General features: G+C 45.8%; 1 pseudogene; it reads right to left on the reverse strand.

Annotated features, from left to right (window-relative positions):
* Positions 1–1958: 1958 nt before the first annotated feature.
* LOC115185031 (CCR4-NOT transcription complex subunit 10-like) lies at positions 1959–26336 on the reverse strand (annotated as a pseudogene).
* Between the last annotated feature and the right edge of the window lie 45753 nt (positions 26337–72089).

The following is a 72089-nucleotide window of genomic DNA, read 5'->3' on the forward strand; positions in this document are numbered from 1 at the left end:
TAAAATTACATAAGATCCAACTTTAAAATGCTTAATCGGATCATTTTTGGTGGAAAAAAATATTATGAGGGAGTGGAGTCAAACCGATTTATTTTACTTTTCCAATGTATAATTTTTGTTGGGGTGTGTCTCATAGTATGTGGGGAAAAATGGCTCAAGGAAAAAATATTCTGTATCGTGACAATTCTATGGTGTTGTGAAATATACATTATACTGTCAGATGTCTCTGATCCTGATCCCAGTCAGGCCATTTCAGCATGGTAAATGGGCTTTATTAATCATTTGATACTTTAGGCCATTTACTCTGGAATTGTGTTGAACCTAAAATTCACTGTATGAAAAACGTTGAGGTCGTTTGAACCCTTTTGTGGGGTTTATATAACCTGGAGTCAAGCCTAAATATTGTGCTGTTTCATTTGAAGTGAAATGGAAGGATGCTCCATATGGATTCCACTTATGAGTGTTTGAAAGGGATAGCAGTGAGATTAGGGGACTCTAAACGAGTTCTTCCATACTCCCTCCTTCCCTATACCCTCTAGTGACTGGTTGGAAGTGTTGGTGTGAACCCTAAATGCCACCCTGTTTCCCTAGAGCACAGGTGTTAAACTCATTCCACGGAGGGCTGTTTGTTTTCACTTCTTCCTTGTACTTGATTGAGGAATTTAGGTCACCTGGTTGTCTTATGTTTTAGCAGACGCTCTTATCCAGAGCGACCTACAATAGTGAGTGCAGTACTGTGTACTGGTCCCCCGTGGGAATGGATCCCACAACCCCGGTGTTGCTAGTGCCATGCTCTACCAACTAGACGCACGGAACCTGGGTTGTCTAGGTCTTATTGAAAGGAAAAACCAAAAACCTGCAGACACTAGACTCGGCCATCCATGGAATGAGTGACACCCCTGCCCTATAGAGGGCACTACTTTTGACTAGAGTCCTATCAAAAGTTGTGCATTATATAGGGACTAGGGTGCGTTTTGGGACTCAGGAAGAAGCATTCTGAAGGATGTTAGCGACTGTTAACCTGCCATCTGCTTCTCGTCTATATTTACATTTTAGTCATTTAGCAGACGCTTTTATCCAGAGCGACTTACAGTAGTGAATGCAATACATTTTTATTCCTGTGCTGGCCCCCTTAGGGAAACGAACCCACAACCCTGGCGTTGCAAACACCATGCTCTACCAACTGAGCTACAGGGAAGGCTGTAGCTATATGGACTTAACATTTCCTATGCAGTTTGGGATTTCAATAAAATGGGATTCTTGTATCCAACATCCATTTCCTGATCTGTCTTTTTTTGAATCCACTATTATTCAGGCACAGTAGAAAAGCGGTGTGTCCGCATACCAAGAGGGGAGGGCAGTGATCAGGCAAGGCCATTTGTTTTTTATTAGTGAGAGTATTCTCATGGCTTAGTCTGTCAGCAGTGAAGGGTCGGCTTTAGAAAGTAACACCCCAGTCTCCTTTATCTCATCACCTGATTTACTTTAGGTACATTACAATGGGTGGTCCAGGTATGACATGGCCCATGTGGGGGGAGGGGGCCTTCCTCTCTTGTTCTCCATTGTTCAAGTAAGAAGGTGCAAATGACAGAGAGCACCATCAGACCAACTCCTTGAAATTTGCATTTGTCTAAAACTTTACTGTTACGTTTGTGTACATTACCTATATTTATACATAGTTTTAACAGGAAAAGATCAATAGCACCCTATTCCAAAAACAATGGGCCCTGGTCAATCAAGTGTTGTACTATGTACCAATACCAGGTTTTAGTTGTGTGTGTGTGTGGTCCTTGTGCCCTCCTCTAAAAGGACAGACAGCCAGCTCTTAACCCCTCCCCCCACACAAAGCATTAAACGCATTCCTCCTCTGACATGACAGCAGCACAACTCCACCTTCTCCCTCAACGGTCTGAGAACTATTACAGACCCACCAGCCATATAAAATGCAAGTCAGCTTATTTTCTGTAAATAAAATTTATTTTATACAGGTATTTCATTTGCCCCAAGCAAAAGTCGGCCAGTATATATAACGGATGTTGCTGTCACAAATGGAAAGTTAAAACTCTCAGAGAACAGAGAAATCATGTCAGATCTGCCCCAAAGACACTGCAGGTGATAGCCACTGAATAAAGGCTCCCGTCCCAAATGGAACCCAGTTCCTTATATAGGGCACTACTTTTATTAGGGCCCCATAGGGCTCTGGTCAAAAGAGTGCACTTACATAGAGGATAAGGTGTAATTTGGGCCGCATCCGAGGCGGGTCCATACTGTAAACGCACCCTTCATCCACCCAACAGGAGACCTCTGCATTTCATACCAAGACCTGACCTGGAGGGGCTCTGAGGGGTTCAGTTTCCCCTAGGTACAGATCTAGGATCAGCTTCCTCTCCACCAATGTTAAGCTTAACCATTAGTGGGAGGAAATGCAAAGCTGAGCCAAGATCAGCATCTAGGGACAAACTTCACCCTACAACCGGCACTGAGTTGGGGTCAGCTTGCCTTAAATAAATAATACACTGAGGTGAAGTGATGAGAGGTGGACAGGTGCGTGTTGATGTGCAATGGGGCAAGGAGGGTTAGGGGAACCAAGGGTTGAGGGCTCATTTGCGTTGGACTGTTGTGAACGGTGAGGGCATCTGGATGGGTGGTTGGACAGGCTGGAAGGAGGAGGGAACGGGCTTCTTTCGTGTGTCTGGAGAGGGCGTCTGGAGCACTGAGGGGAGGAGCTGGTTACGTTTGATGATCTGCAGGGCGAGCTGCGTGTTCCCTGAGAGGGGGGGGTGGGGTGGAGAAACAAAAAGAGAGGCCGAGGGAAACAGTGAGATCATACACAGCCTTAGTAAGGTCCTGACCCCTGACCTTTCTACACAGGACAGAGGTTGACTGACAGCAGTAATCTGTCATCACTGCCTTTGTGCCAGACTGTGGCCTTCGGCATTCTAACCTGGAGAATTCTAGAACTGGAATGTCAAGAGTTGATTGACATCAACCCCAAAACTTCCTTGGAACCCCCTCCAACCTCATACTATGCTAGAAAACAATAGTCAAGAAGAATCTATCAAAGACAACTATCATAAGGGCCAGATTGGGAAACCTGAGGGCCCCACGTCACAAACCTTGCAGGTGGGAATGAGAACCCAGAGAGATGTAGCTGACTCACCGTTCTGCAGCTCCAGGTAGACAGCCAGTAAGATGGCTTCAGGAGGAATCTCCTTGGTGTTCACCATGGAGGCGGCCTGGGAGAGAGGAACAGGTTCACAAACATCTAAACAGTCATGTTTGGGACAATAACACATCTGAATGGTTTCAAGAGATAAGTATGTACTGTAGCTGTGTGTGTGTGCGTATGAACCGTACCTGAATGCAGGCACTTGCGGGCCTTCTCGTACTCACTCCTCAGACAGTAGGCCACTGCCCAGGTTGAACAGCATTATGGCCCGGGCTGAGCTCACTGTGCTGGGGTAACACAGAGGAGTCTGCTTCCCTGCTGTACCAACACACAACACACAAAACACCCTGTCAACAGAGGAGTCTGCTTCCCTGCTGTACCAACATACAAAACACCCTGTCAACAGAGGAGTCTGCTTCCCTGCTGTACCAAAACACCCTGTCAACAGAGGAGTCTGCTTCCCTGCTGTACCAACACACCCTGTCAACAGGAGGTCTGCTTCCCTTCTCTACCAACACACCCTGTCAACAGAGGATCTGCTTCCCTGCTGTACCAACACACCCTGTCAACAGAGGAGTCTGCTTCCCTGCTGTAACAACACACCCTGTCAAAAGAGGAGTCTGCTTCCCTGCTGTACCAACACACAAAACACCCTGTCAACAGAGGAGTCTGCTCCCTGCTGTACCAACACACAACACACCCTGTCAACAGAGGAGTCTGCTTCCCTGTTGTACCAACACACAACACACCCTGTCAAAAGAGGAGTCTGCTTCCCTGCTGTACCAACACACAAAACACCCTGTCAACAGAAGAGTCTGCTTCCCTGCTGTACCAACACACAAAACAACCCTGTCAACAGAGGAGTCTGCTTCCCTGTTGTACCAAAACACCCTGTCAACAGAGGAGTCTGCTTCCCTGTTGTACCAAAACACCCTGTCAACAGAGGAGTCTGCATCCCTGCTGTACCAACACACCCTGTCAACAGAGGAGTCTGCTTCCCTGCTGTATGAACACACCCTGTCAACAGAGGAGTCTGCTTCCCTGCTATACCAACACACAAAACACACATGTCAACAGAGGAGTCTGCGTCCCTGCTGTACCACACACAAAACCAAAACACCCTGTCAACAGAGAGGTCTGCTTCCCTGCTGTACCAACACCCTGTCAACAGAGGAGGTCTGCTTCCCTGCTGTACCAACACACCCTTTCAACAGTGGAGTCCTGCTTCCCTGCTGTAGCCAACACACCCTGTCAACAGAGGAGTCTGCTTCCCTGCTGTAACAACACAACCCTGTCAACAGAGGAGTCTGCTTCCCTGCTGTACCAACACATCCCTGTCAACAGAGAGTCTGCTTCCTGCTGTACCAACACACCCTGTCAACAGAGGAGTCTGCTTCCCTGCTGTACCAACACACCCTGTCACAGAGGAGTCGGCTTCCCTGCTGTACAAACACACAACACACCCTGTCAACAGAAGAGTCTGCTTCCCTGCTGTACCAACACACAAACACCCTGTCAACAGAGGAGTCTGCTTCCCTGTTGTACCAAAACACCCTGTCAACAGAGGAGTCTGCTTCCCTGTTGTACCAAAACAACCCTGTCAACAGAGGAGTCTGCTTCCCTGGCTGTACAAACACACAACACACCCTGTCAACAGAGGAGTCTTCTTCCCTGCTGGATCAACAAACAAAACACCCCTGTCAACAGAGGAGTCTGCTTCCCTTCTGTACCGAACACACCCTGTCAACAGAGGAGTCTGCTTCCCTGCTGTACCAACACACAAAACAACCTGTCAACAGAGGAGTCTGCTTCCCTTCTGTACCGAACACACCCTGTCAACAGAGGAGTCTGCTTCCCTGCTGTACGAACACACCCTGTCAACAGAGGAGTCTGCTTCCCTGCTATACCAACACACAAAACACCCTGTCAACAGAGGAGTCTGCTTCCCTGCTGTACCAACCACAAAAACACAAAACACCCTGTCAACAGAGAGGTCTGCTTCCCTGCTGTACCAACACCCTGTCAACAGAGGAGTCTGCTTCCCTTCTGTACCAACACACCCTGTCAACAGAGGAGTCTGCTTCCCTGCTGTACAAACACACAACACAACCCTGTCAACAGAGGAGTCTGCTTCCCTTCTGTACCAACACACAACACACCCTGTCAAACAGAGGAGTCTGCTTCCTGCTGTACCAACACACAAAAACACAAACACCCTGTCAACAGAGGAGTCTGCTTCCCTTCTCTACCAACACACCCTGTCAACAGAGGAGTCTGCTTCCCTGCTGTACCAACACACCCTGTCAACAGAGGAGTCTGCTTCCCTGCTGTAACAACCAACACCTGTCAACAGAGGAGTCTGCTTCCCTGCTGTAACCAACACACCCTGTCAACAGAGGAGTCTGCTTCCCTGCTGTACAAACACACAACACACCCTGTCAACAGAGGAGTCTGCTTCCCTGCTGTACCAACACACCTGTCAACAGAGTAGTCTGCTTCCCTTCTGTACCAACACACCCTGTCAACAGAGGAGTCTGCTTCCCTGCTGTACCAACACACAACACGCCCTGTCAGAGGAGTCTGCTTCCCTGCTTGTACCAACACACAACCACCCTGTCAGAGGAGTCTGCGTTCCCTGCATGTACCAACACCCTGTCAACAGAGGAGTCTGCTTCCCTGATGTAACAACACACCCTGTCAACAGAGGAGTCTTCTATCCCTGCTGTACCAACACACCCGGTCAACAGAGGAGTCGGCTTCCCTGCTGTACAACACACCCTGTCAAAAGGGAGTCTGCTTCCCTTGCTGTACAACACACCCTGTCAACAGAGGAGTCTGCTTCCCTGCTGTACCAACACACCCTGTCAAAAGAGGAGTCTGCTTCCCTGCTGTAACAACACACCCTGTCAACAGAGGGGAGTCTGCTTCCTGGCTGTACCAACACACCCTGTCACAGAGGAGTCGGCTTCCCTTCTGTACCAACCCACAACACCCATGTCAACAGAGGAGTCTGCTTCCCTGCTGTACCAACACACAAAAACACCCTGTCAACAGAGGAGTCCTGCTTCCCTCTGTACCACACACCCTGTCAACAGAGGAGTGTGCTTCCCTTCTGTACCAACACACAACACACCTGTCAACAGAGGAGTCTGCTTCCCTGCTGTACCAAACACACCGTCAACAGAGGAGTCTGCTTCCCTGCTGTACCAACACACCCTGTCAACAGAGGAGTCTGCTTCCCTGCTGTACAACCACACCCTGTCAACAGAGGAGTCTCTTCCCTGCTGTAACAACACACCCTGTCCAACAGAGGAGTCTGCTTCCCTGCTGTAACAACACACCCTGTCAACAGAGGAGTCTGCTTCCCTGCTGTACCAACACACCCTGTCAACAGAGGAGTCTGCTTCCCTCTGTACCAACACACAACACACCATGTCAACAGAGGAGTCTGCTTCCCTGCTGTACCAACACACAAAACACCCTGTCAACAGAGGAGTCTGCTTCCCTTCTGTACCAACCACCCTGTCAACAGAGGAGTGTGCTTCCCTTCTGTACCAACACACAACACACCCTGTCAACAAGGAGTCTGCTGCTTCCCTGCTGTACCAACCACCCTGTCAACAGAGGAGTCTGCTTCCCTTCTGTACCAACACACAACACCCATGTCAACAGAGGAGTCTGCTTCCCTGCTGTAACAACACACCCTGTCAACAGAGGAGTCTGCTTCCCTTCTGTACCAACACCACCCTGTCAACAGAGGAGTGTGCTTCCCTTCTGTACCAACACACAACACACCCCTGTCAACAGAGGAGTCTGCTTCCCTGCTGTACCAACACCCCTGTCAACAGAGGATCTGCTTCCCTGCTGTACCAACACACACCTGTCAACAGAGGAGTCTGCTTCCCTGCTGTACCAACACACCCTGTCAACAGAGGAGTCTGCTTCCCTGCTGTACCAACACACAACACACCCTGTCAACAGAGGAGTCTGCTTCCCTGCTGTACCAACACACCCTGTCAACAGAGGAGTCTGCTTCCCTGCTGTAACAACACACCCTGTCAACAGAGGAGTCTGCTTCCCTGCTGTACCAACACACAACACACCCTGTCAACAGAGGAGTCTGCTTCCCTGCTGTACCAACACACAAAACACCCTGTCAACAGAGGAGTCTGCTTCCCTGCTGTACCAACACACAACACACCCTGTCAACAGAGGAGTCTGCTTCCCTGCTGTACCAACACACAACACACCCTGTCAACAGAGGAGTCTGCTTCCCTGCTGTACCAACACACAACACACCCTGTCAACAGAGGAGTCTGCTTCCCTTCTGTACCAACACACCCTGTCAACAGAGGAGTGTGCTTCCCTGCTGTACCAACACACAACACACCCTGTCAACAGAGGAGTCTGCTTCCCTTCTGTACCAACACACAAAACACCCTGTCAACAGAGGAGTGTGCTTCCCTGCTGTACCAACACACCCTGTCAACAGAGGAGTGTGCTTCCCTGCTGTACCAACACACCCTGTCAACAGAGGTGTGTGCTTCCCTGCTGTACCAACACACCCTGTCAACAGAGGAGTCTGCTTCCCTGCTGTACCAACACACCCTGTCAACAGAGGAGTCTGCTTCCCTGCTGTACCAACACACCCTGTCAACAGAGGAGTCTGCTTCCCTGCTGTACCAACACACAACACACCCTGTCAACAGAGGAGTCTGCTTCCCTGCTGTACCAACACACCCTGTCAACAGAGGAGTCGCTTCCCTGCTGTACCAACACACCCTGTCAACAGAGGAGTCTGCTTCCCTGCTGTACCAACACACACAACACCCTGTCAACAGAGGAGTCTGCTTCCCTGCTGTACCAACACACACACCCTGTCAACAGAGGAGTCTGCTTCCCTGCTGTACCAACACACAACACACCCTGTCAACAGAGGAGTCTGCTTCCCTGCTGTACCAACACACCCTGTCAACAGAGGAGTCTGCTTCCCTGCTGTACCAACACACCCTGTCAACAGAGGAGTCTGCTTCCCTGCTGTACCAACACACAACACACACCTGTCAACAGGGAGTCTGCTTCCCTTCTGTACCAACACAACAACACCCCTGTCAACAGGGAGTCTGCTTCCCTGCTGTACCAACACACCCTGTCAACAGAGGAGTCTGCTTCCCTGCTGTACCAACACACCCTGTCAACAGAGGAGTCTGCTTCCCTGCTGTACCAACACACAGCACAACCTGTCAACACATGATCACTGGATGTCACCTCACACACAGATGGGGAGTCTCTACTGAGACTGCAGGGAGTGTGTTAGGTGTGTGTGTGTATACACTCACATGACTCGACAGGCTCCAGATCCCCTTTATCTGGCCCTGTGAACACAAACACACTATCAAACAGTGTCCAGTCATCATGTGACTCAGACATCAAACCATCATGTGGTTAAATGATAGGTCCATTTCAGTTAGGGGCAGAATACTGGTTGGGGTGCATCAATTGGAGCGAGAGAGGTGGGTGTGAGGACTAACCTTGGTCCTGCTCGCTGGACAACACCCCCATGGAGACATCAGTGATGTTCCTGGGTTGAGGTGACCGATGGCCTCTGAGATCCGGTCCAGGGATATGAGGGCCTCTGCAGCATACAGGTGGCCCAGGAAACCTGGAACAGAGAGACAGAGGATGTACCAGTCAGACAGAATTCGATGCACCATTGACTCACTAGTACTGGGGCTTGTCATGGGGATGTGAACATAGTTCATCGTATATACTGTTAACAAAAAATTATATACCGTAAAACTTACATTAACAGCCCGAGCGTTAAATCACTCAAACACACTTAGAGACAGGCTTTCTATCTGAGCCCCGGCGTCTTGATCTTAATGAGCACAGCTTTTGCATTGTTAATTGTTTAATTCCAGCATTCATTTTAATCAATTCCTGCACGAATGTGTTTATCAGTTATACACGGTCAGGTTTATTTGTCTTAGTATGCCTCCATAAAAATGTACTAGTCTCCTTATGACTGTGCATTTTCAGCAGTTCTTATTTTTGCCACTAGAGGGTGATCGGAACCGTAATTCTGTAACTCCCAAAGTTGTGTGTTTTTGTGCTGGCCAGTCTAGCTAGGCATTATTATGTTAGCCGTTTTCTTCCTGACGATAAAACTGATGATGCCATAATGATTTTTTTATGTCACAAATCAAACCTCAAACAATGAATGGTAATCTGGTAAACAGTTCATTTTCTGAAATGTCTGCTGTTGCCCGGCTATTAAATGGGACTGGTGGCTATTTTGATAATGAGTTTTACAGTATGTACAGGTGCGACCAAATATACTGGCACCCACTGCACTTTCCTTAAATAAATTTCCCCTATCTCAAATAAATTTGACAACCTTTTTCTTCATACTTTGTTATTGATTTTTCAACATTGCAGAACCAATTTTAGGTTTGTAAACTTAAAGCCAAGATAAATTTACAATTTTAATTTAGAAAATAAAGACAAATGATTGAGCAACCCTGAGCTGTAACTTGCACAGCCTTTAGCCAAGATAACTGCAGACAAACACTTCTTGTAGCCATCAATGAACTTGCTGCAACCTTTCTACGACAATTTGTCCCCCTTTTCAGCAGCACCAGCCTCTAATTCTTTAATGTTTGCCCTCCACCAACAGCTGTTTCAGATCTCACCATAGGTTATGGATGTACAAGGGTGTGGTGAGCAAAAGTTTATATTTCAACTTCTTTTAGAAGAAATACATTAACCCTCCACATTCTGGGGGTGAGGCGGACAGCAGGATACCCCCCTAGTCTGTCATTAACCCTCCATATTCTGGGGTGAGGAGGACAGCAGGATACCCCCCAGTCTGTCATTAACCCGCCATATTCTGGGGTGAGGAGGACAGCAGGATACCCCCCTAGTCCTGTCATTAACCCTCCACATTCTGGGGTGAGGACAGGCAGGATACACCCCTAGTCTGTCATTAACCCTCCACATTCTGGGGGTGAGGAGGACAAGCAGGATACCCCCCCTAGTCTGTCATTAACCCGCCACATTCTGGGGTGAGGAGGACAGCAGGATACCCCCCTAGGTCTGTCATTAACCCTCCACATTCTGGGGTGAGGAGGACAGCAGGATACCCCCCCAGTCTGTCATTAACCCTCCACATTCTGGGGTGAGGAGGACAGCAGGATACCCCCCTAGGTCTGGCATTAACCCTCCACATTCTGGGGTGAGGAGGACAGCAGGATACCCCCCCTAGTCTGTCATTAACCCTCCACATTCTGGGGTGAGGACAGCAGGATACACCCCTAGTCTGTCATTAACCCTCCACATTCTGGGGTGAGGAGGACAGCAGGATACCCCCCTAGTCTGTCATTTAACCCCTCCACATTCTGGGGTTAGGAGGACAGCAGGATACCCCCCTAGTCTGTCATTAACCCTCCACATTCTGGGGTGAGGAGGACAGCAGGATACACCCCTAGCTGTCATTAACCCCTCCACATTCTGGGGTGAGGAGGACAGCAGAAACACCCATAGTCTGTCATTAACCCCTCCACATTCTGGGGTGAGGAGGACAGCAGGATACCCCCCTAGGTCCTGTCATTAACCCTCCACATTCTGGGGTGAGGAGGACAGCAGGATACACCCCTAGTCTGTCATTAAACCCTCCACATTCTGGGGTGAGGAGAACAGCAGAATACACCCCTAGTCCTGTCATTAACCCTCCACATTCTGGGGTGAGGATGGACAGCAGGATACCCCCCCTAGTCTGTCATTAACCCGCCACATTCTGGGGTGAGGAGGACAGCAGGATACACCCCTAGTCTGTCATTAACCCTCCACATTCTGGGGTGAGGAGGACAGCAGGATACCCCCCTAGTCTGTCATTAACCCTCCACATTCTGGGGTTGAGGAGGACAGCAGGATACACCCCTAGTCTGTCATTAACCCTCCACATTCTGGGGTGAGGAAGGACAGTCAGTGCAGTCCAAGGAAGGAGGAGGGACTGATGGGGAAGTCTGTGGTCATGAAGTCATGAAGCAGTCTGAAGAGTCAAGAGGTCTGCTAGAGCCACATTACCATTACCCAGACGGTGAGTCATTAAGTGCCGTAAGCTTCGGGGGAGGGGGGGGTAAGTCATATGAGGGTTAATGAAGTGATAACAAGAGGCTGCAATGGATAGCAGAAGGAGGGGGAAGAGGAAGAAACAGAAAGAGGTGTTGAGAGGGGAAAGGGGGAGTGAGGATGAAAGGTTAAGGGGATAGAGGAATGAAGTCCATCTGGTGTAAGAGTTTATCTGAGTGGGGAAAGAGATGGAGAGAGGGAGAGAGGGGAGAGAGGGAGAGAGGGAGAGAGAGAGAGAGAGAGAGAGAGGGGGATAGAGGGAAGGATAGAGAGAGAGGGATGGATAGAGGTCTTACTTGAGTGATCCAGACAGCTTGGTCTGGTGAAGGAGCTTCTCTGCATGGTTCAGGGCCATCAGGTTGTCTCCTAACACCAGGGCCACGTAGGCACTGCAGGCCAGGAGGGAACACCTAGAGAGACAACACCACATAGGAGAAACCCGTCAGCACAGACAGGACAACCATAAAAGATCAACACCCAACCCTGCACCTGGGAAACATAGTGGGTTGCATAACATTCAGATGTGGGGGAAATTAATTCTATATTGAAATGAATACTAATTAACAATTCATTCAATTATTTGTGTTAGTTAAAGAAAAGTGCAGGTGGGGAGAGTCTGCACTGTAGTGGTCGTGTCCTCCCAGGCCTCTCACTGGTTGGCAAATCAGAACACTCAGGGATTACCAGGAAATAAACCCAAGAAGTTAACGGGGCAGCTCCTAACACTTTCCCTGTGGGGTCAGCCCTTCATTCAGCACATCCTCCCCAACTCTACCCCTCCTAATGAAAAAGTGGAAGGAAGGAGGGCAAGCTTATCCAATTAGTTCCAGAGAACAGAGACCCAGGAGGACCAGGGCAACAGAGACCAGGAGGACCAGGGCAACAGAGACCCAGGAGGACCAGGGCACACAGAATGGAAAAAAAGAAAGAAGAAAGGGGAGACAGGGTTATTAACTGACTGGGGAGGAGACAGGGTTATTAACTGATGGGGGAGACAGGGTTATTAAACTGACTGGGGAGACAGGGTTATTAACTGACTGGGGGGAGACAGGGTTATTAACTGAACGGGGGGGGAAGACAGGGTTATTAAACTGGACTGGGGGAGAAGACAGGGTTATTAACTGACTGGGGAGAACAGGGAGGGGAGAGAGGGTTATAACTGACTGGGGGAGACCAGGGAGGGGAGAGAGGGTTATTAACTGACTGGGGGAGACAGGAAGGGGAGACAGGGTTATTAACTGACTGGGGAGACAGGGAGGGGAGAGAGGGTTATTAACTGACTGGGGGAGCAGGGAAGGGGGAGACAGGGTTATTAACTGAACTGGGGAGCAGGGAGGGGAGAGCGAGGGTTATTACACTGACTGGGGGAGAGAGAGGGAGGGGAGACAGGGTTATTAACTGACTGGGAGAGACAGGGAGGGGAGACAGGGTTATTAACTGACTGGGGGAGACAGGGAGGGGAGACAGGGTTATTAACTGACTGGGAGAGACAGGAAGGGGAGACAGGGTTATTAACTGACTGGGGGAGACAGGGAGGGGACAGGGTTATTAACTGACTGGGGGAGACAGGAAGGAGACAGGGTTATTAACTGACTGGGGGAGAGAGGTTATTACGACTGAGGGGGGAGACAGGAAGAGGAGACAGGGTTATTAACTGACTGGGGGAGACAGGGAGGGGAGAGAGGGTTTTAACTGACTGGGGGAGAGAGGGAGGGGAGACAGGGTTATTAACTGACTGGGGGAGACAGGGAGGGGAGACAGGGTTATTAACTGACTGGGGGAAAGGGAGGGGAGACAGGGTTATTAACTGACTGGGGGAGACAGGGAGGGGAGACAGGGTTATTAACTGACTGGGGGAGACAGGAGGGGAGACAGGGTTATTAACTGACTGGGGGACAGGGAGGGGAGACAGGTTATTAACTGACTGGGGGAGACAGGGAGGGGAGACAGGGTTATTAACTGACTGGGGGAGACGGGAGGGGAGACAGGGTTATTAACTGACTGGGGGGACAGGGAGGGAGACAGGGTATTACTGACTGGGGGAGACAGGGAGGGGAGACAGGGTTATTAACTGACTGGGGAGACAGGAGGGGGAGACAGGGTTATTAACTGACTGGGGGAGACAGGGAGGGGAGACAGGGTTATTAACTGACTGGGGGAGACAGGGAGGGGAGACAGGTTATTAACTGACTGGGGAGGACAGGGAGGGGAGACAGGGTTATTAACTGACTGGGGGAGACAGGGAGGGGAGACAGGGTTATTAACTGACTGGGGGAGACAGGGAGGAGACAGGGTTATTAACTGACTGGGGGAGACAGGGAGGGGAGACAGGGTTATTAACTGACTGGGGAGACAGGGAGGGAACAGGGTTATAACTGACTGGGGGAGACAGGGAGGGAGACAGGGTTATTAACTGACTGGGGGAGACAGGAAGGGGAAAGAGGGTTATTAACTGACTGGGGGAGACAGGGAGGGGAGACAGGGTTATTAACTGACTGGGGAGACAGGGGAGGGGAGACAGGGTTATTAACTGACTGGGGAGACAGGGTTATTAACTGACTGGGGGAGACAGGAAGAGGAGACAGGGTTATTAACCTGACTGGGGGAGACGGGAGGGAGACAGGGTTATTAACTGACTGGGGGGGACAGGGAGGGAGAAGGGTTATTCACTGACTGGGGGGACCGACAGGGAGGGGAGACAGGGTTATTAACTGATGGGGGAGGACATGGGAGGGGAGACAGGGTTATTAACTGACCGTGGGGAGACAGGAGGCGGGGAGACAGGGTATTAACTGACTGGGGGAGACAGGGAGGGGGAGACAGGGTTATTAACTGACTGGGGAGACAGGAAGGGGAGAGAGGGTTATTAACTGACTGGGGGACGACAGGGAGGGGAGACAGGGTTATTAACTGACTGGGGGAGACAGGGAGGGAGACAGGGTTATTAACTGACTGGGGGAGACAGGGGTATTAACTGACTGGGGGAGACAGGAAGAGGAGACAGGGTTATTAACAGACTGGGGGAGACAGGAAGAGGAGACAGGGTTATTAACTGACTGGGGGAGACAGGGAGGGAGAGAGGGTTATTAACTGACTGGGGGAGACAGGAAGGGAGACAGGGTTATTAACTGACTGGGAGACAGGGTTATTAACTGACTGGGGGACAGGGAGGGGAGAGAGGGTTATTAACTGACTGGGGGAGCAGGAAGGGGAGACAGGGTTATTACTGGGGGAGACAGGGAGGGGAGACAGGGTTATTAACTGACTGGGGGAGACAGGGTTATTAATGACTGGGGGAGACAGGGAGGGAGAGAGGGTTATTAACTGACTGGGGGAGACAGGGAGGGGAGACAGGTTATTAACGACTGGGGGAGACAGGGAGGGGAGACAGGGTTATTAACTGACTGGGGGAGAGACCGGAGGGGAGACAGGGTTATTAATGACTGGGGGAGACAGGAAGGGGAGACAGGGTTATTAACTGACTGGGGGAGACAGGAAGGGGATGAGAGGTGGTTATTAACTGACTGGGGAGACAGGGAGGGGAGACAGGGTTTATTAACTGACTGGGGGAGACAGGGAGGGGAGACAGGGTTACTTAACTGACTGGGGGAGACAGGAAGGGGAGAGGAGGTTATTAACTGACTGGGGGAGACAGGGAGGGGAGACAGGGTTATTAACTGACTGGGGGAGCACAGGGAGGGGAGACAGGGTATTAATGACTGGGGGAGACGGACGGGAAGGGGAGAGAGGGTTATTAACAGACTGGGGAGACAGGGAGGGGAGGAGCAGGGTTATTAATGACTGGGGAGAGACAGGAAGGGGAGAGAGGGTATTAACTGACTGGGGAGACAGGGAGGGGAGAGAGGGTTATAACTGACTGGGAGCGACAGGAAGGGAGGAGAGGGTTATTAACTGACTGGGGGAGACAGGAAGGGGAGAAGGGTTATTAACTGACTGGGGGAGACAGGGAGGGGAGACAGGGTTATTAACTGACTGGGGGAGACAGGGAGGGGAGAGAGGGTTATTAAACTGACTGGGGGAGAGACAGGGAGGGGAGAGAGCGGTTATTAACTGACTGGGGGAGACAGGAAGGGGGAGAGGGTTATTAACGACTGGGAGAGACAGGAAGGGGAGAGAGGGTTATTACACTGACTGGGGGAGACAGGCGAGGTGGCGAGAGAGGGTTATTAACTGACTGGAGGAGACAGGGTTATTAACTGATGGGGGAGACAGGAGGGGACGAGAGCGAGGTTATTAACTGACTGGGGAGGAGACCCGGAAGGGGAGACAGGGTTATTATACGACTGGGGGAGACCGGTGAGGGAGGCAGAGAGGGTTATTAACTGACTGGGGAGGACAAGGGTTATTAACTGACTTGGGGGAGACAGGGAGGGAGATAGAGGGTTATTAACTGACTGGGGAGTACAGGGAGGGGGCAGACAGGGTTATAACTGACTGGGGGAGCCAGGGAGGGAGACAGGGTTATTAACTGACTGGGGGAGTAAGGTTGAGGGGCGACAGGGTTATTAACTGACGGGAGACAGGAAGGGGAGACCCGGTTATAACTGACTGGGGGAGACAGGAAGGGGAGAGAGGGTTATTAACTGACTGGGGGAGACAGGGAGGGAGAAGAGCCAGGGTTATTAACTGGACTGGGGAGGAACAGGGAGGGGAGACAGGGTATTAACTGACTGGGGGAGACAGGAAGGGGAGAGAGGGTTATTAACTGACTGGGGGAGACAGGGAGGGGAGACAGGGTTATTAACTGACTGGGGAGACAGGGAGGGGAGACAGGGTTATTACCTGACTGGGGGAGACAGGAAGGGGAGAGGGAGAGGGTTATTAACAGACTGGGGGAGACAGGGGGGGAGACAGGGTTATTAAACTGACTGGGGGAGGACAGGGAAGGGGAGAGAGGGTTATTAACTGACTGGGGGGAGACAGGGAGGGGAGAGAGGGTATTAACGACTGGGGGAGACAGGGAGGGGGGAGAGAGGGTTATTAACTGACTGGGGAGGACAGGGCGGGGAGAGAGAGGGTTATTAACTGACTGGGGGAGACAGGGAGGGAGAGAGGGTTATTAACTGACTGGAGAGACAGGAAGGGGAGACAGGCTTATTAACTGACTGGGGGAGACAGGGAGGGGAGAGAGGGTTATTAACTGACTGGGAGAGACAGGAAGGGGAGACAGGGTTATTAACTGACTGGGGGAGACAGGGAGGGGAGAGAGGGTTATTAACTGACTGGGAGAGACAGGAAGGGGAGAGAGGGTTATTAACTGACTGGGGGAGACAGGAAGGGGAGACAGGTTATTAACTGACTGGGGGAGACAGGGAGGGAGCCAGGGTTATTAACTGCATGGGGGGAGACAGGGAGGGGATGAGAGGGTTATTAACTGACTGGGGGGAGACAGGAGGGGAGAGAGGGTATTAACTGACTGGGGGAGGACAGGAAGGGGAGAGAGGGTTATTAACTGACTGGGAGAGACAGGAAGGGGAGACAGGGTTATTAACTGACTGGGGGAGACAGGAAGGGGAGACAGGGTTATTAACTGACTGGGGGAGACAGGAAGGGGAGACAGGGTTATTAACTGACTGGGGGAGACAGGAAGGGGAGAGAGGGTTATTAACTGACTGGGGGAGACAGGAAGGGGAGACAGGGTTATTAACTGACTGGGGGAGACAGGAAGGGGAGACAGGGTTATTAACTGACTGGGGGAGACAGGGAGGGGAGAGAGGGTTATTAACTGACTGGGGGAGACAGGGAGGGGAGAGAGGGTTATTAACTGACTGGGGGAGACAGGAAGGGGAGAGAGGGTTATTAACTGACTGGGGGAGACAGGGAGGGGAGAGAGGGTTATTAACAGACTGGGGGAGACAGGAAGGGGGAGAGAGGGTTATTAACTGACTGGGGGAGACAGGGAGGGGAGGAGGAGGGTTATTAACTGACTGGGGGAGACAGGAAGGGGAGAGAGGGTTATTAACTGACTGGGGGAGACAGGGAGGGAGACAGAAAGGAAGAGAGGTCTCTCTTACCTGAGGTTTTCAACCTCCTGTTTCCTCAGAGGTGAAGACGGTGCTGCAGAAAGGAACTTGTCTCCTTCTTGACCCTTCCCACTATCAAACCAACGATAAGGAAGTGGGGGAAATGGACAGAAACATACTCCCTGTAAAGTTCTTCTATAAGAGGACATGGAGAGCTGAATCCTTGTTAATAGTCTATAACCTTAATAACCACAGTGCGCTACAAAAATTGATTTGGAAGATTTGACAAGGCATGTTTTAGCAACAAGCCAATCTCAGGGTGAGATGAGACACTGACCTGCAGGCGTCGCTGTTCTCTGAGCCACTCTCTGTGCTGCCTGACTGGCTGGGTGTCTTGGGGCCGTTCTCTGCCTTGTTCTCCTGCTGCTGGTGATCAGGGAGGAGGACCAGGCCGTTCCTCAGACAGATCGCTGCAAACTCCATACTGGCCACCGGAATGGCTGCAGACTGCCCATCACTACACACACCCACATTTAGGAGAGGAAAGAGTAAACCATGTGGTTAATGGAGATATAGCAATTATCAACATCTTGGGTTGTCTCAGTACCCTCTAATTTCAGCAATCACTACCACGTAAACAAATGTTTTAGTGCCATCTCCTGGACAGTACTGGTTAGGTCCATAGGGAGAGGGAAAAGTGACCTGTAGATTGTGTTCTGGGTGGACTGTGATGCCAGGATGATCTTGCGATGGTAGCCCTGCCCAACGATGGCCTGAACGATACCTTTTTTACTGGGAAGACCCTTGTTGTCTTGTTCTAAGCTCTGGAAAAATAACAAAATGCTACATTTGAATGTTGGTAAGTTTTATTTCACGGTAAGAAAACAAGTGAGCGTGTGTTTGTGAGTGTGTGTGTTTTTATCACAACTCACACCCTTGTTGGCAGCGATGCAGCACTCAGCCAACCGTAACCAGAGGCCAGGGTTAGAGTGGTACACCTGCACAGCATCCATCAGACAGTCGAAGGCTGCCAGGGGCCGGCCGATGTGCAGCAGCTGGATCCCACAGTTATACAGCAGCTCATAACGCTTGTTGGCTAGCAGCGCACACATGGGGATGCCCGAGAACTGCTTAGCTGGAAGGACAGAGAGACAACAGAGCTAGTCGGCGTACAACAGAGCTAGTCGGCGTACAACAGAGCTCGTCGGCGTACAACAGAGCTCGTCGGCGTACAACAGAGCTAGTCGGCGTACAACAGAGCTAGTCGGCGTACAATGATGGGAGAAACATGTAGGATCAGTTTCCCGGACACAGATTAAACTAGTCCTGCACTAATACACACTTTTGATGGAGAATCTGCATTTAACATACTTTTAAGTCCAAGACTAGGCTTAATCTGTGTCCGAGAAACTGTCCTGCGGCTTTGAAAAAAAGTGTTAAACCCAGTTTATGTTGACTCACATTGCCCGTTACCCGTCGCCCCGCCGTCCCCCAGCTGTGCACACGTGTGGTCGTTCTCCTGCAGGGCCTTTTTGAAGTAGAATATGCCTAGGTTGTGTTTCCCCATGGCAAAGTGTATACAACCCAGATTGTTCCAGAACATACAGCGCACACATTCACCTGATGGTAGAAACAAACAAGACAGAACATTTAGTGAAACTTTCATATAGGTCCCCCGTACCCCTTCAAACATTCAACCTCCAGCTGCGTACCCCCTCTAGCACCAGGGTCAGTGCACTTTCAAATGTTGTTTTTTGCCATCATTGTAAGCCTGCCACACACACACATACGCTATATGATACATTTATTAAACATAAGAATGAGTGTGAGTTGTCATCACAGCGCAGCTCGTGGGAAGTGACAAAGAGCTCTTATAGGACCAGGGCACAAATAACATAATAAATCAATAATTTAGCTCTTTATTTAGCTTTCTTACATATAAACTTCATTTGTTAATCGAAAATGGTGAATAACTCACCACAGGTTAATGAGAAGGGTGTGCTTGAAAGGATGCACATAACTCTGCAATGTTGGGTTGTATTGGAGAGTCTGTCTTAAATCATTTTCCACACAAGGTCTGTGCCTGTATTTAGTTTTCATGCTAGTGAGGGCCGAGAATCCACTCTCACATAGGTGCGTGGTTGCAAAGGGCATCAGTGTCTTAACAGCATGATTTTTCAAGGTAAGAAACTGAGTGCAGCCCGATCCAGAAATCTGGCAGTGGCTTCTGATTAAATTTTCACAGAAACGCTTGTTGCAATTTTGATGAAGCTCTCTTGTTCAGATATCAGTAAGTAAACTGGAGGCAGGGCATGAAAGGGATAACGAATCCAGTTGTTTGTGTCATCCACCTCGGGAAAGTACCTGTGTAATTGCGCACCCAACTCACTCAGGTGCTTCGCTATATCACATTCGAAATTGTCCGTAAGCTTGAGTTCATTCGCACAAAAAAAATCATACAATGATGGAAAGACCTGTGTGTTGTCCTTGTTAAAGCAGACAGAGAAGAACTCACACTTCTTAATTAATCAGCCTCAATTTTGTCCCACACATTGACTATAGTTGTGGAGAGTCCCTGTAATCCTAGATTGAGATCATTCAGGCGAGAAAAAACATCACCCAGACTGGCCAGTCGTGTGAGAAACTCGTCATCATGCAAGTGGTCACACAAGTGAAAATGATGGTCAGTAATGAAAACTTTAAGCTTGTCTCTCAACTAAAAAAAAAAAACGTGTCAATACTTTGCCCCTTAATAACCAGCGCACTTCTGTATGTTGTAGTCTTCCCTGTGGCTCAGTTGGTAGAGCATGGTGTTTGCAACGCCAGCATGGTGTGTGCAACGCCAGGGTTGTGGGTTCGATTCCCATGGTGGGCCAGTACAAAAAAAATATATAAAAAAAAATAAAAGGATGAAATGTGTGCATTCACTACTGTAAGTCGCTCTGGATAAGAGCGTCTGCTAAATGACTAAAATGCAAAATGTTGTAAAAGCATTACATGGTCGCTGCCCATATCATTGCATAATGCAGAAAATACACGAGAGTTCAGGGACCTTGATTTAACAAAGTTAACCATTTTCACTGTAGTGTCAAAAACGTCTTTCAAGCTGTCAGGCATTCCTTTGGCAGCAAGAGCCTCTCGGTGGATGCTGCAGTGTAACCAAGTGGCGTCGGGAGCAACTGCTTGCACACATGTTATCACTCCACTATGTCTCCCTGTCATGGCTTTTGCGCCATCAGTACAGATACCAACACATCTTGACCACCAAAGTCCATTTGATGTCACAAAGCTGTCCAGTACTTTAAAAATATCCTCTCATGTTGTCCTGGTTTCCAGAAGAAGATGTCTTCCTTAATTGACCCCCCATAAACGTAACGGACATATACTAGGAGCTGTGCCAGGCCCGCCACGTCTGTTGACTCATGCAGCTGTAACACATATAATTCACTAGCTTGTATAAGCAGTAGTAATTGTTTCAAAACATCTCCTGCCATGTCACTGATGTGCTGTGAAACAGTGTTGTTTGATGAAGATAATGTCTGTATAGTTTTGGGGGCCTTTTCCCCCAGCATTGTCCCAGATATATCCGTGGGAGTAGGAAGAATTAAGTCATCCACAATAGTATGGGGTTTGCCTGTCCTAGCCACTCGGTAGCTCACCATATAAGAAGCTTCTAGCCCCTTCTTATTAATGGTATCTGTTGTTTTTATACATGTCTTACTACTCAAAAGTAGTCTTTATTCTCGCTCAAAAAACTCCTGTGGCTTATTTTTGAAATTGTCATGTTTCGTTTCTAAATGTCTGCACAAGAGTGAAGGTTTCCCGCGAGAGAGTAACGGTTAATGTGATTGGATGTTAATTATTTGACTAGGCTACCTGTATTTGACATTGTGTTGTTATTTCACTGAACACTAGATGGTTTCATTTTATTTCTGTTATTGAAATGATGCTACTCAGACGAGAAAAAGACCCTCACCCAAATGTATAGACCCATTGGAAAAAATAAAAGTACTGTTTACGTTTTTTATTTGGCGTACCCCCGATGGCATTGCGTGTACCCCAGTTTGGGAATACTTGATATAGGTAATACTCAATTGTGCTCTGTCGCTGACAGGACAGTCTGAAACCCTTTTCACACCATCTAGCCAACCTGATCCATAGTCCTGAATCGGATATATACTTTTACATTGTATTTTCCAGCACGGTCCAACAACTATGTTGGATGTATAACCAGGTAAGCAGGGGTCTAAACGTACCTGTTTTGATGGCCCCAGGGTGCTCTGCGATGTTGGAGCTGTTTAAGAGCTTCACTGCTTTGCGGTAGTTTCCTCTCAGGTACTCAAAGTTACTCTTGAGGAAGAGTGAGGAAGCAGACTAGTGGGAGATGAAGGAAAAAACAGGTTGGCATGGAAACATTGACATTCTAGTCATTTAGCAGATGCTCTCATCCAAAATGACTTACAATCAGTGCATTCGACTGAAGCAGGGAAAGGTAGGAAGGGGATGTTTGGGAGAGAGCAGGTTTAGTAAGGCAGTTTAATAACCTGGTTCCAGATCGTTTCGTGCCGTCTTGCCAACTCCTATGGTCATTGTCACGCCGTTGACCATAGGAGTTGGTAAGACAGCACAAACAGACCTGGAACCAGGCTAGTTTAGTCATGGGTTTAGTAATGGGTTTAGCAACGCAAACATCATGACTCACATTCCCTGCTGTGTTCATCACAGACTTGATCTCCCTTTTGCATGCCTTTGATGACTTCATCTGAATGTACGCTCGCACTTTGTACTGTGAACGAGAAGAACAAGAAGTGTGAAACAAAAGCAGCAATACAAAAGCTGCTTTCCCGTCTTCATTTCCGCCACCTCAGGAAAAGGATTGGTGTTACACGTACCTGGTGCATTTTGGATTTTGCCGCTTCGATCATGCCAATGAACTCTGCCTTCTGGTTCCGACCATCTTTGTTGGCGCTGTTGACACTCTGCAATATCAAGATAGACACCAACGTTTGAAAATAACCAAATTCCATTAAGAAACTATAGTCTTCAAATGTCTTCTTATCTTATAGTAAGTGAAGTTTAAAACCATTAGTAAAATAGCCTGCACTCAGATGTAACTAGCGTAACTGCATAACCTCAGTAAGATATTTTTTGGGGGCAGGCAAAAATGACGTGGACATCCAAAGTAGGAGTGTGTTGTGTTTGGTTCTAAAGGCACCTTTACACTGACCCAACATTGACCAACGCTCCAACATTTGCCAACAACCACCAAATCACATCTATCCAATTCTGTGTTTGTTGGTCAATGTTGTGTCAGTGTGTAAGCGCCTGAAGTATATTTTAGTAACCTGTCCTCCAGTAAGCTCCCTGAGATTATCCTGAATGAGGTCTGCTGCCTCCACTACCGGGTCCCTGTGAATGTAGAACTTGCACTGTGCCTGAAATATTACCTGGACATGACAGACAACCTCAATGTAAGTACACACACAGCAGCACATCTTTGCTCTCAACACAAGAACCTTAACTTCTCTAGGGTAGGGGGCAGTATTTTGACGTCCGGATGAAAGGCGTGCCCAAATTAAATTGCCTGCTACTCAGGCTCAGAAGGTAGGATATGCATATTATTAGTAGATTTGGATAGAAAACACTGAAGTTTCTAGAACTCATATGGCAGGCAAAAACCTGAGAAAAATCCTACCAGGAAGTGTGGAAATCTGAGGTTTGTAGTTTTTTCAAGTGGTTGCCTATACAGTGACTTAGGGTTCATTTTGCACTTCCTAAGGCTTCCATTAGATGTCAACAGTCTTTAGAACGTTGTTTCATGCTTCTACTGTGAATATGGAGCAAACAAGAGGGCCTGGAGTCAGATGAGTGAGAATGACATGAGCTCAGAGGTGCACGCTCACATGAGTGTGAGCTGTGTTCCTTTTCTTTTCTGAAGACATTGGAATTGTCCGGTTGGAATATTACTGAAGATTTATGTTAAAAACATCCTGAAGATTGATGCTATACATCGTTTGACATATTTCTACGAACGAAAATAGAACTTCTTTTGACTTTTCGTCGTGACATTATCACGCGCTTCCTGCATTTGGAGTAGGTGACTGAACGCGTGAACAAAAAGGAGGTTTTTGGACATAAATTGACTTTATCGAACAAAACAAACATTTATTGTGGACCTGGATTCCTGGGAGTGCATTCTGTTGAAGATCAACAAAGGTAAGTGAATATTTATAATATTACTTCTGAGTTTTATTGACTCCACAAAATGGCGGGTTTGGTTTCGTGTCTGAACGCTGCACTCAGATTATTGCAAAGTGTGCTTTCGCTGTAAAGTTTTTTTGAAATCTGACACAGCGGTTGCATTAAGGAGAAGTGTATCTATAATTCTTTGAATTACAGTTTAATATTTTATCAACGTTTATGATGAGTATTTCTGTAAATTGATGTGCTCATTCACCGGAAGTTTTGGGAGACAAAACATTTCTGAACATTACACGCCAATGTAAAATGGGGTTTTTGGATATAAATATGAACTTTATCGAGCAAAACATACATGTATTGTGTAACATGAAGTCATATGAGTGCCGTCTGATGAAGATCAAAGGTTAGTGATTAATTTGAGCTGTATTTCTGTTTTTTTGTGACGCCTCTCCTTGCTTGGAAAATGGCTGTGTGGTTTTTCTTGTCAAGGTGATGTCCTAACATAATCTAATGTTATGCTTTCGCCGTAAAGCCTTTTTGAAATCGGACAATGTTGTTGGATTAACAAGAAGTGTATCTTTAAAATGGGATATAATAGTTGTATGTTTGAGAAATTTGAATTATGAGATTTTTGTTGTTTTGAATTTGGTGCCCTGCTATTTCACTGGCTGTTGAATAGTGTGTCCTGCAGGTGGGACGGTCACGTCCCACATACCCCAGAGAGGTTAATATCTCACAACTTTACAGTTGCCAGCAATAATAACAATAACATATCTGCTTAGGAAGAACAGTCATTTCTCTAAGAGGTGGAAAATAACATTCAACATACATGAGCACAGTAAAAAACATCCGAACATCATTGGTCAAAGTCAGAAACATGACACCCGAGAATGGTGCATGCTAGCACACCCCTCTTTAGAGGGACACGTACCTCCCCTTTGCCGTTCTTGTTGTTTCCCTGTACAGACAGTTTCTCCAGCACAGCAAGGAGATGGAGGGCCTTCTCTGGCTGGTACGTTAGCAGGTACAGATCCACCAGCAAGAAGCAGACCGCCAGAGCAAACTTCTCTTCTAGGACAAATAACACCATCAAGCCATGCTAAACTGTTGGGCTGCAAAGGCCAATTCATCAGGAACATTGCCAGTTGCTGTGACTAAGTGTGTGCACGTGACTGTGTGTGTGTGTGTGTGTGTGTACTGTGTAGTCATGCAATACATTTCAATGTTTGTGTTCTCTGACAAATACGAATGTCCATATAAAATACCAAAACCTACCAAACGGCTCCAGAAACTGGTACAGCCTCTCTCCAATAGCAATAGCTTCGGAGTACTGTCTCATGTGGTAGTGAATGATAGCTTGATTGTAGTAGAGCAGACTGTTTTCTACATCATCCAAACCATCAATATCCTCCATTGAAGTGTGAACCTCGATAGACCAAAAAAATGCATGAATGTTAAGGATTAGCCAACTTAATGACTGAACTATTGTGTGCATGTGTGAATATATTGATGAAGAATCAAGACATTTAAAACAGGAATCAACGACACTAGAATATGTTTAACATTTATTTGGCGTGTCATTGAGAGAACTGGATAAAAGGTTTCAACGATAGTCACCTGGTTTTTCATTGCAATAAGAGTCTGCTTCAGGGTGCATGTGGTGGTTTGGCCGCTCTTGTAGAATTCAGCTATTGCTTTATTCAAAGCAATCTTGTAGTCCTCCTTGTTCAACTCTTGCAGCTTCCCAAGGTGTTTCAAAGATTCCTCATAGTTTCCGGCCTGTGAGTAAACAAATTAAAATCAACAAATGTAACAAAAAAACTTGTGAATAGTTGCATCAACAAATGTAAACAAACATTGTAAATCAGATAGGTTTGACAGATGGAGTTGTAGCCAAGTTGGCCAACTCCCTAGGATTGCACAATTTGCAGCAAACAGTTGATGGTAAATAAATGCGACGTTACCGTAAACGCCTCCAACGCATTTGCAGCTATTGCTTTTTCTTGGTCTGAAATCCCAAGGGAAGAAGTGTTATCATGCTTGACTTCGTTTAATTCTGGTTGAATAAAAAAACTAAACAATATACAGCCCATTTAGCTAGCTAATAATGCCAACTGTTTGCTGCCAAGCCATAACAATGTTAAAACAAGTTAGTTAACGTAAGCTAGCTAGGTCCAAATTCTGGTGGGCGTGTGTTGACAGTTAGCATTCATGACACGCTAGTTAAGATTGTTGACATGACAAGTTTGGGAACTTGCTAGCTAGTGCATAGTTAGTCGAGTGTGCCAATGTTGGTCACACGTGACACAATTAACAACTAACTAGCTAGACAACTAAATAGTTGTTTACTGGCATGTTTAGTTAGTGAATATCAATTCATAGCTAGTTAGCTACCAACGCAGCTAGAGCAAGGACACTGGAAGGATAGCTAGCTAGCAACACTGGCGTTTGCTAATATTAGCTAGCAAACAACCGATGGTTGGTTAAATGTAAAGCCCATGTAAATACTAGTGGATTAAAACTAGTGTTTGTACTAGCTAGCTATCCGTATATAGTTAGCAAGACAGAAATAACCTAGTTAGCATACCACTTTAGTTAACACATATTAGCAAGCTAGTCACTCTCCCACCTGTGTTGTTATCTGCCATTTCGGGGATCTCGTGCTTTAATTGTTGGAAATGCCCCAGCCAGAAGGTTTACTAAGAGAAATATTGGGACAAAACGATTCGTTTACTACGTTAGCTAGCCAAGATGATAAATGTAAGTACTCCGCTCGTTCGTAACTAGAACAAGATATCCGAAATCTGACCGCTCTCAAATGCTTTTTTTCAGTGTTCCGCCATTGAAATGACGCTGAAGTAAACAAATCTGAAAGGGCAGTTCGTGACGCAGATGCCTGTCAACACAGATGAATAGTACCATCTACCGGTATGGAGGGATGCAAGAAAAGTGCATCCACCCCAATCCTGGTCCCCAACCCATACATCAAATAATGTGGTCCCTCTCACTGTCAAATAAAATAATCCTGCGTATTAATTTGCATTAACGGGTTATCAGAAGACATACATGATCTGCTCAACTTACTAAAAAAAACAAAGCTAATCAAGTATTATGCATCAGTTTTCAATAACTCGTACCCCTAACTTATCTCCACATGGTGGCAGTAAATTATCATTATTGATACATGACGATGCCCTGCAGACTGGTAAGTAAGAAAGTCAGATTAACAAAAATTAAATATAAAATAGGCCTGATCGTTGCATTGCTTCACTTCACAATCATGCATATTTGACACCATTTCAAATATGATGTAAAATGTTATTTACAAAATTGTTTTCTCACTATAAAAGGGCTGCACTATACTGTCGTGAAGCTCCAGGGAGGACAAAATAACAAAGTAAACCAATTGTGTACTGCAGGCTAATAATGAAAATCAATTAAGCATCGTTACAGAATCTCTCTCTCTCCATCTCTCTCTGTCTCATCAAAAAGGAAGTTAATAAAAAAACAGTAATGGCTTTTTAATTGTATTTCACTCAGGCAATTCCACACAGTCTGTGGTTCTTTGAATAAAGGAACCAGAGTAAGATCGGTTATTTGACAAAGTCAAAAAGAAATAGAAGATGCTGAAAGATGTTTGAAACCCAGTGGCAGTTCCTGCTCTCAATAGTGAAGACTTGAAGGAGAGACTTGGCAAGAACAGCTCAAATATGCAAAGGGTTACGACAGTCCATCATTACTTTAAGACATGAAGGTCAGTCAATCCAGAAAATGTCAAGAACGTAGAAAGTTTCTTCAAGTGCAGTCGCAAAAACCATCAAGCGCTATGATGAAACTGGCTCTCATGAGGACCGCCACAGGAAATGAAGACCCAGAGTTACCTCTGCTGCAGAGGATAAGTTAATTAGAGTTACCAGTCTCAGAAATTGCAGCCCAAATAAATGCTTCAGAGTTCAAGTAACAGACACATCTCAACATCAACTGTTCAGAGGAGACTGCATGAATCAGGCCTTCATGGTCGAATTGCTGCAAAGAAACCACTACTAAAGGATACCAATAATAAGAAGAGACTTGCTTGGACCAAGAAACATGAGCAATGGACATTAGACCAGTGGAAATCTGTCCTTTGGTCTGATGAGTCCAAATTTTGTGAGACGCAGAGTAGGTGAACGGATGATCTCTGTATGTGTGATTCCCACTGTGAAGCATGGAGGAAGAGGTGTGATGGTGTGGGGGTACTTTGCTGGTGACACTGGCAGTGATTTATTTAGAATTCAAGGCACACTTAACCAGCATGGCTACCACAGCATTCTGCAGCGATACGCCATCCCATATGATTTCCGCTTAGTGGGACTATCATTTGTTTTTCAACAATATAATGACCCAACACACATCAAATGTTATTAGTCTCATGCGCCGAATACAACAGCGAAATGCTTACTTACGAGCCCCTAACCAACAATGCAGTTTAAAAAAATACATATAAGAATAAGGAAAAGTAACAAGTAATTAAAAAGCAGCAGTAAAATAACAATAGCGAGAATATATACGGGGGGGGGGGGGGGGGGGGGGGGGTACCGGTACAGAGTCAATGTGCGGGGGCACCGGTTAGTTGAGGTAATATGTACATGTAGGTAGAGTTATTAAAGTGACTATGCATAGATAACAACAGAGAGTAGCAGCGGTGTGAAAGAGGGGGAGGGGGGGGCAATGCAAATAGTCTGGGCAACCATTTGATTAGATGTTCAGGAGTCTTATGGCTTGGGGGTAGAAGCTGTTTAGAAACCTCTTGGACCTAAACTTAGTGCTCTGGTACCGCTTGCTGTGCGATAGCAGAGAGAACAGTCTATGACTAGGGTGGCTGGAGTCTTTGACAATTTTTAGGGCCTTCCTCTGACACCGCCTGGTATAGAGGTCCTGGATGGCAGGAAGTTTGGCCTCATTCACACTACCCTCTGTAGTGCCTTGCGGTGGGAGGCTGAGCAGTTACCATACCAGGCAGTGATGCAACCAGTCAGGATGCTCTCTATGGTGCAGCTGTAGAACCTTCCGAGGATCTGAGGACCCATGCCTGTTACGCTCATCGATGGAATTGGACCAAGGTGCAGCGTGGTAGGCATACATTTTACATTTATTAAATGAACACCGAAACAAAAGAAATACAAACAAATATGTAACGTTCAGTAGGGCATACAGCACAGTACCAAAAACAAGATCCCACAAACTAAAGATGGAAAAAAGGCTGCCTAAGTATGATCCCCAATCAGAGACAACGATAGACAGCTGATTGGGAACCAAACCCGGCCAACAAAGAAATAGAAAAACTAGGTTGCCCACCCAAATCACACCCTGACCTAACCAAATAGAGAAATAAAAAGGCTCTAAGGTCAGGGCGTGACAATGCCAAATCTTTTCAGTCTCCTGAGGGGGAATAGGTTTTGTCGCTTCACTCTTCACGACTGTCTTGGTGTGCTTGGACCATGTTAGTTTGTTGGTGATGTAGACACCAAGGAACTTGAAGCTCTCAACCTGCTCCACTGCAGCCCCGTCGATGAGAATGGGGGCATGCTCGGTCCTCTCCTCCAGGCTGTGTAAGGGCTATTTAAACAAGAAGGAGAGTGATGGAGTGCTGCATCAGATGACCTGTCCTCCACAATCACCCGACCTCAACCAAATTGAGATGGTTTGGGATGAGTTGGATCGCAGAGTGAAGGAAAGCAGCCAACAAGTGCTCAGCATATGTGGGAACTCCTTCAAGACTGTTGGAAAAGCATTATCGCCCTCCAGGTTCCCTTGGAGAGTTCATCAATGATCTTGACGCCTTGATAAGTTCCTTTCCTGAGGATGGCTCACCCCTCACAGTTCTGGGTGACTTTAACCTCCCTACGTCTACCTTTGACTCATTTCACTCTGCCTCCTTCTTTCCACTCCTCTCCTCTTTTGACCTCACCCTCTCACCGTCCCCCCCTACTCACAAGGCAGGCAATACGCTTGACCTCATCTTCACTAGATGCTGTTCTTCTACTAATCTCACTGCGACTCCCCTCCAAGTCTCCGATCACTACCTTGTATCCTTTTCCCTCTTGCTCTCCTCCAACACTACTCACTCTGCCCCTACTCAGATGGTATTGCGCCGTCGCAACCTTCGCTCTCTCTCTCCTGCTACTCTCTCCTCTTCCATCCTATCATCTCTTCCCTGTGCTCAATTCTTCTCCAACCAATCTCCTGATTCTGCCTCCTCAACCCTCCTCTCCTCCCTTTCTGCATCCTTTGACTCTCTATGTCCCCTATCCTCCCGACCGGCTCGGTCCTCCCCTCCTGCTCCGTGGCTTGACGACTCATTGCGAGCTCATAGAACAGGGCTCCGGGCAGCCGAGCGGAAATGGAGGAAAACTAGCCTCCCTGCGGACCTGGCATCTTTTCACTCCCTCCTCTCTAAATTTTCCTCCTCTGTTTCTGCTGCTAAAGACACTTTTTACCACTCTAACTTCCAAGCATCTGCCTCTAACCCTAGGAAGCTCTTTGCCACCTTCTCCTCCCTCCTGAATCCTCCTCCCTCTCCCCCCCTCCTCCCTCTCTGCGGATGACTTCGTCAACCATTTTGAAAAGAACATCCGACACCCGATCCTCGTTTGTTAAGTCAAACGACATCGCTGGTCCTGCTCACATTGCCCTACCCTATGCTTTGACCTCTTTCTCCCCTCTCTCTCCAGATGAAATCTTGCGTCTTGTGACGGCCGGCCACCCAACAACCTTCCCGTTTGACCCTATTCCCTCCTCTCTTCTCCAGACCATTTCCGGAGACCTTCTCCCTTACCTCACCTCGCTCATCAACTCATCCTTGACCGCTGGCTACGTCCCTTCCGTCTTCAAGAGAGCGAGAGTTGCACCCCTTCTCAAAAAACCTACACTCGATCCCTCCGATGTCAACAACTACAGACCAGTATCCCTTCTTTCTTTTCTTACATTTTTAGTCATTTAGCAGATGCTCTTATCCAGAGTGACTTACAGTAGTTAATGCATACATTTCATAGATTTTTTAAAACTTTTTTCCCCCAGTACTGGTCCCCCGTGGGAATCGAACCCACAACCCTGACATTGCAAACACCATGCTCTACCAACTGAGCCACACGGGACCATTACATCAGGGTCTCCCAAACTCCCAAACTCTTGAACGTGCCGTCCTTGGCCAGCTCTCCTGCTATCTCTCTCAGAATGACCTTCTTGATCCAAATCAGTCAGGTTTCAAGGTTGGTCATTCAACTGAGACTGCTCTTCGCTGTGTCACGGAGGCTCTCCGCATTGCTAAAGCTAACTCTCTCTCTTCTGCTCTCATCCTTCTAGACCTATCTGCTGCCTTTGATACTGTGAACCATCAGATCCTCCTCTCCACCCTCTCCGAGTTGGGTATCTCCAGCGCGGCTCACTCTTGGATTGCATCCTACCTGACAGGTCGCTCCTACCAGGTGGCGTGGCGAGAATCCGTCTCCGCACCACATGCTCTCACCACTGGTGTCCCCCAGGGCTCAGTTCTAGGCCCTCTCCTATTCTCGCTATACACCAAGTCACTTGGCTCTGTCATATCCTCACATGGTCTCTCCTGTCATTGCTACGCAGACGACACACAATTCATCTTCTCCTTTCCCCCTTCTGATAACCAGGTGGCGAATCGCATCTCTGCATGTCTGGCAGACATATCAGTGTGGATGACTGATCACCACCTCAAGCTGAACCTCGGCCAGACGGAGCTGCTCTTCCTGCCGGGGAAGGACTGCCCTTTCCATGATCTCGCCATCACGGTGGACAACTCCATTGTGTCCTCCTCCCAGAGTGCTAAGAGCCTCGGCGTGACCCTGGACAACACCCTGTCGTTCTCCGCTAACATCAAGGCGGTGACCCGATCCTGTAGGTTCATGCTATACAACATTCGCAGAGTACGACCCTGCCTTACACAGGAAGCGGCGCAGGTCCTAATCCAGGCACTTGTAATCTCCCGTCTGGATTACTGCAACTCCCTGTTGGCAGGGTTTCCTGCCTGTGCCATTAAACCCCTACAACTCATCCAGAACGCCGCAGCCCGTCTGGTGTTCAACCTTCCCAAGTTCTCTCACGTCACCCCGCTCCTCCGCACACTCCACTGGCTTCCAGTTGAAGCTCACATCTGCTACAAGACCATGGTGCTTGCCTACGGAGCTGTGAGGGGAACGGCACCTCCGTACCTTCAGGCTCTAATCAGGCCCTACACCCAAACAAGGGCACTGCGTTCATCCACCTCTGGCCTGCTGGCCCCCCTACCTCTGCGGAAGCACAGTTCCCGCTCAGCCCAGTCAAAACTGTTCGCTGCTCTGGCACCCCAATGGTGGAACAAGCTCCCTCACGACGCCAGGACAGCGGAGTCAATCACCACCTTCCGTAGACACCTGAAACCCCACCTCTTTAAGGAATACCTGGGATATAGGATAAAGTAATCCTTCTAACCCCCCCCCTCATAAGGTGAATGCACCAATTTGTAAGTCGCTCTGGATAAGAGCGTCTGCTAAATGACGTAAATGTAAATGTAAGCTGGTTGATAGAATGCCGAGAGTGTGCAAACCTGTCATCAGGGCAAAGGGTGGCTACTTTGAAGAATCTAAAATCTAAAACATTTTTTTCTTTGTTTTTTGGTTACTACATGATTCCATGTGTGTTATGTCATAGTTTTGATGTCTTCACTATTATTCTACAATGTAGAAAATATTAAAAATAAAGAAAAACCCTTGAATGAGTGTGTCCAAACTTTTGACTGGTACTGTATTTAAGTTTAAGATGTGAACCAAATAACTATCTTAATTCAAGCATAAACATTTTAGGATTTTTTTCTCCATCAATAAAATAGTTTGAAAGTGAGTGATAACAATATGGAACATTTGTAATATTACTCTCTAGAACCACTGTTTAGAATCATTGAGATCCTAATTATACAGTCGCACCACACTAATGGCTATGTTTGTATGTATTACCAGTAGGAAATTCCTGTATTACTTGTTCCTGGAGTATTCTAACCCATGAGGGTCTCATCCTGTTCTCACTAAGCAACACAATAGCTACCCATGAGAGAGGGCCAGCAGACTGTGTATGGGGATTGGTTAGATTCATATGCAGCTCAGCTCTGCAATGTAGTATATGGTTAAGCCCACAGATACCCATAGCTTTTTGAGTTGTTATTTATTTTTGATAAAACATTTTTTTAACCTTTATTTAACTAGGCAAGTTTGTGAAGAACATATTCTTATTTACAATGACAGCCTAGGAACAGAGGGCTAACTGCCTTGTTCAGAACGACAGATTTTTACCTTGTCAGCTCAGGGATTTGATCTAGCAACCTTTTGGTTGCTGGCCCAGTGCTCTAACCGCTAGGCTGGTTTGACTGGGGAAGGCAAAAGGGTAAAGGTTCTAATACACAATATGCTTTCCCTCTCAAAAAGAATACTTTTCAATGAAATGTCAAAGTTAACTCAGACTCTCTGTCAGGTATAGATGTCACACAGTATTAGATATAATTGTGAAAAGGTCAATGGAAGATGAAACATAACATGATCAAGCTATGCTACGGACTGGGGCCATTTTTTACTAATATCTGACACATATTTGACATATACTGTCCACTTTCTCAAAGGTGGTGGCTATATGTTTTCATTCACAATCCCTCACAAAGCAATTTTCATTAAAATGTCAGACAATATTGTATAAATTCTTAAAAAGGATAGTAAAGAAAGGAATGAGGATAGTCAATGGCGAATATAACAGGGCAGTATCTCCTAAAACCGCTGCACTTCTCCTGAACTTCTGACTTGAAGGAAATGATGACGCTGAGACAGAGAGATATACTACTCGGGTTCAGGTGGAATTGTGATGGATAGCTCGATTGACTGTGGAGAATGGGAAAGGATGACTATTTTATGTATTTGGGCACAGGGGAAATTAGGCATTCTGGCTAAGTGAGTCATCATTACACCAATACCATTTTTCACAAGAAAACGAGGACATTGAAATGAAGAGCTCAAAACGTAAGAAATTATTATTTAATGTGGTTACGTCAGTTCTTGAGATAAAGTGGCTCTGTTGGTCTGGTTGTCACGGCTGTCAAACGGAGAGGACCAAGGTGCAGCGTGTGTGTAGTTCCACATTTTATTTACTCTGTGAAACTATGCAATACATCAAATAAACTGAAATTACAAAACAACAAACCGTGACACAGAGGAGAAACAAACACTACTCAAAAATAATCACCCACAAAACCCAGGAAGAAAAATCCCTACTTAAGCATGATCTCCAATTAGAGACAACGAGGACCAGCTGCCTCTAATTGGAGATCATCCCAAACAAACCAACATAGAAATACAAAAACTAATACCTAAGAACATAGAAATAAAAAACATAGAAAAACACAAAACACCCCCTGTCATGCCCTGATCTACTCTACCATAGAAAATAACATCTTACTATGGTCAGGACGTGACACTGGTAATTGATTCCACTGTGATTTGGAGCAGAGGATCCTAGGTAACTGCTTGGGGTGCACAATCAAAATCAAATCAAAATCAAATCCAATTTTATTGGTCACATACACATGGTTTGCAAATATTATTGCAAGTGTAGCAAAATGCTTGTGCTTCTAGTTCCGAAAGTACAGCAATATCTAACATATCTAACAATTCCACAACAACTACCTAATACACACACATCTAAGTAAAGGGATGGAATAAGAATATATACATATAAATATATGGATGAGCAATGACAGAGCAGCATAGGCAAGATGCAATAGATGGTATAAAATACGGTATATACATATGAGATGAGTAATGCCAGATATGTAAACATTATAAAAGTGGCATTATTAAACTGATCCATTTATTAAAGTGGGCAATTATTTAAAGTCTGTATGTGCTGTAGGCAGCATCCTCTCTGTGTTAGTGATGGCAATCAGACAGTGCCTTAATGATAGCTCCCCAGAGATTATCATCACAACTCTGAGACAAGTCATTGTGGACGCTACAGCACCATTGAGATGTGACAAGTTAGTGACAACTAGCCTGGTTAAACCAGACTGAACACTGTCCTCAACATTATTTCACTTGAAACAACACTAAAATATAGTGAAATCAGCTTGGATGCCGAGCTAAGGGAAGCCCCCTCTAATTATGGCTAAGATGGAGGGTTGAACTGTACTATGGTAGTGGTCTTCTAAGGACAGTGACTTACTTTTTCATTTAGCAGACACTCTTATCCAGAGTTACTCACAGGAGCAATTAGGGTTAAGTGCCTTGCTCACGGACACATCGGCAGATTTTTCACCTAGTTGGCTCGGGGATTTGACCAATCAGCGACCTTTCGGTTACTGGCCCAACGATCTTAACCGCTAGGCTACCTGCCGCCCCATACCCCATACAATTCAGGATATCCCCAGTGTTAGAATAAATAAAGACCCATGACAGCTCTGGGGGTTCAATCATGGATACTCAGGTGTACTGTACAAACTTGTGCCAGGTAACATTGTCCTACCCTTGTCGCGGTACTTCCTGCTTCAGACTTGAACAATGTATGACTAATAGGATATTAGATCAACGAGAGCAAATAACACATTGACACATTTCAATATAGATACTCTGGCCAAGCTTGGCCTGCATGAAGTGAAAGCTACTTGTTGTAATTTACAATCTAAGCAATTACATGGAATGACTGTAATTTGCAATAGACAAGGAAGTCATTACGGAAAGGAGGTGAAGCTTTTATTGGGCCCAGAGGGCCTTTGGACTGCACAGACACACATCCTACCCCGGAGAGAACCTGTGCACAGCTCTGGCCATTAGGATAAAGTGTTCCATTAAAACAAGGGAAAGGGATGTATCTGCTTTGTCCAATCATATCGGTCTGTGCTTCTCCAAGGGCAAGATGTGCAGACACAGACAGTTGCTGTTTGATAGAGGCTGTTTCTAGCCGTGTTGACTGTATTGTCATTAGGGTGTCCATCCACATGGTACTTTCCAGGGCTGTCCATCTTTAACAAGACACACTGTAGTGGCCTGCTGAGACAATAAGAGAAAGAAGCACAAATATTCTCAGAGATTCATTGAGCGATAGGCACGGATGGCTCCTCATTTACAAGCTCTTCATGTGCATAATTAGGTTGTGAAGATTTGAGGAGAGGTCATTGCTCATACTGTAGAGATAAGGTGTTGCAAACACACATGGTCCTAGTTCTTCATAGTAAGTATTCACCATAGCCAAAGTCGTAAGGGAATACAATTCCTTGAGTGAAAAATATAGTTTTTTGTAAATTATTTGATAAAGTTGCTTGTTTACCGGCAATAGGTGGGCCCTGCCACCTTCAACAAGGGGTAGAGATGAGTGCAGAGCTACACTGGGGCTTTGTAATAATATAATAACCACCAGTCTGAGGTTAAATTGGAAAAAAAACCTGCTAATACATCAAGTGAAGTCACCACTCACCTTTGCTCACGGCAAAGGAAAAAAGGCATTATGGGGAAAAACATTGAGGGAGGTTGCTTTACTGCAGGGATCATCAACTAGATTCAGCCACAGGCTGTTTTTTTTCTTGAGCGGATGGTCAGGGGGCCGGAACATAATTACAAATAATTTGTAGACTGCAAGAAGCCCAAACAGATATATTTGACTAAAACATAATAATTTAAAACCTTGTTTACATTTGTATATAATCACTACTCTCTATTATGTGTGGGAATACTTGGGAACAGATTTCAAAATGAAAATTGCTTGGAGCTGATTTCCTGGTGTTTTTACAGCCTTTTATCTCCAACAATCAAAAAATAGATTTTTTTTTTTTAACCAGTACCTATTTCCGTCCAAGTCAAGCAATGCTCTACTACATTTTACATGTAAGAGACAGGAAGGGGAAAGTGTCCCACACATCAACAAAAGACTCAAGGCAGTTGACTAAAAAGTAGATTTACGATGCCCCTGATGCTGTTGGAGGTGTTTCTCCACTTCTCCAACTGTATTAGTCAAGTAAAGAGAGAGGGAAAATTGAAGGTGCCATTGTATAGGGGAGCGAAGCCCTTGAGGCATTGAAGGTGCTCCACTGTTCTGAGAGACTGAGTTTATCCTCGGAGGACTGAATAGAAATGCCTCAAATTGCTTTGAACTCCACAGTCACCCCATTTCACTGACATCTTCCTACTGTACCTCGAGGCAGGAGGGAGAGAGAGAGAGAAAAAGAGAGAAAAAATGAAAAAGGAAGAGAGAGAGAGAGAGAGAGAGAGAGAGGGGAGAGGATGAATGCCTGATGAGTGTGTTTTGACCAGGGGCAGTGCCAGGGGACTGACCATCTGTAGGGGCCTGTAGGATCCTCCCTAGCAGCTGATGTTTTATTGAACTTTGGGAGCCCAGAGCCACTAATAAGCAACCTGTGCCACGTGGCCCCTGGAGTGTGGACAGACGTATACGCTCGGAATAACCATCAAAGAGGAGCCTTGAATGTTCTGGTTCCTTTGATATACCCTCCTCCCCATCGCTCTGCATTCTGTTACTCTGACTGAGAGTGTATGAGGGAGGATGGAACTACACAGCAGGCAGCAGAAGGGGAGAAGTGGAGGAGTCCATTTTTGTTTGCATTGCAGAGTGGTGCCATGCAATGAGCAATGTGCCCAAAGGGAATGTTGCCTGCTCCAGACACTATACAGATGCACTATCTTAATTTGACCCTGCTTCTCACAGCAGGAAAACAATCCTGCAGTAACAGGACATTTGAATTATTATGTGCATTTTAATTAATGGTCATCATTGTAGGAATCGGAGGTGAGATAGTTTTCTTCCACTGTCATTCTCTGTGAAGCTCTGTTTTATTTATTTATTTAACCTTTATTTATCCAGGTAGGCTAGTTGAGAACAAGTTCTCATTTACAACTGCGACCTGGCCAAGATAAAGCAAAGAAGTTCGACACATTCAACAACACAGAGTTACACATGGAATAAACAAACATACAGTCAATAATACAGTAGAAAAAGTCTATATACAGTGTGTGCAAATGAGATAAGATAAGGGAGGTAAGGCAATAAATAGACCATGGTGGCGAAGTAATTACAATATAGAAATTAAACACTGGAATGGTAGATGTGTAGAAGATGAATGTGCAAGTAGAGATACTGGGGTGCAAAGGAGCAAGATAAATAAATACAGTATGGGGATGAGGTAGTTGGATGGGCTATTTACAGATGGGCTATGTACCTGTACAGGTGCAGTGATCTGTGAGCTGCTCTGACAGCTGGTGCTTAAAGCTAGTGAGGGAGGTAAGAGTCTCCAGCTTCAGAGATTTTTGTAGTTCGTTCCAGTCATTGGCAGCAGAGAACTGGAAGGAGAGACGGCCAAAGGAAGAATTGGCTTTGGGTGTGACTAGTGAGATATACCTGCTGGAGTGCGTGCTACGGCTGGGTGCTGCTATGGTGACCAGTGAGCTGAGATAAGGTGGGACTTTACCTAGCAAAGACTTGTAGATGACTTGGAGCCAGTGGGTTTGGCGACGAGTATGAAGCGAGGGCCAGCCAACGAGAGCGTACAGGTCGCAGTGGTGGGTAGTATAGATACCTAGGTATTTGTAGTTGTCCACATATTCTAAGTCAGAACCGTCCAGAGTAGTGATGCTGGACGGGCGGGCAGGTGCTGGCAGCGATGGGTTGAAGAGCATGCATTTAGTTTTACTTGTATTTAAGAGCAGCTGGAGGCCACGAAAGGAGAGTTGTATGGCATTGAAGCTAGTCTGGAGGTTAGTTAACACAGTGTCCAAAGAAGGGCCAGAAGTATACAGAATGGAGTCGTCTGCATAGAGGTGGATCAGAGAATCACCAGCAGCAAGAGCGACATCATTGATGTATACAGAGAATTGAACCCTGTGACACCCCCATAGAAACTGCCAGAGGTTCGGACAACAGGTCCTCCGATTTGACACATTAAACTCTATCAGATAAGTAGTTGGTGAACCAGGCGAGGCAATCATTTAAGAAACCAAGGCTCTTGAGTCTGCCTATAAGAATGTGGTGATTGACAGAGTCGAAAGCCTTGGCCAGGTTGATGAAGACAGCTGCACAGTATTGTCTCTTATCGATGGCGGTTAGGATGTCATTTAGGACCTTGAGCGTGACTGAGGTGCACCCATAACCAGCCCTGAAACCAGATTGCATAGCAGAGAAGGTACAGTGGGATTTGAATGGGTCAGTAATCTGTTTGTTAAGTTGGCTTTCGAAGACCTTAGAAAGGCAGGGTAGGATAGAATAAAGTTTGTAGCAGTTTGGGTCTAGAGTGTCTCCCCCTTTGAAGAGGGGGATGACCACAGCTGCTTTCCAATTGCAGCCAGCTGTGACAGAGCCTGGGCTTGAACCCAGAATCTCTGGTGGCACAGCTAGCACTGCAATGCAGTGCCTTAGACACCTGTGCCACCCAGGAGGCCCAGTTCAATTTTTTTTGAATGGGTCATGCTTATTTAAGATGGTGAGGAAGGCACTTTTGAAGAATAACTAGGCATCCTCTACTGACTGGATGAGGTCAATATCCTTCCAGGATACCCGGTTCAGGTCGATTAGAAAGGCCTGCTCACTGAAGTGTTTTAGGGAGCGTTTGACAGTGATGGGGGTGGTCGTTTGACCGCAAACCCATTACGGATGCAGGCTGGTTGAAAACAGCAGAGGTGTATTTGGAGGGCAAGTTGGTTAGGATGATATCTATGAGGGTGCCCATGTCCCAGTTTAGGTCACCTAGCAGCACGAGTTCTGAAGATAGATGGGGGCAATCAGTTCACATATGGTGTCTAGAGCATAGCTGGGGCAGAGGGTGGACTATAGCAAGCGGCAACAGTGAGAGACTTGTTTCTGGAAAGGTGGATTTTTAAAAGTAGAAGCTCGAATTGTTTGGGTACAGACCTGGATAGTAAGACAGCCTGCAGAGTTCTATCTCTGCAGTAGATTGCAACACCGCCCCCTTTGGCAGTTCTATCTTGTCGGAAAACGTTACAGATAGGGATGGAAATTTCAGGGTTTTTGGTAGTGTTCCTAAGCCAGGATTCAGACACGGCTAGGACATCCGGGTTGGCAGAATGTGCTAAAGCAGTGAATAAAACAAACTTAGGGAGGAGGCTTCTAATGTTAACATGCATGAAACCAAGGCTTTTACGGTTACAGAAGTCAACAAATGAGAGCACCTGGGGAATAGGAGTGGAGCTAGGCACTGCAGGGCCTTGGTTAACCTCTACATCACCAGAGGAACAGAGGAGGAGTAGGATAAGGGTACGGCTAAAGGCTATAAGAACTGGTCGTCTAGTACGTTCGGAACAGAGAGTAAAGGCGCAGGTTTCTGGGCGCGACAGAATATATTCAAGGCATAATGTATAGAAAAAAGTATGATAGGATGTGAATACAGTGGAGGTAGGCCTAGGCATTGAGTGATGATGAGAGAGATATTGTCTCTAGAAACATCATTTAAACCAGGTGGTGTCATCGCATGTATGGGAGGTGGAACTAAAGGGTTGGCTAAGGTAAATTGAGCAGGGCTAGAGGCTCTACAGTGAAATAAGACAATAATCACTAACCAGAACAGCAATGGACAAGGCATACTGACATTAAGGAGAGGCATGCATAGCCGAGTGATCATAAGGGTCCAGTGAGTAGTGAGGCTGGTTGGAGACACGGCGATTCAGACAGCTAGCGGGCCGGGGCTAGCAAGCTAGCAGAAGGGCCTCAGAGGGACGTCGCAACGGGGGAAGTCTGTTTATAGCCTGTGCCAGCGTAATCCTTTTAAGTTTGGTCTGCTCTACCCTACCCAGAGGTGTTGGAATGAATGCCATGCCACACAGCTCACACTCACATTCTTAGTAAGTAGCCTTACACAAGCCTTGGCTGGCATGAACTGGAATGGCTCATAGGAGCAAGAGCGTTCTGGTGCGGCAGGTAGCCTAGTGGTTAGAGTGATGGACTTATAACCGAAAGGTTGCAAGGTTCAATCCCCGAGCTGACAAGGTAAAAAAATCTGTCATTCTGCCTCAGAACAAGGCAGTTAATCCACTGTTCCTAGGCTGTCATTGAAAATAAGAATCTGTTCTTAACTGACTTGCCTAGTTAAATAAAGGTAAAAATACTGTATCTTGGTTTCTGTACTGTGAGTACAGCTTGATGTAGTACACCCCCTGGACAGGATGCTAGTCTATTGTAGGGACTATAAAATGGGACTGTGAATGAGTTGACATACTACAGGTAACTGCTAAATATAAAGGAAACACCAACATAAAGTGTCTTAATTGTCACGCCCTGATCTGTTTCACCTGTCCTTGTGATTGTCTCCACCCCCTCCAGGTGTCGCTTATTTCTCCAGTGTATTTATCCCTGTGTTTCCTGTCTCTCTGTGCCAGTTCGTACTGTAGGTTTCCAAGTCAACCAGCGGTATTCCCGTTCTCCTGCTTTTTCTAGTCCTCCTGGTTTTGACCCTTGCCTGTTGTGAACTTTGTACCCGCCTGCCTGACCATTCTGCCTGCCTTGACCATGAGCCTGTCTGCCACTCTGTACCTCCTGGACTCTGATCTGGTTTTGACCTTTTGCCTGTCCACCACCATTCTCTTGCCTACTCCTTTTGGATTAATAAACATTGTACGACTCCAACCATCTGCCTCCTGTTTCTGCATCTGGGTCTCGCCTTGTGTCATGATATTAATAGGGCGTTGGGCCACCACGAGCCGCCAGAACAGCTTCAATGCGCCTTGGCATAGATTCTACAAGTGTCTGGAACTCTATTGGAGGGACACGACACCATTCTTCCACAAGAAACACCACTTGGCGTTTTGTTGATGGTGGCGGAAAACGCTGTCTCAGGAGTCGCTCTAGAATCTCCCATAAGTGTTCAATTGGGTTGAGATCTGGTGACTGACACACACACACACACACACACACACACACACACACACACACACACACACACACACACACACACACACACACACACACACACACACACACAATGAGATCTCTTCTTCTAGCCATGGTAGCAACTGGGCATTTTTATACATGACCCTAAGCATGATGGGATGTTAATTGCTTAACTCAGGAACCACACCTGTGTGGAAGTACCTGCTTTCAATATACTTTGTATCGCTCATTTAATCAAGTGTTTCCTTTATTTGGTCAGTTACCTGTACTACACACACACATTTAGTTTTACGTACATGCTCGTTGGTGAGCGTTGTTCATGCTGTTGCAGTGTGGCTTTGTAGCCGTGTTACACTGTCTTTGCTTGATGTTATACCGTATGAATCATACTGTATATTCAAACAGTAAAAAGTGTGTTATGTAAAAATAAATTGCATCTTGAGAATGTGTGTGCTCGCTTGTCTTGAAGTATGTAACTAATGATTATACTCATGGAAATGACATACGGTCAAGGAAATGACCAGCCATAGAGGAATGCATCAGTAACGTTAATTCTATAAGTATTGTCTAATAATGGGAGATTGCATCTTTCCTGTTGTTTCTAAGTCTGTGGTCTCTGAGCTTGATAAAACCAGAGCATTAACACCAGAGCATTTCCTCACTAATGATTCCTTATACCCCAGAAGACACTAAGATAAGAGACAGTAGTGTGACCCTTTATAAAGGGTAGACAGTAGTAGGACCCTTTATAAAGGCTAGACAGTAGTGTGACCCTTTATAAAGGGTAGACAGTGGTGTGAGCCTTTATAAAGGCTAGACAGTAGTGTGACACTTTATAAAGGCTAGACAGTAGTGTGACCCTTTATAAAGGGTAGACAGTAGTGTGACCCTTTATAAAGGCTAGACACTAGTAGGACCCTTTATAAAGGGTAGACAGTAGTGTGACCCTTTATAAAGGGTAGACAGTAGTGTGACCCTTTATAAAGGCTCAACAGTAGTGTGACCCTTTATAAAGGCTAGACAGTAGTGTGACCCTTTATAAAGGGTAGACAGTAGTGTGACCCTTTATAAAGACTAGACAGTAGTGTGACCCTTTATAAAGGCTCAACAGTAGTGTGACCCTTTATAAAGGCTAGACAGTAGTGTGACCCTTTATAAAGGCTAGACAGTAGTGTGACCCTTTATAAAGGGTAGACAGTAGTGTGACCCTTTATAAAGGGTAGACAGTAGTGTGACCCTTTATAAAGGGTAGACAGTAGTGTGACCCTTTATAAAGGCTAGACAGTAGTGTGACCCTTTATAAAGGGTAGACAGTAGTGTGACCCTTTATAAAGGCTAGACAGTAGTGTGACCCTTTATAAAGGCTAGACAGTAGTGTGACCCTTTATAAAGGGTAGACAGTAGTGTGACCCTTTATAAAGGCTCAACAGTAGTGTGACCCTTTATAAAGGCTAGACAGTAGTGTGACCCTTTATAAAGGCTAGACAATAGTGTGACCCTTTATAAAGGCTAGACAGTAGTGTGACCCTTTATAAAGGGTAGACAGTAGTGTGACCCTTTATAAAGGCTAGACAGTAGTGTGACCCTTTATAAAGGCTAGACAGTAGTGTGACCCTTTATAAAGGCTAGACAGTAGTGTGACCCTTTATAAAGGGTAGACAGTAGTGTGACCCTTTATAAAGGGTAGACAGTAGTGTGACCCTTTATAAAGGGTAGACAGTAGTGTGACCCTTTATAAAGGCTAGACAGTAGTGTGACCCTTTATAAAGGCTAGACAGTAGTGTGACCCTTTATAAAGGGTAGACAGTAGTGTGACCCTTTATAAAGGCTAGACAGTAGTGTGACCCTTTATAAAGGGTAGACAGTAGTGTGACCCTTTATAAAGGGTAGACAGTAGTGTGACCCTTTATAAAGGCTAGACAGTAGTGTGACCCTTTATAAAGGGTAGACAGTAGTGTGACCCTTTATAAAGGCTAGACAGTAGTGTGACCCTTTATAAAGGGTAGACAGTAGTGTGACCCTTTATAAAGGCTAGACAGTAGTGTGACCCTTTATAAAGGCTAGACAGTAGTGTGACCCTTTATAAAGGCTAGACAGTAGTGTGACCCTTTATAAAGGGTAGACAGTAGTGTGATCCTTTATAAAGGCTCAACAGTAGTGTGACCCTTTATAAAGGGTAGACAGTAGTGTGACCCTTTATAAAGGCTAGACAGTAGTGTGACCCTTTATAAAGGCTAGACAGTAGTGTGACCCTTTATAAAGGCTAGACAGTAGTGTGACCCTTTATAAAGGCTAGACAGTAGTGTGACCCTTTATAAAGGGTAGACAGTAGTGTGACCCTTTATAAAGGCTAGACAGTAGTGTGACCCTTTATAAAGGGTAGACAGTAGTGTGACCCTTTATAAAGGCTAGACAGTAGTGTGACCCTTTATAAAGGCTAGACAGTAGTGTGACCCTTTATAAAGGCTAGACAGTAGTGTGACCCTTTATAAAGGGTAGACAGTAGTGTGACCCTTTATAAAGGCTAGACAGTAGTGTGACCCTTTATAAAGGCTAGACAGTAGTGTGACCCTTTATAAAGGCTAGACAGTAGTGTGACCCTTTATCAAGGGCTACTGAGAAAAATAGAGGAAAAAGGAGGGAAGAGGATAGGTTAGGAGTTAGGGCTGGGTTCAATCCTTATAAAAAGGATAGGTTAGGAGTTAGGGCTGGGTTCAATCCTTATAAAAAGGAGGGAACAGGATAGGTTAGGATTTAGGACTGTGTTCAATCCGTATCGCCAAAGTATCGTTGAAAGATTAAAATGTAAAGGTCATTTACGATTGAGCCAACAGCGGTTACCATGAATGTAGTCTCCACGACTGCGGGAACATTGCCTTTAATTGTGATTTGCACTACAAAGTGTTTCTTCAACGCCACGGATTGAATAGAGCCCTAAGTCAGTAGTATTTCCCCACAATGAAATGCTACTCAGATGGAGAGAAAACAAGGAGCGTTAATGTCTGGAGGAGGATAATGTAATGCATCCTTCCTTCTTACCTGAGACTAGCTGTTCTGCTCTCCCTGTAACTGGTGTTTCTCAGAGCGTATTTGAAAATAAGGGAGAGCCACACACTAGGAGCTCAGATGCAAAAATGTAATATCCAACGTTTCAACAGCCAAGCTGTCTTCATCAGGGTATGATCACAAACACTGTGAGATGACTCGTTTATATGGTGTCAAAAGACACACAGGTGTCTGTAATCATGGCCAAGTGTGGCCTAATATCATTGGTTAATTCTCAAATATAAAAATGGCATACAAAGAACAGCATACAAAAAAACAAATGGATAGCATACGATCATGGATTCATTTTTGACTACACAAGCTTACAAACAATTACAATAGCAAAGTCACAATAATCACAAGAATGGCTTAAGATAGAAGTCTATGTTGAGACCGAAGGGTGCAAGGGTCTTTAAATTAAAGATCCAGGCAGCCTCTCGTTTTAACAATAAATTATCAAGGTCACCCCCTCTCCTAGGGAGGGTGACATGTTCGATGCCAATATAACGCAAAGACGAAATCGAGTGGTTTGCTTCCAACACAACACTGACATTACATATCATCTACCTCCCACCTCTGTGTCACAGCACTGACATTACATATCATCTACCTCCCACCTCTGTGTCACAGCACTGACATTACATATTATCTACCTACCACCTCTGTGTCACAGCACTGACATTACATATCATCTACCTCCCACCTCTGTGTCACAGCACTGACATTACATATCATCTACCTCCCACCTCTGTGTCACAGCACTGACATTACATATCATCTACCTCCCACCTCTGTGACACAACACTGACATTACATATCATCTACCTTCCACCTCTGTGTCACAGCACTGACATTACATATCATCTACCTCCCACCTCTGTCACAACACTTACATTACATATCATCTACCTCCCACCTCTGTGTCACAGCACTTACATTACATATCATTTACCTCCCGCCTCTGTGACACAACACTGGCATTACATATCATCTACCTCCCACCTCTGTGTCACAGCACTGACATTACATACCATCTACCTCCCACCTCTGTGTCACAGCACTGACATTACATATCATCTACCTCCCACCTCTGTGTCACAGCACTGACATTACATATCATCTACCTCCCACCTCTGTGTCACAGCACTGACATTACATATCATCTACCTCCCACCTCTGTGTCACAGCACTGACATTACATATCATCTACCTCCCACCTCTGTGTCACAGCACTGACATTACATATCATCTACCTCCCACCTCTGTCACAGCACTGACATTACATATCACCTGCCTCCCACCTCTGTGTCACAGCACTGACATTACATATCATCTACCTCCCACCTCTGTCACAGCACTGACATTACATATCATCTACCTCCAAACCTCTGTCACAGCACTGACATTACATATCATCTACCTCCCACCTCTGTCACAGCACTGACATTACATATCATCTACCTCCCACCTCTGTGTCACAGCACTGACATTACATATCATCTACCTCCCACCTCTGTGTCACAGCACTGACATTACATATCACCTGCCTCCCACCTCTGTGTCACAGCACTGACATTATATATCATCTACCTCCCACCTCTGTGTCACAGCACTGACATTACATATCATCTACCTCCCACCTCTGTGTCACAGCACTGACATTACATATCATCTACCTCCCACCTCTGTGACATAGCACTGACATTACATATCATCTACCTCCCACCTCTGTGTCACAGCACTGACATTACATATCATCTACCTCCCACCTCTGTGTCACAGCACTGACATTACATATCATCTACCTCCCACCTCTGTGTCACAGCACTGACATTACATATCATCTACCTCCCACCTCTGTGTCACAGCACTTACATTACATATCATCTACCTCCCACCTCTGTGCCACAGCACTGACATTACATTTCATCTACCTCCCACCTCTGTGTCACAGCCCTGACATTACATATCATCTACCTCCCACCTCTGTGTCACAGCACTGACATTATATATCATCTACCTCCCACCTCTGTGACACAGCACTTACATTACATATCATCTACCTCCCACCTCTGTGTCACAGCACTGACATTACATATCATCTACCTCCCACCTCTGTGTCACAGCACTTACATTACATATCATCTACCTCCCACCTCTGTGACACAGCACTGACATTACATATCATCTACCTCCCACCTCTGTGTCACAGCACTTACATTACATATCATCTACCTCCCACCTCTGTGTCACAGCACTGACATTACATATCATCTACCTCCCACCTCTGTGTCACAGCACTGACATTACATATCATCTACCTCCCACCTCTGTCACAGCACTGACATTACATATCATCTACCTCCCACCTCTGTCACAGCACTGACATTACATATCATCTACCTCCCACCTCTGTGTCACAGCACTGACATTACATATCATCTACCTCCCACCTCTGTGTCACAGCACTTACATTACATATCATCTACCTCCCACCTCTGTGCCACAGCACTGACATTACATATCATCTACCTCCCACCTCTGTGCCACAGCACTTACATTACATATCATCTACCTTCCACCTCTGTGTCACAGCACTTACATTACATATCATCTACCTTCCACCTCTGTGTCACAGCACTGACATTACATATCATCTACCTCCCACCTCTGTGTCACAGCACTGACATTACATATCATCTACCTCCCACCTCTGTGTCACAGCACTGACATTACATATCATCTACCTCCCACCTCTGTCACAGCACTGACATTACATATCATCTACCTCCAAACCTCTGTGTCACAGCACTGACATTACATATCATCTACCTCCCACCTCTGTGACACAGCACTGACATTACATATCATCTACCTCCCACCTCTGTGTCACAGCACTTACATTACATATCATCTACCTCCCACCTCTGTGCCACAGCACTGACATTACATATCATCTACCTCCCACCTCTGTGCCACAGCACTGACATTACATATCATCTACCTCCCACCTCTGTGCCACAGCACTTACATTACATATCATCTACCTCCCACCTCTGTCACAGCACTGACATTACATATCATCTACCTCCCACCTCTGTCACAGCACTGACATTACATATCATCTACCTCCCACCTCTGTCACAGCACTGACATTACATATCATCTACCTTCCACCTCTGTGCCACAGCACTGACATTACATATCATCTACCTCCCACCTCTGTGCCACAGCACTTACATTACATATCATCTACCTCCCACCTCTGTGTCACAGCACTGACATTACATATCATCTACCTCCCACCTCTGTGTCACAGCACTGACATTACATATCATCTACCTCCCACCTCTGTGTCACAGCACTGACATTACATATCATCTACCTCCCACCTCTGTGTCACAGCACTGACATTACATATCATCTACCTCCCACCTCTGTGTCACAGCACTGACATTACATATTGCCATCACTGCACCTTGTTTGTGTGGGTATGTATGTAAAACCCAGGCTATAATTAGACAGGGAAAGGACTAGGTCTAATTGTTGGACTCATCCGTAGGTTGCCTCTCTAGGCAGGTATTCATCAATGTGAGAATTCAGATTGATTTTGAATCTGAAGTTGCTAATAATTCCGGATATTGTTACCTTCATTACAAAACCAATTAGATTAGCAATATTCCTAATGAAGATATGCACAAAATAAGACTGATTTAGGTGATATTAAACATGGTTAATTAAGGCTTATTCTACAAACACTCATTATTTGTCAACAGTTAGACAATAATTGCTTGTTGAGAGAAACATTTTTACAACACAGAATATGATCTGATTTGTCATATTAACTTGAGCAAATGTAAACCAAGAATGGCCATTCCAAATGCACCTTTGTCAGTGTTTTGACTGAGGCCTACAGCTAATTCTATATTGTCATCTTTAAAAAGAGCTATGTTTATCCCGTTTTCTGAATTACATAAAGACATACGAACAAAGAGATCAGCTAGAGATCATGTCTGCTCAGGACAAGGCATACAAATATTTAGAGTGCCTCACTCTGAAAGCTGTAAATAACTTTTCCATCACATATTATAATAATTGGCACCCCCAGTATAGCCTCATAGACTTAAAGCAATGAACAAAACTCACTCATTCACTGCCTTGCTCTCTGCTGCTCTAAGCAGTCTTGTGGCAGAATGGGTTAGAATGGGTCAACTTAGTTGTTGAATACTCATTATTTCATTCATATTAATCATATTTACCCTCCTTTTCCTTGAACCCACAACCCTGGCGTTGCAAACACCATGCTCTACCAACTGAGCCACATGGGACCAAAATACCCTTAGAGAGCACCTGTTCTGGTGAATATTATGGAAATATACTTGGGACCCGTCCCAAATGGCACCCTATTCCCTACATAGTGCACTACTTTTGTCCAGAACCCTGGTAAAAAAAATAGTGTGCTATGTAGGGAATTGGGTTCCATTTGGGACGTAAAGCTGTATGTACATAGTGGTGGAAAATATACTTGATTCAACACAGATTTGTTAACAGAATCAGGTGGCAATCATTAATGATTCTATTTTGATGTCATGACTAATCTATGATTATAGTTTAATAAATCAAGTTTATGATTAAGCTGTCCCTGTAATGGTTTTATAACTATTTGATCACCAATGAGAATGTCACTGAAGCAAATAGAATGTAGGAGACACAGGGGCGGTGAAGGAGCCGTATCAGAAACCGGAAAACAATGTGTCAATGTCTCTTAAATCTAACAGGCAATTCAAACTGATCTGAGATATACACAACATCTTCATGGATTCATTTCTCCCTCTTATTACATGACAGAAACAAGCAGACAACTTGGGATTCAAGCAGACAACTTGGGATTCAAGCAGACAACTTGGGATTCAAGCAGCTTGGGATTCAAGCAGACAGCTTGGGATTCAACCAGACAGCTTGGGATTCAAGCAGACAACTTGGGATCCAACCAGACAACTTGGGATTCAACCAGACAGCTTGGGATTCAACCAGACAGCTTGGGATCCAACCAGACAGCTTGGGATTCAACCAGACAACTTGGGATCCAAATTCACACAACAACAATGATTAACACTCATTCAAAAATGTGACATTTGAATTCTGTGCTTTTTCATCTGCGCGACTTGAAGGAGGATAGTTTCTGCCGTAGCTTTTGGCTAGAGATGATGATTTAATTGACCGCTCACAAAGATTAGCTGGATCCAGGGCTTCTTTAATTGTGTCCTGAAGACAGTGTGCGATGTGTGATGAGTTTTGGCACTATTATTGACAATAACATTTGGTTGAACCGTAATTTGAAATGGTATTATTCATACAGGATGTAAGTTGAACAATTATGTTACAAACATTACACGGATGAAGACAGACAGGCTCAGGATGGAACTTTACCATTCTTCGAGCTCAAGGGTGCCATAATGAGATGCGTGACATCAGCAGACATAAGACATCTACAGACAACACACGCCTGGCCTGAGGCACCTCTCTCTCTCTCTCTCTCCTTCCTCTCTCTTTATTCTTGGCTGAGTGTTTTACACATTAGATTACATAGAGCTAGAGGTACAAGTGCTGGACTTGTGCTCTGAAGCATCCATAACTATTCTCTAAAATCTGTATATCAGAGCTTCCAAGCAAGATAGTGCTAAACAAATGTGACACAATAAGAGAATGCTACTTAACAGGCTGTTATTTTGCCCTTTTCAAACACATTTTCTGCAGTTCTACACATGTTTCCATTGCTCATGCCGTGTTCTTATGCTATCTGAGTGACTCAAACATTAGAACAAAAACAGTGGAGGTAATCCAGCCACGTGTGGTGGCAGGTAGCCTAGTGGTTAGAGCGTTGGACTGGTAACCGAAAGGTTGCTACATCAAATCCCTGAGCTGACAAGGTAAAAATCTGCTGTTCTGCCCCTGAACAAGGCAGTTAACCCACTGTTCCTAGGCTGTCATTGTAAATAAGAATGTGTTCTTAACTGACTTGCCTGGTTAAATAACAAAATAATAATGTGTGAGCCTAAAGTGTGGAAAATCTGTCGTTGAGGATCAGGCTCGCCATTTCTACTGTGGCTTACAAATGTCAAAGTGTCATCCACAATAAAATCCAGTGTGTCGTAAGGTTAAATGTATTCTTCAGTTGCTCAAGCTGGCACGAGATGAAGGTTTTAGACATGAGAGTGAGAAAAGAATACCTGTTGTATGTAAAAAGGCATGTCTGTATTGTACTTTGTAATTTTAACCTTTATTTAACTAGGCAAGTCAGTTAAGAACAAATTCTTATTTACAATGACAGCCTACCAGGGAACAGTGGGTTAACTGCCTTGTTCAGAGGCAGAACAACAGATTTTTACCTTGTCAGCTCTGGGATTTGATATAGCAACCTCTGCGGTTGTCATGTCGGTTGGAAGGAGAGGACCAAGGTGCAGCGTGGTGAGCGTACATATTCTTTTTATTTGAAAAGACGCTGAACAAAGCAATAAACACTATCCAACATACCGTGAAGCTAAAGGCTATGTGCCCTAAACAAAGTCAACTTCCCACAACCCAAGGAGGGAAAAAGGGCTACCTAAGTATGGTTCCCAACCAGAGACAACGATAGACAGCTGTCCCTGATTGAGAACCATACCCGGCCAAGACATAGAAAATAAAGAACCTTGAAAAAGGAACATAGAATGCCCACCCTAGTCACACCCTGGCCTAACCAAAATAGAGAATAAAACCCTCTCTATGGCCAGGGCGTGACAGCGGTTACTAGTCCAACGCTCTAACCACTAGGCTACCTGCCGTAATGTGTTGTGTATTGTATTGAGTATTGTAGTGTGTATTGAGTACGTTATTGTGTATTGTATTGTATTGCATTGTGTATTGTGTACTGTGTTGTGTATTGTATTGTTATTATATCACAGTGATAATGATTATAGCTGTTTATGTTTCTTAACAATTTCACTCATATGGCCTGAATTAAATAATGTCTACAATTAATGGACAGTTCATTTAGAGAACCCACAATACATTGAGCTAGCCAGGATGTAAAATGTGGACAAGCCCTGAGGTGCACATTCATAGGAAACACTTTATTGGGATAGTCCCTAGTAGATGGTTTGTAGATGTTCAATCACTGTCAAAAACATTTCAACTAACTATCCACTAACTATCCATAACCCTAACCTTAACCTTTATTCTAAACCTAACCCTAACCCTAACGCTGACCCTAGCAAAGCAGTTGCTTATCAACAGATAGTTTGTTGATAGTATGACCATCTGTAAAGCATCTATATGGGTCTATCCAGATACATTGGGAACGGTTCATATCATACAGTATCTTTCTGTTCTTAGATGCAGACAGCATCATGTAGACATGGTAACCATCAGACAAAATGATGACTTTTTAAGCACAGAATGATCCTGTATGTTCAACATCAGTGGAAATGTGATTGATTACATTTGCTCCCGATATTACCAGAATGCAGTTCTTTATTGTTCCAGGAAGTAATTAAGATGATAATGACATGGAAGCTTTGCCAAGACCCTCATGCTTCGATCGATACAATGTATGAGTGTGATCATTAGCGTGATGGCAATATTTATTAATTATGGTCACCGTTGATAAGAATGTCCTCTCAGCTAAGCAATAAATAGAAATGGTTATTTGTAGTACATATTCATGATTACAGTATTCTCAAATGCCAGCTGCATTTGACCAGCCATGCACACATTGCATTTCACTATTACACTATGTTTAATTTGTGTGTAAAAATGTAAATGCTCTTGTCTTTTATCAAGTAATGACTAGAGACTAGCTGTTTGTTGTTTCTAAGCTGTCCTGTGTAATGAGCACTGTTATTGCATCTTAATGTCAGACAACAGTCATTGACTTTAAGTGTTTTGTCGCCTGGAATCCACACTGCCTGAATTTCGCTCAGACTCCAGGCTAGGTGGTTTGCCTTCTTCATTAGTTTAGATGCAAAGCTCTCAAAACGCCATTCATTTCTGTATTATGAAACTCCAATGACCAATATATTGTATTGTATGTATTTCTAATTGAATTTCCTACTGAGTTCTGCAGTTCAGCTATGTCCTCTGCTGTCTGAACCAAAAACAGTTTCTGCACATAACCAGTGATGGCTTGTGCTTTGTGCTTCACACTCCTGACTTGCCTCAGCCACAGAGCGTTATGTCATCAATCACTCAACCGCTTTTGGCAGAGCAGGTGTGCTCAGAAGACATTCTCCTAACCATTTCATGTCGCTGGTACATTCATAGACAGATTTCCTGTGTGTAGAGTTATTTAAAGGGTTTATAAAACATTGATATAGCATAAAGAAAGTTTAAATAGTAACAGCTCTAATATTTTGCCAGCGTTGCAATGTTGACTATGTAGCACAGGAGGCTGTTGAGGGGAGGATGGCTCATAATAACGTCCGGAACAGAGTGAATGGAATGGCATCAAACACATAGAAACCACGTGTTGGTTTATTTGATAGCGTTCCACTCATTCCGCTCCAGCCATTACCACTAGTCCGTCCTCCACAATTAAGGTGGCGCCAACCTCCTGGGCTATGTGAGTCATGGCAGGCTGACACTCATTCAGGCTCATCCAGGCTGAGCCAGACTCGTCCACAACACTCAGCAGGAGAGACAGCGAAGGCCAATGGCAGGACAATGTCACGTCTCGTCCCCTGTTAATAATGCCCTGCCTCTGCCTATCTAGTCCACACCACTGACAGTGGCCATATGCACTGTCTAGTCCGAGGCCATCCATATCAACAGAGCCTCTGGGTGCATCCCAAATGGCACCCGACTCCCTACATACTGTACAAGCCTTATCTGAGCCAGAAGGGCCCGTAGGTCAGGAGTCTCCCTAGGGCCCCTAATCAGAAGTAGTGTACTATAAAGTAAATTGGGTGCCATTTGACACACACAGCATCTAGTCTGCAGCATTGCCACTGACAGTGGCTCTGGACAACCAAATCCACATGGACATCTGTGTTTGTGTCACTGTTAATAACTGGCTGAGACTAGAAACTAGAAATTGAAACAGAGGCTCAATCTCTCCCTGTTAGCCATGCAGGCATTTCAAGACAAACCAAATGTCTCCTCTGTTCAGCGCTGATCAGGGAGATGATTAACATACACACAAACACACTTACACGCACACACACATACGCACGCACACACACTCTTACACACACACATACACTCTTACACACACACATACGCAGGCACACACACATTACATTCTACACCCTGTGCTCTGCCTGGTCTGCTCTGGTCTGGTCTGCTCTGCTCTACTCTGGTCTGGTCTGCTCTGGTCTGCTCTGGTCTGGTCTGCTCTGGTCTGGCTGCTCTGGTCTGCGCTGTTCTGGTCTGATTTGTAACGATTGAGTGAGTCGGCTCCAAGCTGTACACCAATCGCAGGGCAGATATAGAGCTGTACATATATGAGATGGGAGGTATTTGTCAACCTAATTGGCCTATGGATAAAGGGGATTTGTAGGGGCAGCTGTAGGCTACATTGAGACCTATGGCTTGATCATTATGTTAATATTTAGCATGTTCTAACACTCTATTAGATGAGTGTATTTCTGAGAGATATCCCTTTATGTTAAATATCTGGCTAGACGTTATGCCATGAGGACATATTGCACTGAACAAAAATATAAGCGCAACATGCAACAATTTCAATGATTTTACTGAGTTACAGTTCATACAAGGAAATCAGTCAATTGAAATAGATTCATTAGGCCCTAATCTATGGATTTCACATGGCTGGGTTCCGGAGTGGCACAGCGGTCTAAGGCACTGCATCTCAGTGCTAGAGGCATCACTACAGACCCTGGTTAGATTCCAGGCTGTAGCACAACTGGCCATGATTGGGAGTCCCATAGGGCGGTGCACAATTGGCCCAGCGTCGTTAGGGTTTGGTCGGGGCAGGCCGTCATCGTAAACAAGAATTTGTTCTTAACTGACTTGCCTAGTTAAGTAAAGGTTAAATACATTTTTAAAATGCATCTGTTGGTCAGTGATACCTTCAAAAAAGTTTGGGACGTGGATCAGAAAACCAGGCAGTATCTAGTGTAACCATTTGCCTCATGCAGCGTGACACATCTCCTTTGCATAAAGTTGATCAGGCTGTTGATTGTGGCCTGTGGAATGTTGTCCCAATCCTCTTCAGTGGCTGTGCAAAGTTGCTCGATATTGTCGGGAACTGGAACACGCTGTCGTACACGTCAATACAGAGCATCCCGAACATGCTCAATGGGTTACATGTCTGGTGAGTATGCAGGCCATGGAAGAACTGGGACATTTTCAGCTTCCAGGAATTGTGTACAGATCCTTGTGACATGGGGTCATGATTTACCATGCTGATGAATGGCAGGACAATGGGCCTCAGGATCTCATCACGGTATCTCTGTGCATTCAAATTGACATTGATAAAATGCAATTGTGTAATTTGTCCGTAGATTATGCCTTCTCATACACTAACCCCACAGCCACCATGGGGCACAATGTTGAAATCAGCAAACCGTTCGCCCACACGGCACCATACACGTTGTCTGCCATCTGCCCAGGTCAGTTGAAACCAGGATTCATTCGTGAAGAGCCCACTTCTCCAGCGTGTCAGTGGCCATCGAAGGTGAGCATTTGCCCACTGAAGTCGGTTACAACGCCGACCTGTAGTCACATCAAGACCCTGGTGAGGACGATGAGCACACAGATGAGCTTCCCTGAGACGGTTTCTGACAGTTGTGTGGCGGTCCTGGGCTGGCGTGGTTACACGTGGTCTGTGGTTGTGAGGCCGGTTCCAAATTCTCTAAAACGACATTGGAGACGACTTATGGTAGAGAAATTAACATTAAGCTGCTGTATATGGAATTATTTTAAGAAGGTCATACCAAGGATCATTTAGCTATTTGATTTTTAATTTTAAGAGCCCTTGATGTATATTTTCCTATTAGCCCATACAAACGCACTGATAAACAGATTCACTATATGGAACAACAGATAGTCCCCCCCAAAAAAATCTAATAGGAAGTTTGTTCTATATCTGAGAGATATAAGAAAGATCAGGAAAATATATACACAGTGCCTTCGGAAAGTATTCAAACTCCTTGACTTTTTCCACATTTTGTTGCATTGTAGCCTTATTCTGAAATTGATAAAAAAAATGTTTTTTCCTCAGAATCTACACACAATACCCCATAATGTCAAAGCAAAAAACGTTTTTAGAAATTGAAGCTAATGTATGAAAAATAAAAAACAGAAATACCTTATTTACATACATAAGTATTCAGAACCTTTGCTATGAAACTTGACATTGAGCTCAGCTGCGTCCTGTTTCCATTGATCATCCTTGAGATGTTTCTACAACTTGATTGGAGTCCACCTGTGGTAAATTCAATTGATTGTACATGACTTGGAAAGGCACACACCTCTCTGTATAAGGTCCCACAGTTGACAGTGCATGTCAAGGCAAAATTTGTTCTTAACTGACTTGCCTAGTTAAATAAAGGTTAAATGAAAATAATAAAAAAAACAAGCCATGAGGTCGAACGAATTGTCCGTGGAGCTCCGAGACAGGATTGTGCCGAGGTACAGATCTGGGGAAGGTTACCAAAAAATGTCTGCAGGCTTGAAGGTCAGCAAGAACACAGTGGCCTCCATCATTCTTAAATCGAAGAAGTTTGGAACCACCAAGACTCTTCCTAGAGCTGGCCACCCGGCCAAACTGAGCAATCAGGGGAGAAGGGCCTTGGTCAGGGAGGTTATCAAGAACCCGATGGTCCCTCTGACAGAGCTCCAGAGTTCCTCTGTGGAGATGGGAGAACCTTCCAGAATGAGAACTATCTCTGCAGCACTCCACCAATCGGGACTTTATGGTAGAGTGGCCAGACGGAAGCCACTCCTCAGTAAAAGACACATAATTGTCAGGTATGAAGGTAAGACCCAGATGCAGACTACGTCGAATAAACAATAGTTTAATATTCCAACAGGGGCAGGCAATAGACAGGTCAAGGCAGGCAGGGGTCAGTGAACCAGAGGTGGGGCAACGGCACCGGGCGGCAGGCAGGCTCAGGGTCAGGGTAAGGCAGAGGTCGGTAATCCAGAGGGGGGCCAAGGTACAGGTCGGCAGGCAGGCTCAGGGCCAGGGGCAGGCTGAGTGATCAGGCAGGCAGGCTCGGAGTCAGGACAGGCAAGGGTCAAAACCAGGAGGGCGAGAAAAAAGAGACTAGAAAAAGCAGGAGCTGAGACACAAAACACTGGTTGACTTGAACAAACAAGATGAACTGGCAACAGACAAACAGAGAACACAGGTATAAATACACAGGATATAATGGGGAAGATGGGCACACCTGGAGGGGGGTGGAGACAATCACAAGACAGGTGAAACAGATCAGAGTTTGCCAAAAGGCACCTAAAGTCTCTTAGATAATGAGAAACAAGATTATCTGATCTGATGAAACCAAGATTGAACTCTTTGACCTGAATTCCAAGCGTCACATCTGGAGGAAACCTGACACCATCCCTACGGTGAAGCATGGTGGTGGCAGCATCATGCTGTGGGGATGTTTTTCAGCAGCAGGGACTAGTCAGGATCGAGGTAAAGATGAACAGAGCAAAGTACAGAGAGATCCTTGATGAAAACCTGCTCCAGAGTGTTCAGGACCTCAGACTGGGGCGAAGGTTCACCTTCCAACAGGTCAACGACCCTAAGCACACAGCCAAGACAACGCAGGAGTGGCTTCAGGACAAGTCTCTGAATGTCCTTGAGTGGCCTAGCCAGAGCCTGGACTTGAACCCGATCTAACATCTCTGGAGAGACCTGAAAATAGCTGAGCAGGAACGCTCCCCTTCCAACCTAAGAGAGCTTGAGAGGATCTGCAGATGATAGCAGTCTCCTGGCAGATGATAGCAGTCTCCTGGCAGACGATAGCAGCTGCATTAGGCAGACAATAGCAGCCACGTTAGGCCGATGATAGCAGCCGCATTAGGCAGATGATAGCAGTCTCCGGGCAGACAATAGCAGTCTTCCGGCAGACGATAGCTGTTGCATTAGGCAGACAATAGCAGTCTCCAGCCAGAGAAATAGCTCATCCCGGACTTGTTTACATGTCTGTTTATGACATACAGCAAAGGCACAGGGTTGGAGCAGGGTTGTGGAGGAAACAGATAGGGTCTCTATGCCAGTCTGTACGACCGTCAGTCATTTCAGACCACTCTAGACGAGCACAGACGAGCCATCCTCACTCAGACAGACATTATGTGTAGAGCTGAGATCTAAACTCTGAGATGTTTGATTGCTTCTGCCTACCTCTTTGGGGCTCATACTGTGGGCATCATGCACATTAGCCAGCCAATGACAACGTCACCAACAGACAAGCCTTCTGTAGCCAACCTCTGCAAGTTACAACTCTTCAAATCCACTTTAATCCACAGTCTGATTGCTGTAAACATCTTGTCATTTAATTGGGTTTTGAGGATTTGGGAATAGCACCCACGTTCTTGTCCCCCCATGTTACCAAGTGGCGATTTTATATAGAACCTCTTGAATCAAAGAGGTCATAAATGAACACATATCCAGTTGGTGAGCAAAAATATTTGAAAGACATCAAATCAATGTCAAAGCCTAGGTTAACGTCAACAATCTGCTTGTATTGAAATTACAATCCTGGTCGGCCGACCAACGTATCTTGCTGTTTATTTTGAGCCTCTCTTTTTGAACATAATTATCAGACAATTTGAGAATAACAAAGGACAAGACAAGTGCAGAGAGCGATGTGACCAATTAAAATGTGCTGCCCTTTTCTTGAATCGGACAGTGGAACTGTGTTCTCTTTAATGTTTGGGATTACAACAGACAATCCCAGGTTTCACTTGACTATAGGAAGCTCAGGGCAAGCGGAGCGTAACTGAAATATGAAAATCCTTCGGTCAATACAGTCATATGTTAATGTTGCCTGATTTGCCCTTATCAAGCGATTGTTTTTGGGCATATCGATATAAAAGCCATATGGTTTGTGTGATGTTATTCTGATCGTTCAAGTCCATTTTGTCTTCTTACAGAGTTGTAGTAAATACCTGAAAATGAAACTTATGAAACACTATTAGTATAATAAACACTGTAATATAATATTTATTTGTGAAATACAAATGAGCAGTTGTTTTGACAGGCACTATATTTACCTACCCCTACTCCAGTGGAGGCTGCTGAGGGGAGAACGGCTCACAATAATGGCTGGAATGGAGTGAATGGAATGGTTTCAAACCCATGAAAACCACGTTGTTGATACTATTCCATTTCCTCCATTCCAGCCATTAAGCCGTTCTACCCTCAGCAGCCTCCACTGCCCTACTGTAATCCAGCTGTCTGGTCTGAAGTTACAGCCACTATTTGTTTAGTGATTCACAGGTAAAAGGTAAGGCCTCATAATGACTCAGGACTTTGTCAAAGCAAACAGCCTCTATTGTGTATTGATTGTGAGTGGATCATGTGGAGGAGGGTGTTTGAGCATCATTAATGGCAGCAACAATGACATCATCCATCAGTCTAGTCTCCTCTGTCACAGCATCGGCTGTGAGGGGACTGTGCTCCTCTATCATGCATGCAATGATGTCTGAGGGGAAAAACGGTGTTAGTTGTTTGAAGTAACTTCTTTGTTGTTGTTTCATCATTAATGTTCCCAGCTTCAACCAATAGACATCATGTATCACATGGGACAGCAGGTAGCCTAGTGGTTAGAGCATTGGGCCAGTTACCGAAAGGTTGGTGGATCAAATCCCCTAGCTGACAAGGTAAAAATCTGTCGTTCTGCCCCTGAACAAGGCAGTTAACCCACTGTTCCTAGGCCGTCATTGTAAATAAGAATGTGTTCTTAACTGACTTGCCTAGTCAAATAAATAAAAAATATCATGTGATGGCTGTCATCTGACTGTGTTCCAAGACTCCCAAATTAGAGCCAGGAAGCAGCCCCTTGCACCTCTCTGAACACATTCAACTGAAATGGGTCTTCCTCATTTTACCCTCTAAATCAGAGAGGTGTGAGGGGCTGCCTTAGTCAACGTCCACGGTACCCGGGGAGGAGATGTTGTTCTGCCTTACTCAAGGGCAAAATGGCAGATTTTTCTACCTTCTTCTACCTCTGGGATTTGAACCAGCAACTTTTCAGTTACTGGCCCAACAGTTACTGGCCCATGATTTATTATGAATGCAGCATGATTTACACTTTACATCTAGACAATAAAGGGCTCATAAGTAGTTAAAGGGATAGTTCATCCAAATTACAACATGACATATGGGTGAAGCATCCCTTTAATAACCTTTTTTAAATCATTTTTTAATGCTCCTTCCACAGCACATTAGACAGAGGAAATGTTATAGAGGGTTGATGTCTACAATGACAATGCTACAACCCTCTGAGGCAGTAGAGTGCTATCGCTGCTTCCCTGGTGTCAAATATGGCCATAAACACCTCTTGTTACTGGTACACCTGCAATTGAGTTCTCCTCTTCACTCTTTATTGGTGTCATGTTGCCAGAGGGGCTGTAGAGGGTGAGTGATAGAGAGGTCGGCTGTAGGGATGATATTAGCACTTATACTGTCCTCTCATCACCACACTTGTGACGGATCACATGCAGCTACCTATAAAGATGTAGCATCTTAATTTGATCACCCTGTTGCAGGAGAACTTCAACGCAGCAAATGTAAAACTTGTAGTGTATTTGAGGTTTAAAAAAGCTTCTAAAGTTTGTAATTTCCAATTGTGAAATTTCAGACGGAAAATTTACTAACTGCTACAAAAATGTCCATTAATTATATAATCCACATAGTAATTCACATTTCCTGATGCTGCAGGATTATTTTCCTGCTGTAGGAGACTGGCTCAATTTAAGATCCTACATCTGTACATCTCTACAGTACTGGAGCAATGATAAAAAAAAAACCTTTATAATAAAGTATTTCATTATCATCGCTTAGAGCAGTGGTGTGGAGTTGCTTGCAGAAGTTGTACACATGGAGTACATTTTTTGTAGCCTAGAGTCTGGCAGAAATGTGACCTTTTATAAATGGCTTTTATGCAATTCTACATCATTTTAGATGACTGGAGACTTTCTCAGAATCTCTTTTAATACCTCACAAAGGTTCAAAATGACAGGCTACTTTGACACCAACAAACTGAGAATCTGAGATCAATAAAAACGACCTTGTCTCTAACCCATCAATAGCCTAGGCCTCAGAGTTTGGAGAAACACATATTGTTCAATATGAGGAGGAAATTATAGTCCTAAAAAAGCTTTCCAGTTTCACTGACTCACCCAAGGATGTGCAGCTCACTCACTGGCCAAAAGCTTATCTATTTTTTATTTAACTAGGCAAGTCAGTTAAGAACAAATTGTTATTTACAATGACGGCTTACACCGGCCAAACCCGGACGACGCTGGGCCAATTGTGCCCCGCCCTACGGGACTCCCAATCACAGCCAGTTGTGATACAGCCTGGATTCAAACCAGGGTGTCTGTAGTGATGCCTCAAGCACTGAGATGCAGTGCTTAGACCGCTGCACCACTCGGGAGCACCATCTATCTCTTACTTTACTTTGTAAAATAATGCTGTTCGCTCAACAGGCCTATTTGGAAGTTGATAACTTGGTAACATACAGACAGATTAGTATTTTCTTTTCAACAGGATCCATTTGCTTTCCAACCTGTGTTTTCCCACAATTGTATTTGAACTATTGCGAAAGGCCTGTTTTGGCTGCATGCTGTTCCCTGACAGATTTGCCACACGTTGCCGACTGCAGGCATGCCGTGTGATTGGGCTACACACAATCCACAGTTAGGCTATGTTTTGTTTAATTAGCTATTGATCCTCTGTGGCTAAATTCTAGGCTTACTACTGGTGTAGTATTGGGAATGATTTCATTTCTTTCTGGACAGACAGATATGTGCTGCAGCACCTTCAGCACACTTCCCACAGCTATTATTGTGTAAGGAAATAAATGATGATGTTGCAGGCTCATGTCCATAACAGCACAGAGAGGGAGAGAGATCATAGAACATGAATCTCATTGTAGTTCTGTGAGAGATACAGGAACGCTTCTCTCTCTCTTCACCACAGCAATGACCACGTGTTGGTCTACATAGACTACAATGTTGCACAAACCATAAACCCGGAATGGTCCAACGTGAATAAATTCCTAGAATATCAGGCACGTTTTCACGCTACGTTTTTTAGGGGCATGACAATTACAGAGGAATCCAAATTGAGTTACTCTGATTGCTTATTATTAGGATTTTTACATTGCAAACAGTGAAAATGATGTTTCATGCCACAAGAGGTACCTGATCCTGGCAAATGGGTTCTGGAATAAAAGAGTACAAAACTGAGAGGTGCTGGATTCTGTTCCGGTAGGATTCTGTTCCGGCAGGATCCAGTTCCGGTAGGATCCAGTTCCGGCAGGATCCAGTTCCGGTAGGATCCTGTTCCGGCAGGATCCTGTTCCGGTAGGATCCAGTTCCGGCAGGATCCAGTTCCGGCAGGATCCTGTTCCGGCAGGATCCTGTTCCGGTAGGATCCAGTTCCGGCAGGATCCAGTTCCGGCAGGATCCAGTTCCGGCAGGATCCAGTTCCGGCTGTTCCGGCAGGATCCTGTTCCAGTAGGATCCAGTTCCGGCAGGATCCTGTTCCGGCAGGATCCTGTTCCGGCAGGATCCAGTTCCGGCAGGATCCATTTCCTTTATAGAACTTGTCACGACTTCCCCCGAAGTCGGTTCCTCTCCTTGTTCGGGCGGCATTCGGCGGTCGACTAGCCATCGCCGATCCACCTTTATTTTCCATTTGTTTTGTCTTATTTTCCCACACACCTGGTTTATATTTCCCTCATTACTTGTCGTGTATTTAACACTCTGTTCCCCCCCATGTCTGTGTGTGAAATTGTTTGTTGTAAGTGCTTGTGCACATCTTGACTGGTGCGCGACGGGTTTTGTACCCATATTTAGTATTTCTGGATGCTATTGGTTTTAATATTAAACTGCTCCGGTTATTACCCAGTTCTGCTCTCCTGCGTCTGACTTCCCTGCCACTAGCGACACACCCCTTACCCGTTCCACAACGGCCATGGTCGGCACCTGTCGATCGATTTTCTGATCGATCTCCCCCCATCACAGGGAAACACCACGATCCTGGTTGTTGTGGATCATTTCTCTAAGTCCTACCGTCTCCTTCCACTGCCCGGTCTCCCTACGGCCCTACAGACTGCGGAGGCCCTGTTTACGCACGTCTTCCGGCACAACGGGGTACCTGAGGATATAGTGTCTGATCGGGGTCCCCAGTTCATGTCGAGGGTCTGGAGGGCATACATGGAACGTTTGGGGGTCTCGATCAGCCTTACCTCGGGTTTCCACCCCGGCATGTGGAGAGAGTTAACCAGGATGTGGGTAGGTTTCTGAGGTCTTACTGCCAGGACCGGGCGGGGGAGTGGGCGGCGTTCGTGCCCTGGGCAGAGATGGCCCAGAACTCGCTCCGCCACTCCTCCACTAACCTCTCCCCCTTCCAGTGCGTACTGGGGTACCATCCGGTTCTGGCGTCTTGGCATCAGAGTCAGATCGAGGCTCCTGCGGTGGACGACTGGTTCAGGCACGCGGAGGAGACATGGGACGCCGCTCATGTTCACCTTCAGCGGGCCGTGCTGCGCCAGAAAACCAGCGCAGACCGTCACCGCAGTGAGGCCCCGGTGTTTGCACCGGGGGACCGGGTCTGGCTCTCGACCTGAAACCTGCCCCTCCACCTGCCCTGCCGGAAGCTGGGGCCGCGGTTTGTGGGGCCATTTAAAGTCCTGAGGAGACTGAACAAGGTTAGTTACAGGTTACAACTTCCCCCCAATTACTGTATCCATGTGTCTCTCTTCAGGCCGGTGGTGGCTGGCCCGCTCCAGGAGTCTGAGGTGCGGGAGGTTCCTCCGCCCCCTCTGGACATCGAGGGGGCCCCGGCATATTCCGTCCGCTCCATACTGGATTCGAGGCGTCGGGCGAGGGGCCTTCAGTATCTCGTGGAGTGGGAGGGGTATGGTCCGGAGGAGAGATGCTGGGTTCCGGTGGAGGACGTGTTGGACCCTTCAATGCTGCGGGAATTCCACCATCTCCGTCCGGATCGCCCTGCTCCGAGGCCGGTGTCGGCGCGCTGCTGGAGCCGCGCGTCAAGGGGGGGTACTGTCACAACTTCTGCCGAAGTTGGTTCCTCTCCTTGTTCGGGTGGCGTTCGGAGGTCGATGTCACCGGTCTTCTAGCCATCGCCGATCCACCTTTCATTTTCCATTTGTTTTGTCTTGTTTTCCCACACACCTGGTTTACATTTCCCTCATTACTTGTCGTGTATTTAACCTTCTGTTCCCTCCATGTCTGTGTGTGAAATTGTTTGCACATTTTGACTGGTGCGTGATGGGCTTTGTACCTATATTTTGTATTTCTGGATGCCGTTGGTTTTGATATTAAACTGCTCCGGTTATTACCCAGTTCTGCTCTCCTGCGTCTGACTTCCCTGCCACCAGTGACGCACCCCTTACAGAACTACTTTCCATAAATTACATAAAGCTCATCCAGGAGCAACCCCCCACACTAACTAGCCCACCATTAACACAGACTTTAAGGCTAAATTCCCCAGGGAAATGAATTCACTCAAACACGCCAGCAGCATGATGCATCATTCTCGATGGAGTTTACTTGAATATTGACTAGTGCATTTCAAAGAGGGAGAAATATGCTCTAATAACATCAGACAAATTAGCCGGTGAGGCCCCTGGTAAAACAAAGAAATGGAATGTGTGTGGAAGACTCCGCAGAATGTGGTAATTAAGAAACATTGATCAAGAATAGGGTTGCAAAGGGAATGTATAACACTGGAAACGTTCAAAGTTTACCAGTAAACTACCAAATTATCAGACAGGATTTCCCAACTAACACATGACTTTGTCACAACGTCGCAAGTAAGTTGTGAGGAGGTTGGTCGTGACATTACCATGTGGCAATGTTGTGACAACCTGTTTGGTTAGTAGCGTTATGGTACGTATCCCAGGATTCCTCCCAAATGACATCCTATTCCTTATATAATGGACTACACTCTTAGAAAAAGGGTGCTATCTAGAATCAAAAAGTTTTTTTCGGCTGTCCCCATAGGAGAACCCTTTGAAGAACTCCTTTTGGTTCCAGGCAGAACTCTTTTGGGTTCCATGTAGAACCCTTTCAACAGAGGGTTCCACATGGAACCCAAAATAATTCTGCCTGGAACCAAAAAGGGTTCTACCTGGCACCAAGAAGGGTTCTTCTATGCGGACAGCCGCAGAACCCTTTAGGAACCCTATTCCCTACATAGTGCACTACTTTTCCCTGTTGAAACGTCTAGTAAATAAGGAATAGGGTGCCATCTGGGACACAGACATAAAGACAGAATATGAATTCATCTTGGTGAGAACATGGCCGTCAGTCATTCTACCACTCCCATTCTCCTCAGAAAAGACCTGGCTGAATTCCCCTCCGTTCCAGTTTTTAACATTCACAGGAACGCTACAGTGGACTTTGACCAGGACGATGACGTTCCCTCCGACTGGAAACCTTCTCATGTACCACTTATTCCTCTAATCCCCCAGACTCAGAGTCAGAACAGAAACTTTAAATCACCTAACGGTTTTAATTCTTCAAAGAAACAGAAAGACAAAAGCTCCACAAAGGAAAAGCTGGAGGAAGATGAATCTTATTTTATCGGACTATGAGTTATTTGAAGCCGTATCATAACATTGTGCTGGAACAGGATCCTGCCGGAACAGGATCCTGTTCCGGCAGGATCCTGTTCTGGTAGGATCCAGTTCCGGCAGGATCCTGTTCCGGCAGGATCCTGTTCCGGCAGGATCCAGTTCCGGCAGGATCCAGTTCCGACAGGATCCTGTTCCGGTAGGATCCAGTTCCGGCAGGATCCAGTTCCGGTAGGATCCTGTTTCGGCAGGATCCTGTTCCGGCAGGATCCAGTTCCGGCAGGATCCTGTTCCGGTAGGATCCAGTTCCGGCAGGATCCAGTTCCGGTAGGATTCTGTTCCGGCAGGATCCTGTTCTGGCAGGATCTGGCTCAAATTAAGCACTGGATGAATCACAAGCATTTAACAGCTGCTGAATAATTAGCAGCTCCATTCTGATGGCATAATTGTTTAAACAATACAGTTGTCCTCAGTGTCCCAGCATATAGAGCTGTATTATCATAGCTAGTTGGGTGGGATACACACACACACACACACACACACACACACACACACACACACACACACACACACACACACACACACACACACACAGACAATATTATTGTATAAAGACAGTTTTTAGTGTGGCTCCATCATTGAAGGCCCTGGTCTTGTATGGATCAACCGTTTCCTAATTGGTGCTTTCTGTTATGCCTCCTTAGGACTGTGTGGTCGACCTGTAAGAGGTGGTCGATCATACAGCAGCTTAGGCTACCTATCACCGGCCCAAGTCAGCAAGCTGCATGATTTCTATGATCAATCTCCTGAAGTGTCAGACTATCATATGTCCTGAAGCAGAACAGGCTGAGGGACAATCAGCACATTACAAGCCTTTGGCTGTAGGAAGCAAGCACTGTGTGTTAAGATACAATGAAAACAACGGTCTCAGTCTCTATTTGTCTAGACGGATCACTAAGAATTAGGTTGATCTTTAAGTGTGAGCTGTGACACTGATGTAAGACACTGTCGTGTGCATGCTGTGTGTGTTCATGCTCGCTGTGCAGAAATGATCTTAGACGTAGAATAGGCATGTAGTCCAGTCAAGCACAAAGTAGCAAGCCGTTCTATTCCTGTTTCAGGGAAGTGAGAAAATGCCTAATGGCATGTAATATGTGTCACTTCTGGCCGTCGGAGGATGTTATTGAGGAATATTGTCTTGTTGCCGTTTATAACCTGCGCTGGTTTGTAAACGCATTTAACCCCTCATAGATGGTAGCTTACTGTAAAGTGTTAATAATTACAGTATACTTCATCATAATGGAATCATTGACAATCCTTTCCTCTCTGTGCGTTCATTCTTTCAAATAAACCTATTCTTTAAAGTTTGGCCAGTATAATGTAATTGTACTACAGTAATTGGGGGGAAGTTGTAACCTGTAACTAACCTTGTTCAGTCTCCTCAGGACTTTAAATGGCCCCACAAACCGCGGCCCCAGCTTCCGGCAGGGCAGGCGGAGGGGCAGGTTTCAGGTCGAGAGCCAGACCCGGTCCCCCGGTGCGAACACAGGGGCCTCACTGCACATCCTGGTTAACTCTCTCCACATGCCGGGGTGGAAACCCGAGGTAAGGCTGATCGAGACCCCCAAACGTTCCATGTATGCCCTCCAGACCCTCGACATGAACTGGGGACCCCGATCAGACACTATATCCTCAGGTACCCCGTTGTGCCGGAAGACGTGCGTAAACAGGGCCTCCGCAGTCTGTAGGGCCGTAGGGAGACCGGCAGTGGAAGGAGACGGTAGGACTTAGAGAAACGATCCACAACAACCAGGATCGTGGTGTTTCCCTGTGATGGGGGGAGATCGATCAGGAAATCGATCGACAGGTGCCGACCATGGCCGTTGTGGAACGGGTAAGGGGTGTGTCGCTAGTGGCAGGGAAGTCAGACGCAGGAGAGCAGAACTGGGTAATAACCGGAGCAGTTTAATATTAAAACCAATAGCATCCAGAAATACTAAATATGGGTACAAAACCGTCGCGCACCAGTCAAAATGTGCACAAGCACTTACAACAAACAATTTCACACACAGACATGGGGGGGAACAGAGTGTTAAATACACGACAAGTAATGAGGGAAATATAAACCAGCTGTGTGGGAAAACAAGACCAAACAAATGGAAAATGAAAGGTGGATCGGCAATGGCTAGTCGACCTCGGCAATGGCTAGTCGACCGCCGAATGCCGCCCGAACAAGGAGAGGAACCGACTTCGGGGGAAGTCGTGACAAGTTCTATAAAGGAAATAAATTAAATCATTGTTTTTAAAATGGACAGAGAATTGCCACTAGTAGGGATGAGTCTGGTCAGTGGTGTGAAGACTGGGGGAACAACTTCTTTCTGGATACTCAATCTATTCTCAAGATCACTCGCTTCACTCTTCAACTCCTTTCACCCATTTTACATCCACATCCTAAAATACATCCTCTTGTTCCTCTCATCTCTCCATCTCCTTCTTTTCCCCATACCTCTTACCCCTTTCTCTCGTCTCTTGAGTATCTTGGGGACTGATTGCTCTCCTAGTTCCCTGCCACACAAATTACTCTTGTAAAGAGTCTTAAATGTATCTGTGATGTCTGCCAAATATGAAGTTCATTATTATACTGAGTCACACACTCCAGGTAATTGGCTACGTTCAAGTTCCAGCATTTTGAACCCACTTGAAAAAGATGTACCCTGCCTGGCATAAGGATTTTAATGAATCTGGATTTTCCTCCCTGATCGAGACCGTTTGGCTGTTTTTTAAGGACTTGTCGCTGTACTGCAGTGTTATTGTATTTAAGCTTCAGAGGGGTTGCTGGCCTGCTGAGCAGTGGTGCATGAGGGTTTGTTCAATAGCCACGTTGGGGGCGGTTTTTAATCGCGGTTACAGAATGAAAGCTGCCCTCGCTTGATATTTGAGTTCTGAAAAGAACAAAATGAAAGATTTTGGTATTTATTTATTTAGATGTAGATGTATTTTTATTCTCATGTATTGACGCTGTAATGATATATTTACTGCCTGGTACTGATGCTCTAGAAATACTTAGAGAGACAAATCCAAGCCTTAATTGCTCTCTGTAGTAGAGGTCTGTTGGACTGCAATCAGCAATCTCCATCTGTATCTGCATAATGTGAACCGAGAAGATGGCAGCCAAAATGTTCAACAAATGTGATTCTTTTTTCCTCCCATTGTGGACCAAGCCTTGGTTCTATGCAGTACATTGTCCATGCATAACTATATGAAGAGAAAGACTGGCCAATTCAGTGGAAAACACATTAACTGTAGTATTACACAAACAAACGTGTATGTGTGTACAGGTTTTAAAGGGTCAGCCACTGAAGTGGAGGTTCTCAGCTCTAGCTGCATGAGTGTAAACCTCTCTATTGAGGGATTTAGGTGGGAGGGCTGTGAAGACTTGGTTATTACGAACATTTTGATGGAAACTCACCCAGCTATTGTTTTCAGAAGTACTGTAACAATACAACAAAGATAAAAACAATTTATCATTGCTAAAATGTACTTCGGTCTTAGTCATTTTAACAAAGCTTTGAATCAAACACCTCCTCTGTTTCTGCCCCCCACGTTGATCATTGATTAAGCTATCTTTATCTGTTGTGTTTCAAGAGCAGCTCCATTGTTGTCCTGTGGTCTCATCACAATACTGTAGAGTGTATGGATACTAAAAGGTCATTATAGGTAGGTACTACAGGAGGAAGGAATAGCTGCGCTACTCTGAATTAACATTCATGCATAGCAGACTAATTCAATGCTGGACCCCAGAGCCAGTTCCACAGCTGATTTAAATGTGTCCTTGCTAATCAAGGACTGATTTAGACCTGGGACACTTGGTGGATGGAATGAATCATTAGGTAGAACAGAAAACCAACAATACTCGGGACCTCCAGGCTCTGATTTGAATTCCCCTGCTGTATAACGTACAGCTAATACAACAAGGATGACATTCAGTTTGTCAGAGTCGCTCACACTCTCCGGTCTGTGACGCAAGTCGCCGATGTCACTCCATCTCAGTATTCATCCGCCTGACGTTTTAAAACAATTGCTGAGACAAATCATATGGGTATATAAAGGGGAGGTGATGCGGCTCACAGGGTCAAACGTTTCCTCTCTCAAAGAAAGAAACAAGAGGATGTGGTAATGATGAAGGGAATGTGTTGAGAGGAGGGGATGGAGAGATGAAGGGAATGTGTTTAGAGGAGGGGATGGAGAGATGAAGGGAATGTGTTGAGAGGAGGGGATGGAGAGATGAAGGGAATGTGTTTAGAGGAGGGATGGAGAGATGAAGGGAATGTGTTTAGAGGAGGGGATGGAGAGATGAAGGGAATGTGTTTAGAGGAGGGGATGGAGAGATGAAGGGAATGTGTTTAGAGGAGGGGATGGAGAGATGAAGGGAATGTGTTTAGAGGAGGGGATGGAGAGATGAAGGGAATGTGTTTAGAGGAGGGGATGGAGAGATGGAATGTGTTTAGAGGAGGGGATGGAGAGATGAAGGGAATGTGTTTAGAGGAGGGGATGGAGAGATGAAGGGAATGTGTTTAGAGGAGGGGATGGAGAGATGAAGGGAATGTGTTTAGAGGAGGGGATGGAGAGATGAAGGGAAGGTGTTTAGAGGAGGGGATGGAGAGATGAAGGGAATGTGTTTAGAGGAGGGGATGGAGAGATGAAGGGAATGTGTTTAGAGGAGGGGATGGAGAGATGAAGGGGAATGTGTTTAGAGGAGGGGATTGGAGAGATGGAATGTGTTAGAGGAGGGGATGGAGAGATGAAGGGAATGTGTTTAGAGGAGGGGAGTGAGAGATGAAGGGAATGTGTTTAGAGGAGGGGATGGAGAGATAAGGGAATGTGTTTAGAGGAGGGGATGGAGAGATGAAGGGAATGTGTTTAGAGGAGGGGAGTGGAGAGCTCGAGGAATGTGGTTTAGAGGAGGGGATGGAGAGATGAAGGACTGTGTGGAGGGATGGAGAGATGAAGGGATTGTGTTGAGGGAGGGAGGGAGAGATGAGGAATGTGTTTAGAGGAGGGATGGAGAGATGAAGGGAATGTGTTGAGAGGAGGGGATGGAGAGATGAAGGGAATGTGTTTAGAGGAGGGGATGGAGAGATGAAGGGAATGTGTTGAGAGGAGGGGATGGAGAGATGAAGGGAATGTGTTGAGAGGAGGGGATGGAGAGATGAAGGGAATGTGTTGAGAGGAGGGGATGGAGAGATGAAGGGAATGTGTTGAGAGGAGGGGATGGAGAGATGAAGGGAATGTGTTTGAAGGAGGGATGGAGAGAGAAGGGAATGTGTTGAGAGGAGGGGATGGAGAGATGAAGGGAATGTGTTGAGAGGAGGGGATGGAGAGATGAAGGGAATGTGTTGAGAGGAGGGGATGGAGAGATGAAGGGAATGTGTTGATAGGAGGAGATGGAGAGATGAAGGGAATGTGTTGAGAGGAGGGGATGGAGAGATGAAGGGAATGTGTTAGAGGAGGGGATGGAGAGATGAAGGGAATGTGTTGAGAGGAGGGATGGAGAGATGAAGGGAATGTGTTAGAGGAGGGGATGGAGAGATGAAGGGAATGTGTTTAGAGGAGGGGATGGAGAGATGAAGGGAATGTTTTAGAGGAGGGGATGGAGAGATGAAGGGAATGTGTTGAGAGGAGGGATGGAGAGATGAAGGGAATGTGTTTAGAGGAGGGGAGAGATGAAGGGAATGTGTTTAGAGGAGGGGATGGAGAGATGAAGGGAATGTGTTGAGAGGAGGGGATGGAGAGATGAAGGGAATGTGTTTAGAGGAGGGGATGGAGAGATGAAGGGAATGTGTTTAGAGGAGGGGATGGAGAGATGGAATGTGTTGAGAGGAGGGGATGGAGAGATGAAGGGAATGTGTTTAGAGGAGGGGATGGAGAGATGGAATGTGTTGAGAGGAGGGGATGGAGAGATGAAGGGAATGTGTTTGAGAGGAGGGGATGGAGAGATGAAGGGAATGTGTTGAGAGGAGGGGATGGAGAGATGAATGGAATGTGTTTAGAGGAGGGGATGGAGAGATGAAGGGAATGTGTTTAAGAGGAGGGATGAGAGATGAAGGGAATGTGTTTAGAGGAGGGGATGGAGAGATGAGGAATGTTGTTGAAGAGGAGAGATGGAGATGAAGGGAATGTGTTAGAGGAGGGGATGGAGAGATGAAGGGAATGTGTTTAGAGTGAGGGGATGGAGAGATGAAGGGAATGTGTTTGAGGAGAGGGGATGGAGAGATGAAGGGAATGTGTTGAGAGGAGGGGATGGAGAGTGAAGGGACTGTGTTGAGAGGGAGGAGAGATGAAGGGAATGTGTTTAGAGGAGGGGATGGAGAAGATGAAGGGAATGTGTTTAGAGGGGGGGGATGGAGAGATGAAGGGAATGTGTTGAGAGGAGGGGATGGAGAGATGAAGGGAATGTGTGAGAGGAGGGGATGGAGAGATGAGGAATGTGTTTAGAGGAAGGGGATGGAGAGATGAAGGGAATGTGTTTAGAGGAGGGGATGGAGAGATGAAGGGAATGTGTTAGAGGAGGGGATGGAGAGATGAAGGGAATGTGTTGAGAGGAGGGGATGGAGAGATGAAGGGAATGTGTTAGAGGAGGGGATGGAGAGATGAAGGGAATGTGTTAGAGGAGGGGATGGAGAGATGGAATGTTTGTGAGAGGAGGGGATGGAGAGATGAAGGGAATGTGTTTAGAGGAGGGGATGGAGAGATGAAGGGAATGTGTTAGAGGAGGGGATGGAGAGATGGAATGTGTAGAGGAGGGGATGGAGAGATGAAGGGAATGTTTAGAGGAGGGGATGGAGAGATGAAGGG

The sequence above is a fragment of the Salmo trutta genome, chromosome 3 (genome assembly GCF_901001165.1).
Source record: "Salmo trutta chromosome 3, fSalTru1.1, whole genome shotgun sequence".
Classification (NCBI taxonomy): domain Eukaryota; kingdom Metazoa; phylum Chordata; class Actinopteri; order Salmoniformes; family Salmonidae; genus Salmo; species Salmo trutta.